A 72,089-nucleotide genomic window follows, 5' to 3' on the forward strand; every position below is an offset into this window, starting at 1 on the left:
GCAAGCTCATCCTATTCTAAGTCCTCATTTCACTCCTATCTTTATCGCTCGCATTTCCGTTTAAAGAAATTCCTCATATTACCTAAGTATTCGCCACGAGGGTGAATAGTCCTAACGAACATTTTTCGAACCCTAACTAACTTGTTCAAACGTATCTTAAGAGATTCTATTCCAACACGGTGTATCTTTGTCAATTATTCCGTATCGAAATACTCGTTTCACTTCTAGTTTTACAAGAAACCTTGGAGACCCGTTTAGACATGAGTACCGCGTACCACCCACAAACCGACGAACCGAGCAAACGAACGATTTACGTCTTGGAAAGACATGTCACAAACTCGTATTGTCACCTTTAGTAGATCACTCTTACAACAGTAGTTACCACTCGTGTGTTCACGCGCACTTTCCGAAACCCTATATGACCGCTAATGTCATACCCCTGTTCATTTAACCAAAGCATCAACCACCGAAATCTGAACTCCATCAAGAAACAACACTTAAAATCATTCAAATCCGAGGAGGGCTCGAGACGATCCGTAGTCGCCAGAAGAGTTATACCAAACTTAGATGAAAACCTCACAAATCCCAGTGTGTAACCGCGTAATATTGAGAAACCGCACCTTGGAAAGGTGTAATCCATTTTGGGAAATCGAGAAAGGCTATAGCCGCAATATTGAACCTTTTGAAACCTTGGGGCGTATTGGAACCGCTTCCTACCGTTTAGAACTTCCGACTAAATTAAGTTTCCGTTTACCTTACATTTCGTGTAACAAACTTAGAAACGTGTCCTGCGGAACAGGAACGTGCAATCCTTCTAGATGCACCAACTATTGATGACAAACTCCTCCTCATAGGAAAAACCGGCTGAACTTGTAGATCGTAAAACCAAGCCCTAATACAACGTAACACCCCGACTATCCGGATTCGTGGAATGTCCAAGAAAGTACCTTCAATCATTCGTAGAATTACTACACTAGGTCTCGAGTAAGAGACATCGACTATTATTTCTAACTAAATTTCGGGACGAAATTTCTTTTGAGGTGTGGATAATGTAACATCCCGCATTTTTCCGTTAAATTATTTTAACGCCCGTCTTTTTTTTTTTAATAATACTTTTCGTTATTTAAATTCGTAGTTTCCATTGACTAACGTTCATAATAATTCCGTCATTTAATTATAACACCTCTCGTTAACTTGCGTTTTAAAAATATTCGATCGGTTAAATCCCGCACCCGCTTCTAAACTCGAGGGACTAAAATTGACACGGGGCAAACTAGTTGACTAGGTCAACTAGTCCACCCCAATCACCACCATTCAATCACCTCCATCTCTCTCTCTTTCTCTCTAGCAAGAACACACACACAAACACCCAATTCAATCATTCATCATCTAAATTCGATCTAGGAGGCTTACAACAAAACAAATTACATATTTGGAATCCTCTCTTCATTCTCTACAATTTGATACCAACTTCATCTCGTTTGGGTAACATTTCTAAAACTCTAGATTTCTCTAAATTCGTGTTTTTGATTTGAAATGGTGTTAGTTAGTGTCTATGGCTCATTGTGATGTCGCGTATGTAATTTGTATGCTCGATTTGTTGTTTTTGGTGTAACTAGCTTGAATATGAAAATTGCTTGCTTAATCTTTGATTTTGGATGATTAAAAGTTGTTTAATTGTTAAAGTTCATGTATTAAATGTGTTACTAGCATCATTAGCTTCAAATTGATGTGTAGGTTGATTAAGAAAACTTCAAAAACATGATTATTGATTTTGAGATGTTTGACTAGGGTTTGATAGTTCTTGACATGAATTTTTGGATGCTTGAATGTCATGGAATGTTAATTGTTAGTGTTTAGTAGTAATGTATGCTTCATTACCTTCAAAACGGCATATCATATGTGTGAATTGGTTTCCCGAAACTCAAAATGCGATTGATGAACTTGAAACTTTGAAAATGGACTTTTATTGTTCGCTTGATAAGATTTCGGCTATTGTAAATGATGTTATTGTTGGACCATAAGTGCTTAGTTGTATTCCTCGTCAAAATACCTTTCCAACGATATATGATAGGCATTATAAGTGTTTGCGGGTCAATTGTTGTGTTAGAATTGATTTTGGCTCGTGCATACTTGGGAAAAACAGAAACAGACCTGCACAGATGGTGGCGCGGCACGCCCCATCCCCGCGCGGCGCGCAGATGTGCCTGGTCAGATTCTGACCTCCTCGTCCCATTTCACGTGAAATGTTTGATGACCTACGGACCTCCGATTCACATGAAACTTGTTTTAATATACTTGTATATGAATAATTAGCATAGAAAATTTGTCCGGGACCCGACCCGAACGTGTTGACTTTTGTTGACTTTGACCGACCAAAGTTTGACTTTTTGTCAAACTTAACCAAATGATTATGCAACCCTCCTAACTTGTTTATATACTTGTACCTTGCATGAAACTTGACAATTTGATTTCACATGCTACATAATCGAGTCGTAATGAGCCATAGGACTAATTGAACATCTTTGACCGTTTGTGCTTACCGATATTGATATAACCTATATGTTTAGGTCAAGACTAGCTTTGTCTTTGCACGCGTTTACTTGTTGAAGTACTTTATTAACTCTCGCGCTCAAGGTGAGATCATAGTCCCACCTTTTCAACAACTTTTATACTTTTAAATCGTGGGCTGAGAAAACATATACTTTGTTACATCTTATACTACTTACTTTTATGTTTTGAACACAAGTGTGAAAACAAACATTCCACGTGCGAGTTAGAACAAAAATGCCTCAATTCGATTATCATTAGTTACACTTGCAGGGTGTAAGCGAGAACTTATATTGTGTGGCCATACGGGTTTAACAAACCCTCATTCGGACGGTTCGCTACCGTTATGCGGATGAAATATATTTTTGTGTTTTAGTGTGGGTTCTAGCACTGTGTGATGGGGTAACGTTGGTTAAGTTTTGATAATTGAGTGCTCGCGTATAACAACACTTTTGGAATGCAAATGATTTGGATAATCTACGTTATGGAAATACAAAATCTTGTGGTTCAAAAACAACGTTTAATACTTACTAAACCTATGATTTCACCAACGTTTTCGTTGACAGATTCTTCTATGTTTTCTCAGGTTTTGAATGCTTAGTGATACATGCTTCCGCACTCTTTTGATACTTGCTTGGATGTCGAGTATACATGCATTTTGGAGCATCTTTTGAACTTATTTAAACTGTGTCGCATAGTTTTCATTTGTACTTATAACGTTGTAACTTAACTTGTGGTCAATTATCTTTGTAAACTTTGAAACAATCTTTACACTTGAATGGATGCGACATATTTTGGGTCAAACGTCTGTTTTAAAGACTTATGACCAGGTAATGGGACCTACGTAGTCGACGCCGTCACTTGACGATTTGTCGGGGTCGCTACACATTAGTGAGTCTGGACTTCGACCGTGTTTTCTTTAAAAATGATTGCTTAACATTTTTGTTGGAAACTATATATTATTAACATGTATATATTATGTGATATATTAATCTCTTAACATGTTTGATATTGTGTGATAGATGTCTACCTCTAGCACAAATCCCATTGACTCACCTAATAATAACGAAGAGTCGAATATATATTGGACTGATTCACAAGTTCCAGAAGAAGAACCGGAAGAAGAATCAGAACCGGAAGAAGAATCAGAACCGGAAGAGGAGGAACCGGAGGAGGAAATAGAACCGGTGGGGGAAATAATAAAACGGTTAAGTAAAAGAAAATCCTCAACCAACCGACCAAGGTTAATTATGGTCAATGGTGTTTCCGCCAAGGAAGCAAAATATTGGGAGGATTACCAATTCTCCGATGAATCGGATTCCGATGAGAATTCCGATGATGTTATAGAAATTACCCCAACTGAATTTAAAAAGGCAAAAGAAAATAATAAGGGAAAGGGCATAAAAATAGAGAAATCTAATTCCAACCCCGATGAACTTTATATGTATCGTCAACCCCCGAAGTCCTTAAGTTGTAACAATGACCCGGGAACCTCTAAACTACCAGGTTTTTCTAAACCAATGTGGAAAACGACGGCTCGTATTAGGGGAACATCATATATCCCTAGAAACTTGGCAAAACGAACCAAAACCGAAGAAGAAGAAACAAGCGAGTCGGAATAAGATAGTTGTATTCGTGTGGTGTAATATATGTAATATAGTGTGCTTATGCTTTATGATATATGTAAAAATTGCTTGTATTAATAAGTATTTTTTTTTATGAATCTAACTCTTGTCTATTTTACAGTATAAAAACACAAAATGGATAGACAACCCAATATTTTAAGAGACCTACCCGGAGACATGATTGATGAAATCTTGTCTAGAGTCGATCAGAATTCTTCGGCACAACTATTTAAGGCGAGATCAGTTTGTAAGACATTCGAAGAACGTTCCAAGAATGCCTTGGTTTATAAAAGGCTTTCGTTCGAAAGATGGGGGGATATCACATTGGGAAATCCATAAGTTACGATGTGTTTACTTTGACGCATATATTGCGGGGAACCCAAATGCTATTTTACACAATGGGTTAAGAAATTATTTTGACTCAATATATCCGAATATTGGACTTCATGATTTAGAAAAAGCAGCTAACATACAACATAAAGAAGCATGTTATGCTTACGGATTAGTAATGTTCGCTTCTCACCAAAGTGAGAACAAGAACATCGGGCTACAACTATTAAACAAAACGTTCCCACAAGTGACGGAGTTGGTAATTGGGGTAAGAAATGAGGTTTTTAGATTGTTACGGGACTGTTGGACATTACGTAACCCTCGTCCCTTTGACGACGTTACAACACGCTGTCTTATTAACGGCCATAACGGTTATGTTCCACAAGACCAAGGATGGGAAGTAATCCTAGTAAAACTAGAATGCATGACTTGTTTCTGGACGTATGAATTACGTGTCTTTATTGCCTTTGCTGAATGACTTGTGTACTAGCTAGAATTATCTTCACAACTATCTTGTATCAAAGTTATTGTGTGCTATATTTCATGCTTTATGTAAAATAAGCGGTATTGTAAGTTTGTAAAATATTGTATAAAAGTTTGAACGCGAAATATTATTATAATCAGTTTTTCATATAGAATTGTAGTAGTTGAATTGTATATTAGCTACTAAGTATGAACTTAACGGGTAGGTACTACCCGAATTTAAACTTATAAAACGCTAATATGAAGAAAAAGCTTTTATAAATGAGTTCATATTATGCTACGAAATACTATTAACTACTCTTAATATTCTGTATGATTAACTTGTTTCATTTGACTATTTTGAAGGAAATGGCACCGACTACTCGACACACCGTGAATATGAATGAAGAGGAATTCCGTACTTTTCTAGCTTTAAACATAGCCGCAGTACAGGCTGCACTACATACCAACAATAACCTTGGATCTAGCAGTACAGGAAATCGTGTAGGATGCACCTACAAAGAATTCACTGCCTGCAAACCTTTGGAATTTGATGGAACCGAAGGACCGATCGGATTGAAACGGTGGACCGAGAAGGTCGAATCAGTGTTTGCCATAAGTAAGTGTACTGAAGAGGACAAAGTGAAGTACGCTACGCATACTTTCACAGGTTCTGCGTTAACATGGTGGAATACCTATCTAGAGCAAGTGGGACAAGACGATGCGTACGCACTACCGTGGTCAGCATTCAAGCACTTGATGAACGAGAAGTACCGTCCCAGAACCGAGGTCAATAAGCTCAAGACAGAACTTAGAGGGTTACGAACCCAAGGATTTGATATTACCACGTACGAAAGACGATTCACAGAATTGTGCCTATTGTGTCCGGGAGCATTCGAAGATGAGGAAGAGAAGATCGACGCGTTTGTGAAAGGATTACCGGAAAGAATCCAAGAAGATATAAGTTCACACGAGCCCGCCTCCATACAACAGGCATGTAGAATGGCTCACAAACTAGTGAACCAGATTGAGGAAAGAATTAAAGAACAGACGGCTGAAGAGGCCAATGTGAAGCAAGTCAAAAGAAAGTGGGAGGAAAACAGTGATAAGAATCACCAATACAACAACAACAACAACTACAACAATCATCCCAACAACAATAACAACCGCAACAACAACAATAATCAGAAGCAGCTATGCCAAAGGTGTGAAAAGTATCACTCGGGGTTCTGCACCAAATTTTGCAACAAGTGTAAAAGAAATGGTCATAGCGCGGCGAAGTGTGAGGTCTACGGACCAGGGGTTAACAGAACGAAAGGAACAAATGGTGTCGGAATGAGTAATGGCGGAGCAAGTAGTGTCGGAGCAAGTTATGCCAATGTAGTTTGTTATAAATGTGGAAAACCGGGCCACATTATTAGAAATTGCCTGAACCAGGAGAACACGAATGGACAAGGCCGCGGAAGAGTTTTCAATATTAATGCGGCAGAGGCACAGGAAGACCCGGAGCTTGTTACGGGTACGTTTCTTATTGACAATAAATCTGCTTACGTTTTATTTGATTCGGGTGCGGATAGAAGCTATATGAGTAGAGATTTTTGTGCTAAATTAAGTTGTCCATTGACGCCTTTGGATAGTAAATTTTTACTCGAATTAGCAAATGGTAAATTAATTTCAGCAGATAATATATGTCAGAATCGAGAAATTAAACTGGTTAGCGAAACATTTAAGATTGATTTGATACCAGTAGAGTTAGGGAGTTTTGATGTGATAATCGGTATGGACTGGTTGAAAGAAGTGAAAGCAGAGATCGTTTGTTACAAAAATGCAATTCGCATTATACGAGAAAAAGGAAAACCCTTAATGGTGTACGGAGAAAAGGGCAACACGAAGCTACATCTTATTAGTAATTTGAAGGCACAAAAACTAATAAGAAAAGGTTGCTATGCTGTTCTAGCACACGTCGAGAAAGTACAAACTGAAGAAAAGAGCATCAATGATGTTCCCATTGCAAAAGAATTTCCCGATGTATTTCCGAAAGAATTACCGGGATTACCCCCACATCGATCCGTTGAATTTCAAATAGATCTTATACCAGGAGCTGCACCAATAGCTCGTGCTCCTTACAGACTCGCACCCAGCGAGATGAAAGAACTGCAAAGCCAATTACAAGAACTTTTAGAGCGTGGTTTCATTCGACCAAGCACATCACCGTGGGGAGCTCCTGTTTTGTTTGTCAAGAAGAAAGATGGTACATTCAGGTTGTGTATCGACTACCGAGAGTTGAACAAACTTACCATCAAGAACCGCTACCCACTACCGAGAATCGACGACTTATTTGATCAACTACAAGGCTCGTCTGTTTATTCAAAGATTGACTTACGTTCCGGGTATCATCAAATGCGGGTGAAAGAAGATGATATTCCAAAGACTGCTTTCAGAACACGTTACGGTCATTACGAGTTTATGGTCATGCCGTTTGGTTTAACTAATGCACCAGCTGTGTTCATGGACCTTATGAACCGAGTGTGTGGACCATACCTTGACAAGTTTGTCATTGTTTTCATTGATGACATACTTATTTACTCAAAGAATGACCAAGAACACGGTGAACATTTGAGAAAGGTGTTAGAAGTATTGAGGAAGGAAGAATTGTACGCTAAGTTTTCAAAGTGTGCATTTTGGTTGGAAGAAGTTCAATTCCTCGGTCACATAGTGAACAAAGAAGGTATTAAGGTGGATCCGGCAAAGATAGAAACTGTTGAAAAGTGGGAAACCTCAAAAACTCCGAAACACATACGCCAGTTTTTAGGACTAGCTGGTTACTACAGAAGGTTCATCCAAGACTTTTCCAGAATAGCAAAACCCTTGACTGCATTAACGCATAAAGGGAAGAAATTTGGATGGAATGATGAACAAGAGAAAGCGTTTCAGTTATTGAAGAAAAAGCTAACTACAGCACCTATATTGTCATTGCTTGAAGGGAATGATGATTTTGTGATTTATTGTGATGCATCAAAGCAAGGTCTCGGTTGTGTATTAATACAACGAACGAAGGTGATTGCTTATGCGTCTAGACAATTGAAGATTCAAGAACAAAATTATACGACGTATGATTTGGAATTAGGCGCGGTTGTTTTTGCATTAAAGACTTGGAGGCACTACTTATATGGGGTCAAAAGTATTATATATACCGACCACAAAAGTCTTCAACACATATTTAATCAGAAACAACTGCATATGAGGCAGCGTAGGTGGATTGAATTGTTGAATGATTACGACTTTGAGATTCGTTACCACCCGGGGAAGGCAAATGTGGTAGCCGACGCCTTGAGCAGAAAGGACAGAGAACCCATTCGAGTAAAATCTATGAATATAATGATTCACACTAACCTTACTACTCAAATAAAGGAGGCGCAACAAGGAGTTTTAAAAGAGGGAAATTTAAAGGATGAAATACCCAAAGGATCGGAGAAGCATCTTAATATTCAGGAAGACAGAACCCGGTATAGGGCTGAAAGAATTTGGGTACCAAAATTTGGAGATATGAGAGAAATGGTACTTAGAGAAGCTCATAAAACCAGATACTCAATACATCTTAGAACGGGGAAGATGTACAAGGATCTTAAAAAACATTTTTGGTGGCCAGGTATGAAAGCCGATATTGCTAAATATGTAGGAGAATGTTTGACGTGTTCTAAGGTCAAAGCTGAACATCAGAAACCATCAGGTCTACTACAACAACCTGAAATCCCGGAATGGAAATGGGAAAACATTACCATGGATTTCATTACTAAATTGCCAAGGACTGCAAGTAGTTATGATACTATTTGGGTAATAGTTGATCATCTCACCAAGTCAGCACACTTCCTGCCAATAAGAGAAGATGACAAGATGGAGAAGTTAGCACGACTGTATTTGAAGGAAGTCGTCTCCAGACATGGAATACCAGTCTCTATTATCTCTGATAGGGATGGCAGATTTATTTCAAGATTCTGGCAGACATTACAGCAAGCATTGGGAACTCGTCTAGACATGAGTACTGCCTATCATCTACAAACTGATGGGCAGAGTGAAAGGACAATACAAACGCTTGAATACATGCTACGAGCATGTGTTATTGATTTCGGAAACAGTTGGGATCGACATCTACCGTTAGCAGAATTTTCCTACAACAACAGCTACCATTCAAGCATTGAGATGGCGCCGTTTGAAGCACTTTATGGTAGAAAGTGCAGGTCTCCAATTTGTTGGAGTGAAGTGGGGGATAGACAGATTACGGGTCTAGAGATTATACAAGAAACTACCGAGAAGATCATCCAAATTCAACAACGGTTGAAAACCGCCCAAAGTCGACAAAAGAGCTACGCTAACATTAAAAGAAAAGATATAGAATTTGAAATTGGAGAGATGGTCATGCTTAAAGTTGCACCTTGGAAAGGCGTTGTTCGATTTGGTAAACGAGGGAAATTAAATCCAAGGTATATTGGACCATTCAAGATTATTGATCGTGTCGGACCAGTAGCTTACCGACTTGAGTTACCTCAACAACTCGCGACTGTACATAACACTTTCCACGTCTCGAATTTGAAGAAATGTTTTGCTAAAGAAGATCTCACTATTCCGTTAGATGAAATCCAAATCAACGAAAAACTCCAATTCATCGAAGAACATGTCGAAATAATGGATCGTGAGGTTAAAAGACTTAAGCAAAACAAGATACCAATTGTTAAGGTTCGATGGAATGCTCGTAGAGGACCCGAGTTCACCTGGGAGCGTGAAGATCAGATGAAGAAGAAATACCCGCATCTATTTCCAGAAGATTCGTCAACACCTTCAACAGCTTAAAATTTCGGGACGAAATTTATTTAACGGGTAGGTACTGTAGTGACCCGAACTTTTCCATGTTTATATATATTAATTGAGATTGATATCTACATGATTAAATGTTTCCAACATGTTAAGCAATCAAACTTGTTAAGACTAGATTAATTGAAATATGTTTCATATAGACAATTGACCACCCAAGTTGACCGGTGATTCACGAATGTTAAAACTTGTAAAAACTATATGATGACATATATATGGATATATATATAGTTAACATGATACTATGATAAGTAAACATATCATTAAGTATATTAACAATGAACTATATATGTAAAAACAAGACTACTAACTTAATGATTTTTAAACGAGACATATATGTAACGATTATCGTTGTAAAGACATTTAATGTATATATATCATATTAAGAGATATTCATACATGATAATATCATGATAATATCATGATAATATAATAATTTAAAATCTCATTTGATATTATAAACATTGGGTTAACAACATTTAACAAGATCGTTAACCTAAAGGTTTCAAAACAACACTTACATGTAATGACTAACGATGACTTAACGACTCAGTTAAAATGTATATACATGTAGTGTTTTAATATGTATTTATACACTTTTGAAAGACTTCAATACACTTATCAAAATACTTCTACTTAACAAAAATTCTTACAATTACATCCTCGTTCAGTTTCATCAACAATTCTACTCGTATGCACCCGTATTCGTACTCGTACAATACACAGCTTTTAGATGTATGTACTATTGGTATATACACTCCAATGATCAGCTCTTAGCAGCCCATGTGAGTCACCTAATGTAGTGACCTGAACTTTTCCATGTTTATATATATTAATTGAGATTGATATTTACATGATTAAATGTTTCCAACATGTTAAGCAATCAAACTTGTTAAGACTTGATTAATTGAAATATGTTTCATATAGACAATTGACCACCCAAGTTGACCGGTGATTCACGAACGTTAAAACTTGTAAAAACTATATGATGACATATATATGGATATATATATATATATATATAGTTAACATGATACTATGATAAGTAAACATATCATTAAGTTTATTAACAATGAACTACATATGTAAAAACAAGACTACTAACTTAATGATTTTTAAACGAGACATATATGTAACGATTATCGTTGTAAAGACATTTAATGTATATATATCATATTAAGAGATATTCATACATGATAATATCATGATAATATAATAATTTAAAATCTCATTTGATATTATAAACATTGGGTTAACAACATTTAACAAAATCGTTAACCTAAAGGTTTCAAAACAACACTTACATGTAACGACTAACGATGACTTAACGACTCAGTTAAAATGTATATACATGTAGTGTTTTAATATGTATTTATAAACTTTTGAAAGACTTCAATACACTTATCAAAATACTTCTACTTAACAAAAATTCTTACAATTACATCCTCGTTCAGTTTCATCAACAATTCTACTCGTATGCACCCGTATTTGTACTCGTACAATACATAGCTTTTAGATGTATGTGCTATTGGTATATACACTCCAATGATCAGCTCTTAGTAGCCCATGTGAGTCACCTAACACATGTGGGAACCATCATTTGGCAACTAGCATGAAATATCTCATAAAATTACAAAAATATGAGTAATCATTCATGACTTATTTACATGAAAACAAAATTACATATCCTTTATATCTAATCCATACACCAACGACCAAAAACACCTAAAAACACTTTCATTCTTCAATTTTATTCATCTAATTGATCTCTCTCAAGTTCTATCTTCAAGTTCTAAGTGTTCTTCATAAATTCTACAAGTTCTAGTTACATAAAATCAAGAATACTTTCAAGTTTGCTAGCTCACTTCCAATCTTGTAAGGTGATCATCCAACCTCAAGAAATCTTTGTTTCTTACAGTAGGTTATCATTCTAATACAAGGTAATAATCATATTCAAACTTTGGTTCAATTTCTATAACTATAACAATCTTATTTCAAGTGATGATCTTACTTAAACTTGTTTTCGTGTCATGATTCTGCTTCAAGAACTTCGAGCCATCCAAGGATCCGTTGAAGCTAGATCCATTTTTCTATTTTCCAGTAGGTTTATCAAAGGAACTTAAGGTAGTAATGATGTTCATAACATCATTTGATTCATACATATAAAGCTATCTTATTTGAAGGTTTAAACTTGTAATCACTAGAACATAGTTTAGTTAATTCTAAACTTGTTCGCAAACAAAAGTTAATCCTTCTAACTTAAATTTTAAAATCAACTAAACACATGTTCTATATCTATATGATATGCTAACTTAATGATTTAAAACCTGGAAACACGAAAAACACCGTAAAACCGGATTTACGACGTCGTAGTAACACCGCGGGCTGTTTTGGGTTAGTTAATTAAAAACTATGATAAACTTTGATTTAAAAGTTGTTATTCTGAGAAAATGATTTTTATTATGAACATGAAACTATATCCAAAAATTATGGTTAAACTCAAAGTGGAAGTATGTTTTCTAAAATGGTCATCTAGACGTCGTTCTTTCGACTGAAATGACTACCTTTACAAAAATGACTTGTAACTTATTTTTCCGACTATAAACCTATACTTTTTATGTTTAGATTCATAAAATAGAGTTTAATATGAAATAATATCAATTTGATTCACTCAAAACGGATTTAAAATGAAGAAGTTATGGGTAAAACAAGATTGAATAATTTTTCTTATTTTAGCTACGTGAAAATTGGTAACAAATCTATTCCAACCATAACTTAATCAACTTGTATTGTATATTATGTAATCTTGAGATACCATAGACACGTATACAATGTTTCGACCTATCATGTCGACACATCTATATATATTTCGGAACAACCATAGACACTCTATATGTGAATGTTGGAGTTAGCTATACAGGGTTGAGGTTGATTCCAAAATATATATAGTTTGAGTTGTGATCAATACTGAGATACGTATATACTGGGTCGTGGATTGATTCAAGATAATATTTATCGATTTATTTCTGTACATTTAACTGTGGACAACTAGTTGTAGGTTACTAACGAGGACAGCTGACTTAATAAACTTAAAACATCAAAATATATTAAAAGTGTTGTAAATATATTTTGAACATACTTTGATATATATGTATATATTGTTATAGGTTCGTGAATCAACCAGTGGCCAAGTCTTACTTCCCGACAAAGTAAAAATCTGTGAAAGTGAGTTATAGTCCCACTTTTAAAATCTAATATTTTTGGGATGAGAATACATGCAGGTTTTATAAATGATTTACAAAATAGACACAAGTACGTGAAACTACATTCTATGGTTGAATTATCGAAATCGAATATGCCCCTTTTTATTAAGTCTGGTAATCTAAGAATTAGGGAACAGACACCCTAATTGACGCGAATCCTAAAGATAGATCTATTGGGCCTAACAAACCCCATCCAAAGTACCGGATGCTTTAGTACTTCGAAATTTATATCATATCCGAAGGGTGTCCCGGAATGATGGGGATATTCTTATATATGCATCTTGTTAATGTCGGTTACCAGGTGTTCACCATATGAATGATTTTTATCTCTATGTATGGGATGTGTATTGAAATATGAAATCTTGTGGTCTATTATTATGATTTGATATATATAGGTTAAACCTATAACTCACCAACATTTTTGTTGACGTTTTAAGCATGTTTATTCTCAGGTGATTATTAAGAGCTTCCGCTGTCGCATACTTAAATAAGGACGAGATTTGGAGTCCATTCTTGTATGATATTGTGTAAAAACTGCATTCAAGAAACTTATTTTGTTGTAACATATTTGTATTGTAAACCATTATGTAATGGTCGTGTGTAAACAGAATATTTTAGATTATCATTATTTGATAATCTACGTAAAGCTTTTTAAACCTTTATTGATGAAATAAAGGTTATGGTTTGTTTTAAAATGAATGCAGTCTTTGAAAAACGTCTCATATAGAGGTCAAAACCTCGCAACGAAATCAATTAATATGGAACGTTTTTAATCAATAAGAACGGGACATTTCAGTTGGTATCAGAGCGTTGGTCTTAGAGAACCAGAATTTTGCATTAGTGTGTCTTATCGAGTTTGTTAGGATGCATTAGTGAGTCTGGACTTCGACCGTGTTTACTTGAAAAATGATTGCTTAACAAATTTTGTTGGAAACTATATATTCTTAACATGTGAATATTATGTGATATATTAATCTCTTAACGCGTTTGATATTATGTGATAGATGTCTACCTCTAGAACAAGTCCCATTGACTCACCTAATAATAATGAAGAGTCAAATGCAAATTGGAATGATTCGTGGACTGATTCACAAGTTCCCGAAGAGGAACCGGAAGAAGAGTCGGAACCGGAAGAAGAATCGGAACCGGAAGAAGAATCGGAACCGGATGAAGAAATAGAACCGGTGGGGGAAATAATAAAACGGTTAAGTAAAAGAAAATCCTCAACCAACCGACCAAGGTTAATTATGGTCAATGGTATTTCCGCCAAGGAAGCAAAATATTGGGAGGATTACCAATTCTCCGATGAATCGGATTCCGACGAGAATTCCGATGATGTTATAGAAATTACCCCAACTGAATTTAAAAAGGCAAAAGAAAATAATAAGGGAAAGGGCATAAAAATAGAGAAATCTAATTCCAACCCCGATGAACTATATATGTATCGTCAACCCCCGAAGTCCTTAAGTTGTAACAATGACCCGGGAACCTCTAAACCACCAGGTTTTTCTAAACCAATGTGGAAAACGACGGCTCGTATTAGGGGAACATCATATATCCCTAGAAACTTGGCAAAACGAACCAAAACCAAAGAAGAAGAAACAAGCGAGTCGGAATAAGATAGTTGTATTCGTGTGGTGTAATATATGTAATATAGTGTGCTTATGCTTTATGATATATGTAAAAATTGCTTGTATTAATAAGTATTTTTTTTATGAATCTAACTCTTGTCTATTTTACAGTTTAAAAACACAAAATGGATAGACAACCCAATATTTTAAGAGACCTACCCGGAGACATGATTGATGAAATCTTGTCTAGAGTCGGTCAGAATTCTTCGGCACAACTATTTAAGGCGAGATCAGTTTGTAAGACATTCGAAGAACGTTCCAAGAATGCCTTGGTTTATAAAAGGCTTTCGTTCGAAAGATGGGGGATATCACATTGGGAAATCCATAAGTTACGATGTGTTTACTTTGACGCATATATTGCGGGGAACCCAAATGCTATTTTACGCAATGGGTTAAGAAATTATTTTGACTCAATATATCCGAATATTGGACTTCGTGATTTAGAAAAAGCGGCTAACATGCAACATAAAGAAGCATGTTATGCTTACGGATTAGTAATGTTCGCTTCTCACCAAAGTGAGAACAAGAACATCGGGCTACAACTATTAAACAAAACGTTCCCATAAGTGACGGAGTCGGTAATTGGGGTAAGAAATGAGGTTTTTAGATTGTTACGGGACTGTTGGACATTACGTAACCCTCGTCCCTTTGACGACGTTACAACACGTTGTCTTATCAACGGCCATAACGGTTATGTTCCACAAGACCAAGGATGGGAAGTAATCCTAGTAAAACCAGAATGCATGACTTGTTTCTGGACGTATGAATTACGTGTCTTTATTGCCTTTGTTGAACGACTTGTGTACTAGCTAGAATTATCTTCACAACCATCTTGTATCAAATTTATTGTGTGCTATATTTCATGCTATATGTAAAATAAGCGGTATTGTAAGTTTGTAAAATATTGTGTAAAAGTTTGAACGCGAAATATTATTATAATCAGTTTTTCATATAGAATTGTAGTAGTTTAATTGTATATTAGCTACTAAGTATGAACTTAACGGGTAGGTACTACCCGAATTTAAACTTATAAAACGCTAATATGAAGAAAAAGCTTTTATAAATGAGTTCATATTATGCTACGAAATACTATTAACTACTCTTAATATTCTGTATGATTAACTTGTTCCATTTGACTATTTTGAAGGAAATGGCACCGACTACTCGACACACCGTGAATATGAATGAAGAGGAATTCCGTACTTTTCTAGCTTCAAACATAGCCGCAGTACAGGCTGCGCTACATACCAACAATAACCTTGGATCTAGCAGTACAGGAAATTGTGTAGGATGCACCTACAAAGAATTCACTGCCTGCAAACCTTTGGAATTTGATGGAACCGAAGGACCGATCGGATTGAAACGGTGGACCGAGAAGGTCGAATCGGTGTTTGCCATAAGTAAGTGTACTGAAGAGGACAAAGTGAAGTACGCTACGCATACCTTCACAGTTTCTGCGTTAACATGGTGGAATACCTATCTAGAGCAAGTGGGACAAGACGATGCGTACGCACTACCGTGGTCAGCATTCAAGCACTTGATGAACGAGAAGTACCGTCCCAGAACCGAGGTCAATAAGCTCAAGACAGAACTTAGAGGATTACGAACCCAAGGATTTGATATTACCACGTACGAAAGACGATTCACAGAATTGTGCCTATTATGTCCGGGAGCATTCGAAGATGAGGAAGAGAAGATCGACGCGTTTGTGAAAGGATTACCTGAAAGAATCCAAGAAGATATAAGTTCACACGAGCCCGCCTCCATACAACAGGCATGTAGAATGGCTCACAAACTAGTGAACCAGATTGAAGAAAGAATTAAAGAACAGACTGCTGAAGAGGCCAATGTGAAGCAAGTCAAAAGAAAGTGGGAGGAAAACGGTGATAAGAATCACCAATACAACAACAGCAGCAATTACAACAATAATCGCAACAATTATCCCAACAATCGCAACATCAATCGCAACTACAACAAACGGCCCAACAACAACAACAACAACAACAACAACAACAACAACAACAACAACAACAACAACAACAACAACAACAACAATAACAACAACAACTACAACAATCATCCCAACAACAATAATAACCGCAACAACAACAACAATCAGAAGCAGCTATGCCAAAGGTGTGAAAAGTATCACTCGGGGTTCTGCACCAAATTTTGCAACAAGTGTAAAAGAAATGGTCATAGCGCGGCGAAGTGTGAGGTCTACGGACCAGGGGTTAATAGAACGAAAGGAACAAATGGTGTCGGAACGAGTAATGGCGGAGCAAGTAGTGTCGGAGCAAGTTATGCCAATGTAGTTTGTTATAAATGTGGAAAACCGGGCCACATTATTAGAAATTGCCCGAACCAGGAGAACACGAATGGGCAAGGCCGCGGAAGAGTTTTCAATATTAATGCGGCAGAGGCACAGGAAGACCCGGAGCTTGTTACGGGTACGTTTCTTATTGACAATAAATCTGCTTACGTTTTATTTGATTCGGGTGCGGATAGAAGCTATATGAGTAGAGATTTTTGTGCTAAATTAAGTTGTCCATTGACGCCTTTGGATAGTAAATTTTTACTCGAATTAGCAAATGGTAAATTAATTTCAGCAGATAATATATGTCAGAATCGAGAAATTAAACTGGTTAGCGAAACATTTAAGATTGATTTGATACCAGTAGAGTTAGGGAGTTTTGATGTGATAATCGGTATGGACTGGTTGAAAGAAGTGAAAGCAGAGATCGTTTGTTACAAAAATGCAATTCGCATTATACGAGAAAAAGGAAAACCCTTAATGGTGTACGGAGAAAAGGGCAACACGAAGCTACATCTTATTAGTAATTTGAAGGCACAAAAACTAATAAGAAAAGGTTGCTATGCTGTTCTAGCACACGTTGAGAAAGTACAAACTGAAGAAAAGAGCATCAATGATGTTCCCATTGCAAAAGAATTTCCCGATGTATTTCCGAAAGAATTACCGGGATTACCCCCACATCGATCCGTTGAATTTCAAATAGATCTTATACCAGGAGCTGCACCAATAGCTCGTGCTCCTTACAGACTCGCACCCAGCGAGATGAAAGAACTGCAAAGCCAATTACAAGAACTTTTAGAGCGTGGTTTCATTCGACCAAGCACATCACCATGGGGAGCTCCTGTTTTGTTTGTCAAGAAGAAAGATGGTACATTCAGGTTGTGTATCGACTACCGAGAGTTGAACAAACTTACCATCAAGAACCGCTACCCACTACCGAGAATCGACGACTTATTTGATCAACTACAAGGCTCGTCTGTTTATTCAAAGATTGACTTACGTTCCGGGTATCATCAAATGCGGGTGAAAGAAGATGATATTACAAAGACTGCTTTCAGAACACGTTACGGTCATTACAAGTTTATGGTCATGCCGTTTGGTTTAACTAATGCACCAGCTGTGTTCATGGACCTTATGAACCGAGTGTGTAGACCATACCTTGACAAGTTTGTCATTGTTTTCATTGATGACATACTTATTTACTCAAAGAATGACCAAGAACACGGTGAACATTTGAGAAAGGTGTTAGAAGTATTGAGGAAGGAAGAATTGTACGCTAAGTTTTCAAAGTGTGCATTTTGGTTGGAAGAAGTTTAATTCCTCGGTCACATAGTGAACAAAGAAGGTATTAAGGTGGATCCGGCAAAGATAGAAACTGTTGAAAAGTGGGAAACCCCAAAAACTCCGAAACACATACGCCTGTTTTTAGGACTAGCTGGTTACTACAGAAGGTTCATCCAAGACTTTTCCAGAATAGCAAAACCCTTGACTGCATTAACGCATAAAGGGAAGAAATTTGAATGGAATGATGAACAAGAGAAAGCGTTTCAGTTATTGAAGAAAAAGCTAACTACGGCACCTATATTGTCATTGCCTGAAGGGAATGATGATTTTGTGATTTATTGTGACGCATCAAAGCAAGGTCTCGGTTGTGTATTAATGCAACGAACGAAGGTGATTGCTTATGCGTCTAGACAATTGAAGATTCACGAACAAAATTATACGACGCATGATTTGGAATTAGGCGCGGTTATTTTTGCATTAAAGACTTGGAGGCACTACTTATATGGGGTCAAAAGTATTATATATACCGACCACAAAAGTCTTTAACACATATTTAATCAGAAACAACTGAATATGAGGCAGCGTAGGTGGATTGAATTGTTGAATGATTATGACTTTGAGATTCGTTACCACCCGGGGAAGGCAAGTGTGGTAGCCGATGCCTTGAGCAGGAAGGACAGAGAACCCATTCGAGTAAAATCTATGAATATAATGATTCATAATAACCTTACTACTCAAATAAAGGAGGCGCAACAAGGAGTTTTAAAAGAGGAAAATTTAAAGGATGAAATACCCAAAGGATCAGAGAAGCATCTTAATATTCGGGAAGACGGAACCCGGTATAGGGCTGAAAGGATTTGGGTACCAAAATTTGGAGATATGAGAGAAATGGTACTTAGAGAAGCTCATAAAACCAGATACTCAATACATCCTGGAACGGGGAAGATGTACAAGGATCTCAAGAAACATTTTTGGTGGCCGGGTATGAAAGCCGATGTTGCTAAATACGTAGGAGAATGTTTGACGTGTTCTAAGGTCAAAGCTGAGCATCAGAAACCATTAGGTCTACTTCAACAACCCGATATCCCGGAATGGAAATGGGAAAACATTACCATGGATTTCATCACTAAATTGCCAAGGACTGCAAGTGGTTTTGATACTATTTGGGTAGTAGTTGATCGTCTCACCAAATCAGCACACTTCCTGCCAATAAAAGAAGATGACAAGATGGAGAAGTTAGCACGACTGTATTTGAAGGAATTCGTCTCCATACATGGAATACCAATCTCTATTATCTCTGATAGGGATGGCAGATTTATTTCAAGATTCTGGCAGACATTACAGCAAGCATTAGGAACTCGTCTAGACATGAGTACTGCCTATCATCCACAAACTGATGGGCAGAGCGAAAGGACGATACAAACACTTGAAGACATGCTACGAGCATGTGTTATTGATTTCGAAAACAGTTGGGATCGACATCTACCATTAGCAGAATTTTCCTACAACAACAGCTACCATTCAAGCATTGAGATGGTGCTATTTGAAGCACTTTATGGTAGAAAGTGCAGGTCTCTGATTTTTTGGAGTGAAGTGGGGGATAGATAGATTACGGGTCCGGATATTATACAAGAAACTACCGAGAAGATCATCCAAATTCAACAACGGTTGAAAACCGCCCAAAGTCGACAAAAGAGCTACGCTGACATTAAAAGAAAAGATATAGAATTTGAAATTGGAGAGATGGTCATGCTTAAATTTGCACCTTGGAAAGGCGTTGTTCGATTTGTTAAACGAGGGAAATTAAATCCAAGGTATATTGGACCATTCAAGATTATTGATCGTGTCGGACCAGTAGCTTACCGACTTGAGTTACCTCAACAACTCGCGGCTGTACATAACACTTTCCACGTCTCGAATTTGAAGAAATGTTTTGCTAAAGAAGATCTCACTATTCCGTTAGATGAAATCCAAATCAACGAAAAACTCCAATTCATCGAAGAACCCGTCGAAATAATGGATCGTGAGGTTAAAAGACTTAAGCAAAACAAGATACCAATTGTTAAGGTTCGATGGAATGCTCGTAGAGGACCCGAGTTCACCTGGGAGCGTGAAGATCAGATGAAGAAGAAATACCCGCATCTATTTCCAGAAGATTCGTCAACACCTTCAACAGCTTAAAATTTCGGGACGAAATTTATTTAACGGGTAGGTACTGTAGTGACCCGAACTTTTCCATGTTTATATATATTAATTGAGATTGATATTTACATGATTAAATATTTCCAACATATTAAGCAATCAAACTTGTTAAGACTTGATTAATTGAAATATGTTTCATATAGACAATTGACCACCCAAGTTGACCGGTGATTCACGAACGTTAAAACTTGTAAAAACTATATGATGACATATATATGGATATATATATATAGTTAACATGATACTAAGATAAGTAAACATATCATTAAGTATATTAACAATGAACTACATATGTAAAAACAAGACTACTAACTTAATGATTTTTAAACGAGACATATATGTAACGATTATCGTTGTAAAGACATTTAATGTATATATATCATATTAAGAGATATTCATACATGATAATATCATGATAATATAATAATTTAAAATCTCATTTGATATTATAAACATTGGGTTAACAAAATTTAACAAGATCGTTAACCTAAAGGTTTCAAAACAACACTTACATGTAACGACTAACGATGACTTAACGACTCAGTTAAAATGTATATACATGTAGTGTTTTAATATGTATTTATACACTTTTGAAAGACTTCAATACACTTATCAAAATACTTCTACTTAACAAAAATTCTTACAATTACATCCTCGTTCAGTTTCATCGACAATTCTACTCGTATGCACCCGTATTCGTACTCGTACAATACACAGCTTTTAGATGTATGTGCTATTGGTATATACACTCCAATGATCAGCTCTTAGCAGCCCATGCGAGTCACCTAACACATGTGGGAACCATCATTTGGCAACTAGCATGAAATATCTCATAAAATTACAAAAATATGAGTAATCATTCATGACTTATTTACATGAAAACAAAATTACATATCCTTTATATCTAATCCATACACCAACGACCAAAAACACCTACAAACACTTTCATTCTTCAATTTTATTCATCTAATTGATCTCTCTCAAGTTCTATCTTCAAGTTCTAAGTGTTCTTCATAAATTCTACAAGTTCTAGTTACATAAAATCAAGAATACTTTCAAGTTTGCTAGCTCACTTCCAATCTTGTAAGGTGATCATCCAACCTCAAGAAATCTTTGTTTCTTACAGTAGGTTATCATTCTAATACAAGGTAATAATCATATTCAAACTTTGGTTCAATTTCTATAACTATAACAATCTTATTTCAAGTGATGATCTTACTTGAACTTGTTTTCGTGTCATGATTCTGCTTCAAGAACTTCGAGCCATCCAAGGATCCGTTGAAGCTAGATCCATTTTTCTATTTTCCAGTAGGTTTATCCAAGGAACTTAAGGTAGTAATGATGTTCATAACATCATTCGATTCATACATATAAAGCTATCTTATTCAAAGGTTTAAACTTGTAATCACTAGAACATAGTTTAGTTAATTCTAAACTTGTTCGCAAACAAAAGTTAATCCTTCTAATTAAATTTTAAAATCAACTAAACACATGTTCTATATCTATATGATATGCTAACTTAATGATTTAAACCTGGAAACACGAAAAACACCGTAAAACCGGATTTACGCCGTCGTAGTAACACCGCGGGCTGTTTTGGGTTAGTTAATTAAAAACTATGATAAACTTTGATTTAAAAGTTGTTATTCTGAGAAAATGATTTTTATTATGAACATGAAACTATATCCAAAAATTATGGTTAAACTCAAAGTGGAAGTATGTTTTCTAAAATGGTCATCTAGACGTCGTTCTTTCGACTGAAATGACTACCTTTACAAAAATGACTTGTAACTTATTTTTCCGACTATAAACCTATACTTTTTATGTTTATATTCATAAAATAGAGTTCAATATGAAACCATAGCAATTTTATTCACTTAAAATGGATTTAAAATGAAGAAGTTATGGGTAAAACAAGATTGGATAATTTTTCTCATTTTAGCTACGTGAAAATTGGTAACAAATCTATTCCAACCATAACTTAATCAACTTGTATTGTATATTATGTAATCTTGAGATACCGTAGACACGTATACAATGTTTCGACCTATCATGTCGACACATCTATATATATTTCGGAACAACCATAGACACTCTATATGTGAATGTTGGAGTTAGCTATACAGGGTTGAGGTTGATTCCAAAATATATATAGTTTGAGTTGTGATCAATACTGAGATACGTATACACTGGGTCGTGGATTGATTCAAGATAATATCTATCGATTTATTTCTGTACATCTAACTGTGGACAACTAGTTGTAGGTTACTAACGAGGACAGCTGACTTAATAAACTTAAAACATCAAAATATATTAAAAGTGTTGTAAATATATTTTGAACATACTTTGATATATATGTATATATTGTTATAGGTTCGTGAATCAACCAGTGGCCAAGTCTTACTTCCCGACGAAGTAAAAATCTGTGAAAGTGAGTTATAGTCCCACTTTTAAAATCTAATATTTTTGGGATGAGAATACATGCAGGTTTTATAAATGATTTACAAAATAGACACAAGTACGTGAAACTACATTCTATGGTTGAATTATCGAAATCGAATATGCCCCTTTTTATTAAGTCTGGTAATCTAAGAATTAGGGAACAGACACCCTAATTGACGCGAATCCTAAAGATAGATCTATTGGGCCTAACAAACCCCATCCAAAGTACCGGATGCTTTAGTACTTCGAAATTTATATCATATCCGAAGGGTGTCCCGGAATGATGGGGATATTCTTATATATGCATCTTGTTAATGTCGGTTACCAGGTGTTCACCATATGAATGATTTTTATCTCTATGTATGGGATCTGTATTGAAATATGAAATCTTGTGGTCTATTATTATGATTTGATATATATATAGGTTAAACCTATAACTCACCAACATTTTTGTTGACGTTTTAAGCATGTTTATTCTCAGGTGATTATTAAGAGCTTCCGCTGTCGCATACTTAAATAAGGACGAGATTTGGAGTCCATGCTTGTATGATATTGTGTAAAAACTGCATTCAAGAAACTTATTTTGTTGTAACATATTTGTATTGTAAACCATTATGTAAAGGTAGTGTGTAAACAGGATATTTTAGATTATCATTATTTGATAATCTACGTAAAGCTTTTTAAACCTTTATTGATGAAATAAAGGTTATGGTTTGTTTTAAAATGAATGCAGTCTTTGAAAAACGTCTCATATAGAGGTCAAAACCTCGCAACGAAATCAATTAATATGGAACATTTTTAATCAATAAGAACGGGACATTTCACCTAACACATGTGGGAATCATCATTTGGCAACTAGCATGAAATATCTCATAAAATTATAAAAATATGAGTAATCATTCATGACTTATTTACATGAAAACAAAATTACATATCCTTTATATCTAATCCATACACCAACGACCAAAAACACCTACAAACACTTTCATTCTTCAATTTTCTTCATCTAATTGATCTCTCTCAAGTTCTATCTTCAAGTTCTAAGTGTTCTTCATAAATTCTACAAGTTCTAATTACATAAAATCAAGAATACTTTCAAGTTTGCTAGCTCATTTCCAATCTTGTAAGGTGATCATCCAACCTCAAGAAATCTTTGTTTCTTACAGTAGGTTATCATTCTAATACAAGGTAATAATCATATTCAAACTTTGGTTCAATTTCTATAACTATAACAATCTTATTTCAAGTGATGATCTTACTTGAACTTGTTTTCGTGTCATGATTCTGCTTCAAGAACTTCGAGCCATCCAAGGATCCGTTGAAGCTAGATCCATTTTTCTATTTTCCAGAAGGTTTATCCAAGGAACTTAAGGTAGTAATGATGTTCATAACATCATTCGAGTCATACATATAAAGCTATCTTATTCGAAGGTTTAAACTTGTAATCACTAGAACATAGTTTAGTTAATTCTAAACTTGTTCGCAAACAAAAGTTAATCCTTCTAAATTGACATTTAAAATCAACTAAACACATGTTCTATATCTATATGATATGCTAACTTAATGATTTAAAACCTGGAAACACGAAAAACACCGTAAAACCGGATTTACGCCGTCGTAGTAACACCGCGGGCTGTTTTGGGTTAGTTAATTAAAAACTATGATAAACTTTGATTTAAAAGTTGTTATTCTGAGAAAATTATTTTTATTATGAACATGAAACTATATCCAAAAATTATGGTTAAGCTCAAAGTGGAAGTATGTTTTCTAAAATGGTCATCTAGACGTCGTTCTTTCGACTGAAATGACTACCTTTACAAAAACGACTTGTAACTTATTTTTTCGACTATAAACCTATACTTTTTCTGTTTAAATTCATAAAATAGAGTTCAATATGAAACCATAGTAATTTGATTCACTCAAAACGGATTTAAAATGAAGAAGTTATGGGTAAAACAAGATTGGATAATTTTTCTCATTTTAGCTACGTAAAAATTGGTAACAAATCTATTCCAACCATAACTTAATCAACTTGTATTGTATATTATGTAATCTTGAGATACCATAGACACGTATACAATGTTTCGACCTATCATGTCGACACATCTATATATATTTCGGAACAACCATAGACACTCTATATGTGAATGTTGGAGTTAGCTATACAGGGTTGAGGTTGATTCCAAAATATATATAGTTTGAGTTGTGATCAATACTGAGATACGTATACACTGGGTCGTGGATTGATTCAAGATAATATCTATCGATTTATTTCTGTACATCTAACTGTGGACAACTAGTTGTAGGTTACTAACGAGGACAGCTGACTTAATAAACTTAAAACATCAAAATATATTAAAAGTGTTGTAAATATATTTTGAACATACTTTGATATATATGTATATATTGTTATAGGTTCGTGAATCAACCAGTGGCCAAGTCTTACTTCCCGACGAAGTAAAAATCTGTGAAAGTGAGTTATAGTCCCACTTTTAAAATCTAATATTTTTGGGATGAGAATACATGCAGGTTTTATAAATGATTTACAAAATAGTCACAAGTACGTGAAACTACATTCTATGGTTGAATTATCGAAATCGAATATGCCCCATTTTTATTAAGTCTGGTAATCTAAGAATTAGGGAACAGACACCCTAATTGACGCGAATCCTAAAGATAGATCTATTGGGCCTAACAAACCCCATCCAAAGTACCGGATGCTTTAGTACTTCGAAATTTATATCATATCCGAAGGGTGTCCCGGAATGATGGGGATATTCTTATATATGCATCTTGTTAATGTCGGTTACCAGGTGTTCACCATATGAATGATTTTTATCTCTATGTATGGGATGTATATTGAAATATGAAATCTTGTGGTCTATTGTTACGATTTGATATATATATGTTAAACCTATAACTCACCAACATTTTTGTTGACGTTTAAAGCATGTTTATTCTCAGGTGAATACTAAGAGCTTCCGCTGTTGCATACTAAAATAAGGACAAGATTTGGAGTCCATGTTTGTATGATATTGTGTAAAAACTGCATTCAAGAAACTGATTTCGATGTAACATATTTGTATTGTAAACCATTATGTAATGGTCGTGTGTAAACAGGATATTTTAGATTATCATTATTTGATAATCTATGTAAAGCTTTTTAAACCTTTATTTATGAAATAAAGGTTATGGTTAGTTTTAAAAATGAATGCAGTCTTTGAAAAACGTCTCATATAGAGGTCAAAACCTCGCAACGAAATCAATTTATATGGAACGTTTTTAATCAATAAGAACGGGACATTTCAATGAGGTCCACTGTAATTTAAGAAATCTATTCTTTTTGACAACATTCGGAAAATGGTAAAGTGATTTATAAGTAAGAACGTGGAGTGTAAATAACTTATCTGTTGGATATCGACAAGTTAAGTAACTCGACATTTTTCATTAAGATGATTTCATACGTTTATTTAACCTTTGAACTTTATCCCATGCTTCACCAACAGACTGTAATTTAAAAACTTGAAACCTATTATGAATATATATGATTCTATTTTTTTAAAACGTTTTATGATATAACGATTTTCATTATTTTAACCTTTAAACAAAATGATTCTTAAAAATATATTTGGTTTTGGAAAACAGTTTCAAACGTACAAAAACGTTTTCAGTTAAAAAAGAACTTTATAATTAAAACGTATATAACTTTTATAAATATCTAGAACCACTTTTGACAACTCATTACTTAACTAGTATGATAAAGATAACGATATTTATATTTTATTTTATTAAATATATATAATGATTTAAATTAATATTATATATATTTATACGCGTATTATACGTACATAGTTTTATACTTTTACTATACTTAAACTTTACCTTTACTTTATTTTTACTTTACTTTAACTTTAATAATTCACTTTAATAATTCATACTTTAATAATTCACTTTAATAATTCATACTTTAATAATTCACTTTAATAATTCATACTTTAATAATTCACTTTAATAATTCATACTTTAATAATTCACTTTAATAATTCAAAAATCTATTATAAATAGAATTCAATAGGTTTCATTATTTTATAGAAACTTGAAAATATTTTTCTCTAAACTCTCTCAATCGATTTACATATATATATTTACTCCGTATTATTTCAAGATATTATTAGTATACATAAAATATTACGACGGAGTGCTGTCCGAGTGATTTCAAAATTATTTTTCGAGTGGGATAGGATTAAGGAAATTATGGGTTATAGCTATGGAGGTGATTGGGTATGGTTCATGGGTATGCTCGTGAGGTCAATATAGTGTTTATCATCTCCGTTGCGTCTACGTACCTTTCCTGCAATATTGAATCTCAATATTGATACGTGAGTACTCATAATTTAACTTTTACATACTAATAGTATATCCCTGACTAGTGCTCGAGTATATAGGATTATGCATGTTTGTACTTTTGATATTGCCTTTAGTTAGGTTATGTTGAATCCTGAATTAGTTATATATGCGACTGAGATAAGGTATAAGATATGCATGTCGTTGGAAAGCTAGCGAAAAATTAAGAACTTTTCATTTAGATATCGAATGATTTCGATAAACGGATTTGAAGTTATAGTCCATCGAATTTTTGTATAATTATTAAAAGTGATTATTATTATCGTCGTTATTATCGTCGTTCTAGTTTTATTTTATTATTATTATGATTATTATTATTATTATTATTATTATTATTATTATTATTATTATTATCTTTATCAATAAAAGGATTTATCATTAAAAATTGTTATTTTTATTATTATTACTATCGTTATTATCATTAAAGTTATAATTAGTATTATTATTATTATCTAATTATTATTATTATTATTATTATTATTATTATTATTATTATTATTATTATTATTATTATTATTATCATTATTATTATTATCATTATTAATATATATATCATTATTTAAAAATAGTTATTGTTATTATTATTATTATATTATCATTATCGTTAATAATGTCATAGTAATTATCATTATTAGTATTATTGTAATTAAAACTAATATTAGTAACACCTAATTATTTTGATTACTATTATTATCATTATTATGAACACGATATAAAAGACGATTAAAAGCTATTAAACGAAACGATTAGGAAATAATGAGTAAGAGTATCATGATGAAATTAAAATATTATAAGATATTGATTTAGGTAAAATTATCGTTCTTATTATTTTTATCATTACTATTATTATTAAAAGTATCGTTATTATTAAAACTATCATTTTAACAAAAATTATCATTTTAATAGAAATGTCATTGTTACTATAAAATATCATTATTATTATTATTATTTTAAATAGAATTATTATTTTAAAGATAATATTAAAAATTATCTTAAATATTAAAGTTATCATAATTAGAATTATCGTTTTATCATAATGTCATCTTAATAATTATAAATATTGATATTTTTATAATAATTATTATTATTACAAAATAATACAACTTTTACTTACTATCATTATAGATATTATTTTATCAAATAAATATGTGATACAAACATATTTTACTACGTGTAATAAATTAATTTAATAATACCTATCATATTATCTTTATGATATTAAATGAACCCTATAAATTTTATTACTTAATATATATAAAAGTATATTTTATTATATAAATTTTAATATAAAATTTTATTTATTAATAAATGAATTATATTATTTACTCTAATAAATCTTTTAAAAATATTTAAAAATATAAAACGACGATATTTAAACTATATATTAATCATGTATAGATTTTTGGAAATTATTTTGAGTCAAATTGACTTTTGTTGACTTTTGCATATTAGTCTCGAGCATTAGGATTGTGGTACACTATGACTTGACCTAATTTGTTAGACAAATATTGACCAACACATAAATATATATAATTAATTTAGGTTCGTGAATCCGAGGCCAACCTTGCACTTGTTCAATGATGTTATATGTATTTTTACAACGAAATACAGTATGGTGAGTTTCATTTGCCTTTTTACCCTTTATATTTTTGGGCTGAGAATACATGCGCAATTTTTATAAATGTTTTACGAAATAGACACAAGTAATCGAAACTACATTATATGGTTGAATGATCGAAGCCGAATATGCCCCTTTTTGCTTGGTAGCCTAAGAATTAGGGAACATCACTAATTTTGAGAATTAGTGCACGCCTAATTGACGCGAATCCTAAAGATAGATCTATTGGGCCTAACGAACCCCATCCAAAGTAACGGATGCTTTAGTACTTCGAATTCGTTTTTATCATGTCCGAAGGATTTTCCGGAATGATAGGGGATATTCTTATATGCATCTTGTTAATGTCGGTTACCAGGCGTTCAATCCATATGAATGATTTTTGTCTCTATGCATGGGACGTATATTTTTGAGAACTGGAAATGAAATTCTTGTGGTCTATTAAAATGATGAAAATGATCGATTATGATAAACTAATGAACTCACCAACCTTTTGGTTGACACTTTAAAGCATGTTTATTCTCAGGTGTTAAAGAAATCTTCCGCTGTGCATTTGCTCATTTTAAAGATATTACTTAGAGTCATTCATGGCATATTTCAAAAGACGTTGCATTCAAGTCGTTGAGTTCAATAGAGATTATTATTAAGTAAATGACAGATTAGGTCATTTATAGTTGAATCTTATGAAATGGTATGCATGCCTGTCAATTTTCGATGTAAAGAGAGTTTATCTTTTAAAAACGAATGCAATGTCTGAAAAATGTAGCATATAGAGGTCAAATACCTCGCGATGTAATCAACTATTGAGAATCGTTTATAATGTATATGAACGGGTCCTTTCACCTTTCATGGTTGTAACAAACTTTGTCAATCCCGAGGGGTGACGTGGCACCTGTCCTTTTCATGGGAATAACAGATCCTAACAAACTTCCCTAGATTCACGGGCTGACGTGGCATGCAACTTGTTTTCATGCTTGTTTCATTGTCAGGTACTCGTTCCGGGATGAAGTGTCTACTCCAGGACAATGTACTTTCTCCGGGACGTCGTGTTTGTCTCGGGAGAGTATCCTTGTGTCGGGTTGGGATGCCGTGACGATACTGACGGCATGTTGGTTCCGGCTAAGGCATCACGGTGCTCTCAGTCTAGCCGGGAAGGTTTTGCTCTCCACTTGTTCCAAGTGTTTTTTCACGATTATAGTTATCATGACTGGCCGTATGATGCCGGTTATGTGTATGTCATCCGGGCTCTTGGTCTAGCCATTCGTCCGGCATGGTAAAGTTGCTGAGATGATGTTGGATGGATGTTGGGAAAGGGTCCGTATTCCGGGACAGACGGTGTCGGGTAAGATCCTTGCCGGGATGCTTGTTTGTTTTGAGATGGATCATTATGCGTATCATTAAACATAAAGAAAAACTAAACTAGATCATCCACTTTCATCAAATAAACTCCAAAACAAAACGAAAAACTAATCAAATATTCAAATTAAACCTTTCTAGTTCTGACGGATTAAAACCCAGATCTGCAAACAATTCCGCAAGAGACACGACGATGGCAGCGGTGATGGTGGATGTGTTGAAGGCCGTTAACGGTGATGGCGGTGATGGTGGAGGTGTTGAAGGCCGTGAACGGTGATGGCGGTGATGGTGGAGGTGATGAAGGCCGTCACAGGTGTAGATGAACCGGATTCCGTCACCGGTGGTGGTGATGGAATTAATTACGGCTGTGACCAATGGTGGAATTAATTACAGATTACGTCAGCGGTGGTGGTGATGAAGTAGATCTGTAGCTTCATCTGTATCTTCTTATATTTGATAGGAGTATTTGTTTTGATGTAGCTGCAGATTTAAATAGGAGTATTTGTTTTGATGATGTTTGAAGATGATAAATATCTTTGATGTTTGGTGGATAAAAATTAGGATTTATTTATTTTAGGTGGGAAGAGAGGTGAAAGAAAAAGAAAAAGTATTTAAGTTTCGGTCTAAAATTTAAAAGGACTAAAATACCCTCACATGCTAGGAATGTGACTGACACTTAACGGATCAAATTAACGTCAGTGAGTAAATTGCAATTTTTTGAAACCACAGTGACTAAACTTGCAAAAAAAAAAAAAAACTATAGTGACTAAACATGCAATTTTTGACAAACCACAGTGACCATTTTTATAATTATGTCAAATTTAAATGATGAAGTTATGATCATGAAACAATAAAAAAACCCGTATATACAGATCCTCATCATAACATGAAGAATATTGCTGCAATTCAAAACAAGAATTAAATAAAAAACTTTACAAATTAAATTTTGGATCAAAATCTCATTCCAATTAGATAAGAGCATTACAACTTAAAAAGATGCTACAAAAGTTGAGTTTTCACAAATCAATTAATGGCCCAAGATCTTGTTACCTACGCTGGAACCGTTGCCGTCACCACCACGTGTTGTAGTTGTTTAATTTTGTTGCAGCGGTGGTGGTGGTTAAGTAATTTTGCAGCAGCCGTGGTGGTCGTGGTTTGGTAATTTTGGAGTGAGAGCGATGGTGGTGGTGGTTTGGTGGTTTTAGAGCAGCGATGGTGCTGTCTTTGCAGCAGTGGTGGCCGTCGTGGTTTTTACAGATTGTAATCCAGATGTTGAAAAAATAAAAAATAATGAAGGTGGAGAGGATTTCAGAGATTAGGGTTTCAGAGTGGGGAAAGGAAAAAGAACGGGGAGGGTTTGGAAGAAATGAGATGGAGGTGGGCCTGCCGGCCTGGGATGCATTTAACTAGAATATTTTTTGACATGACCATTTTACCCTCATGTGTACCGCACATCACAGAGTTTAACAGAAGAAATTGACATATGTTATCGAATGGACTCCCCGTGAAACAAATGCATACCACAGTGACCCTCCAAGTCAAAAAAATTCTTTTGGATTCCGATTGTAATTTTGAACGTACCACATGAACCCCCATCACAGGAACCCCCATATAATTTTGTCTTTAATATTTAAAACATATTTAAACTCGTTTTACATCATCATTTTCATTATAAATTTCTCGTAGAAGGTCTACATTAGAAAACTCTTGGTCTTCATCATCATATGTAGGTGAAAGTACACAAATTTATCATAACGACTCATCTCTTTAACGAGTTACTCGAAAATGAGAAGGAACGAGTTACTCGAAAATGAGAAGGAAAATGCGTACAACTTCTAACGACGCCATTACCAACCAATCTTAGCTAGCTGTTTCTCCTAAATCAAATTAACCCAAATCTTCTTTAATGGAATGTTACTGAAAACCTCCTAGCCTTAATTAAATATAAAAGATCAATTAATTAAGAATTCACGTAAGCATTATTTACCTTTAAACTTCTTACTGCACGTACAACTTCTGTCTTTGACTAACGAATTAAATGACAGGCAGCCTTACAATATAATTAACCCGAATTCTTTGCATTTGTTAAATCGTCCAAAGTGAAACATATTCACGATGTGGTTGTTGTTAATTTGGGGGATAAAAAATGCTCGAGATGTGATGTTTGAGTTTCTGAAATCTCGGATGTTTCTATTCTTAACCGTAACCTAGCTCGTTCTTTTGATCAACGATTGCTTGAGTCGACCAATCGCTTTGCAGTTTCAAGCGAGACAAAGACGGAAGACGAGTTCTTTTATAAATCTATGGAGCCTACAAATATGGAGCCTATTGCCCCGGTTTACTCTTCTCTACTAGGTTTGGCAATGGTTAAAGTGTTAAACCGAAAGATTTGGTTGATCATGAGAAAGTCGATGTTGCTACTGTTGATAATAACATAGAGGGTTTCAATGAATCGGCTGAATTAGTGACTGAACCACCTGCGGTTACTAGCCCTTCGAGTATTACGCAAAAAGTGTCTTTTGCTAAGAAGGTTGACAACAATGTTTTTGGTTCTGGAATCTGTTTTGGTTCTTTGGATTAGTTTGGCAGCCCCCTTAATGGGTCAATGCCCAACGTTAATGTTATTGTGGGTGAAGAGGTGAACGGTTTGGATTTAGACTCAAGGATTATTGGTTCCAAGTGTAATGGACAGCCCTCCCATGTGATGCAGTTTTGGGTATGAAATATGAAAGCTTTGTGGAGCTTATGAACTGAATGTTGAACGAGGTTGCTTCGAAAGAAGATGAAGATTTGGTTGATCGAAGAAAAGCGAATAATCAAAGTGAAACTGTTCGTAAGAACTCGAAAAATAGGAGGAACGATAAAGCCGCTTCGTGTTCCTATACTCTTAAAGATAATGGTGACGATTTGGATTACGGAGAAGCGATTTAATATTTGTTTTTGGAAGCTCAAGTTGTTACTCGGTTTGGAAGTTCTTCGAACGTGGTGTCTGCCGACCAAGGGTTGTCTCTTCTCTTGACGGATACTTTGGTTGGCGGTGGATCCTCAAGTGCGCTTACCTTCAAGATTGAAAATCGGTCGGACAAAAGAATTCACCGGGAAATCATTGATGGTAGAATGAAAAAAGCTGCTACATGCGTTGGTTAGTTTTTCGTCTCGGTCTATTTTTTTGATGTGTATGTTTATGTTTTATGTTCTTAGGTTTGTTGATATTCTAGTCAGGTTTGTACGGTTTCGTTTGGATTCCGTTAGGTGAGGTTTGGTTATAGATAATTTATTTTATACCGTGTTATAGGTTCGAGCCTCACAGGTTTCATTCTTGTACTATTGGTTGAAGGATTTTCTCTTGGAAAACGTCTTCGTTATCTATATGAGTTTTCGTATTTTCCGCCAAAAAAATAAATAAAAAATTAAAAAATTTACCCGAATTCATGCTTTATCCAGAATATTATACTAATTAATTATAGTTATTTATTTATTTATTTATTTACTAGATACGAACGCAATAACCAACTATAATAAAAGAATCGTAATCAATCATAATCGTACTCATATTCATTTTTATCTGTTTATTCAGTTGAGTTGGTTACCAATTAAATTAAATTATACGTGTATGTGAAAAGTTGAATTCGAGTCAAAGATTTCGAAGAACCTCTTTTAGGCGTAATTATAGGATTACTCCGTATATTTTGAAAATAAAAATGGTAAATGGGATGGTAATAAATAGATAATAAATAAACAGTTCATACATATGTCGATGTTTTGATAGAGATACACTACGAAGGAAAAAATATAAGCTTCTAGGTTGCAAACACTAAGAGAGCGAATAACCTTATTTTTTTTAATAACAGTTTGGGATTACTCATGGACTAAACAACCTACACGACCATCTCTCGCAGTTACATAATCCGTCCCAATTGATGCCCTGAAAGAAACTCATTTCAATATGAGGGCATGACCAGAAACCCCCTCCATGTTGTCCCCGTAACGCAATATGCGAAAGGCAACCTTGAGTGGATTTCAAGGTCAGGAAATAAACAACCTTGTGTGCAATGTTGTAGTCCCCTAGAGTTGAACTTCTGACCTCTAACATTGTTAGATGTCAGGTAACATTGTTAGTTGTCAGGTCAGTACCGCTTGAACTAAAAGATAAGTTTTAATCGTGATCGTATTACTCCATCACTACGTCCCAATTTAATAAAGTAAAATTTTCGTAATATCAAGTAAAAATTTCGTAATACTAAGTAAAAAATATACACTTAAAAAAAAATTAATTATCACATTGTATTATTGTTCACTTTGTAGTTTTATCATTATCTTTTCTTTCTTCTTTAATGCTATCCATATTCATTAAGGTCATAGAACTTAAAATTGTGGAGTATTTTTTTCTACCTATATAAGTGGATAATTAATTTGAGAAATTTCAATATGAAATACTAGACAATAAATTAGAGACGGAAGGAGTATTCTCTAAAGAAGATAGTGGACATGAATTGTTAATTGTAGTAGACGTCAATCAAAGTTGGGGTAAATCACACCGATCATCGAAAAGAAAGAAGGGAAATATACGCTGACGTGCAAGGAGATGACCAATCAATTGATGAACCCATTTTTTTTCCGGCGAAAATATATATATATATATATATATATATATATATAAAGATCGTAAAGATCCGGTGTTACAAACAAACGACAATGATTGAAATTGTAAGGGCTCGCTCTGGTCGTCCTACACATTGGACGAGAACAATGATTGATAGAGAGCGAGCACGTTGAAATTGAAATAATACAACAAACTAGTAACAACCAAACCTAAATCTAAACACAACATAAAACCGGGAACATGTCTAACTTCATAATCTCAACTACTAAGAAGCCGCACACTAAAAAGAACGTCGGGCACTCTAGCAGCACCTAACCCGAGGCCTGCACTTCAAAGTAACCCCTCGTACACGAAGAACCCATAACACTCCTAATCAGAGGCCCACAAGCACGTCAAGTAAGATCAAACCCCGTTCGAGCGGATAAAAGGATCCCGAGAGAACTACTTCAAAATACATCAATTTACCATGGTCAACAAGGTCGAAACACGCCGGCAACGACATCGAGTGCACCCGAAAAGACTCGACTACGGGAGAGGCATGAAAATTACAGCGCAACGACAACCGAACAGTACAAATTACAACACCAAACCAATAGAATCCCGGCTATCATCGTCGAATTTTCAGAGTACCTTTACAAACCCGTTGATTCCGGTAATCGTAGGTCGCTGGTAGCCTCCAACGACCGCCAACAGCGTGGAAAGTAACAAGAGTTAACTTCTTGCCGCCGGTAGTCTCTAGAAGCCGCCAAACAACCGTCAAGCAACTAAAATAGCCACCTACCTCCGTAAACCGCCACCCGTAGCCGCCGAGGATCGGCAGTAACTATGGCGGCACCAGGACCACCAAAATCCCCACACCAACCTCAGCATCCACTAAAGGCAGCGGAACGGTAGCGGGGCAACTATATGGTCGCCAGAAATTGCCGGAATCACCGGATTTCAACACACAAACATCCAATAGCTGCCATGTTAACCACAATTAACCAAAAACCTAAAATCAGAGCCGAAAACATACCAAATAGAGAGGTAGAATCCCGTCGAGATTCGTCGCCTACCGTCACCACCAGAAGCAGACGGCGCCGACGGAAGGAAAGGACGACAACAGCCAACAAAACGATCCCCAACACACACCGACGAAACCCTAACCTGTCAAACGGCAATCCTAATCCCAAACTAAACCCAGATCCCGAGAAAAAATGCAGAATCATCGCCTGGAATTCATAGGAAGAACGGAGATGCCGACTGGTTAAACTCGTCGCCGAAAACAGAGAAACAGCGGCGAACGACCATATTCACACAATAAAAGCGAAAAAAGCGAACCACCGGCGAGATGCAGGTGGCCGGAAGCGACGGAGACCAAGAACGGTTACAAAACGGCAGAAAATAAAGATGAGATGGAAGAAAAAGGTTGCCGGAATTTGGATAAAAGTAGATAGGGTTTTTTTAACTGTTTTGGGGTTTTTTTGGGAAACAGCTAACGTTTGATTATAGTTAAGATTGTACACAAATACATAGTGTTGCTACCAGAATTAAAGAAGAAGAAATTAAATCAAGATTAGATCGGAAAAGAAAGCAGTTGACGGAGGAGGATTCAAAAAAGGAAAGAAAGGTTGGCACATTTTTCAAGTCAGAGCAAACCTTTCAAAATTTTTAAACCGATGTAAAATATTGATGAACCCATTTAGAAGAAAGAAATATAAGAAAAAAGTGTGCGTATCTATCTATACATTCTATTATTAATAACAACACAAGCACCCGTTTGTCCCATACTTCTGTCGTTTCACAGGATTTCCCCAGGCCTATCACACTTCAATCGGGCCTTAGCCCATCCCTTAAAACTAGTCTATACTTTCTATTAAATTACTAAAATAATAATGTCATCCTAACTATATTTTAATCTATTATTTGACACATGACTTCTTCAAAACAATCATGGTGATGTCATTAATATTTTAATAATTTAAATAAATAAATAAATAAAGGAAGTAATTATTAACATAATTGGAAAAAAAAAATCTATCATTTTTTCTTAAGATATTAAAATTTAATTTTAAAAGGAGACTTACACTCCATAAGCTTAAAAAAACATACTAATTTTGTTTTGAAATATTAAAAGAAGCTTACCATTGTGTACTATGATTTTGTATTTTTAGTGCAAGTGCTATTAAACCATTGATTTTTAGCTATATTTAACAACTGTTCTTTAAATTTTCATATAAGAATATTTATCAAAAGTTTGGTAAGTCATGTGTTGTACATTTAATTTATATCTTTAAAGTGATAATGTCATAAATAAATCTTATTTAAGTTTAAACAAAATTCTAAAATAAAAATTTTTTTAAACTCCCATGATAATGTCATAAAAATAAATAATTATATTTAATAAAAAAAATTAACATGTTAATTGTATAATATATGAAGCATAATGTACAACTTTATGATAAAATATCTCATTATCATATGTACAATATTTGAGACATTATGTACAATCTTATGATAAAACACATGCATAACTATATGTATAAACTTTAAAACAAATAGTACAATGTTTTACAAAACACCCCATAATAATATAATAATAATAATTATTATTATTATATTCAAATGTGTGACGACCCGAAAATTTCCGACCAAATTTAAAATTTAATCTTTATATTATTCCGACACGATAAGCAAAGTTGTTAAGTTAAATCTCAAGAATTTTAAATTATGCTCATACATTCATTTAATCTCGACCAAGTTTCGACGATTCACGAACCAGTATATAAATGGATATGATTATATATATATATATATATATATATATATATATATATATATATATATATATATATATATATATATATATATATATATATATATATATATATATATATATATATATATATATATATATATATATACATGTATATATTATAAATTTGAAAATATTAACAAAGTATTAAACGTATAATACTTTACATGAACGTATTTGTTTCAACATGTTTATCGAGGGAATTAGAAGATAATATCAAATGATTGAATTATCAGATACATTGAATTAAGATTACATGTCTCTGTTATGAGGACCACTATGATATGTGAAATCTATTCCTTTTTAACGGTATTCAGAATAAATGGTAAAGTAATTTACATTTAAGGACAAATGTGTCAATTAATGATAACTGGACAAAGGTTAGTGGAGATTTCTGCTTAACTTTATAAAGAAATAATTGCCTCGTGTCTTTTGATAAGATAATTATTTAGTTTTCATAATATTGAAATCGTTTATTGATATAAAAGAAACCTTTTAAAGAATGAATTTAAATATATACATAAGTTGGAATGTTATTGATTAGAACTAATTATATAAATGACTTGCAACGTGTGTTAAAACATGATTATGTATATGATTTCGAATTAGTTAAGTAAATGATAGTAACATTAGTTATTTGATTCAATTGATATTTAGAAATGTTTTCAAATAAATACTAACATAAAAATGAATAATATCAGATTAGGTTTTAAAGTGTAAACGTTACATGTTGTTATATTTTTTTTTTTAAATATGATTTTAAAACATAATTAGTTTTGAAAAACTAAATATTATATGATTAAATAAATATTTCAATTACATACAATATGTATATTTTTAAATGAATATATAAATATATATATATATATATATATATATATATATATATATATATATATATATATATATATATATATATATATATATATATATATATATTACAAAGTGTTAAAGTATAATATTGACTAATCATAAAACGTTTAATTTACAATAATATATTGTAATAAAAAATGAGCCATTGATTTAAAGAAGCAAATGACCAAAACACTCAAATGAATAAGTTACACTTTGAGTGGGATTATTTTTCATTGATTTGAGTCTTGTTATATATAAAGGTACGTTACACAAAACATAAAGTACTAGTTTTCTAAGAGTACGAAGACGCGTTCGAGAAACGGAAACCGAGACTATAGTCTTGTGTCAATGTACAAGTCTTTGAAACTAAAATTACAAGTTAACTATGCATGTAAATATAATATAATATTTAATTAATTATAAAGATTTAATATATATATATATATATATATATATATATATATAAACCGTCGGCAGAAAAATGAAGTGGGAATGAGCTGTAACTGAGGGCTCCGCAATCGCGGAGCTGAGGTTCACCAAACGGGTTTATAAAACTCGATCGAATTCACCTCTGCACACACACATATATCATACTCCGTAATATTTATATTAAATTTATTATTATTATTATTATTATTATTATTATTATTATTATTATTATTATTATTATTATTATTATTATTATTATTATTATTATTATTATTATTATTATTATTATTATTATTATTATTATTATTGTTATAAAATCTTACTATTATTAGTATTATGCATAAAATACTACGACGAGGTCATGAGCGAGCTATTTCAAAACGGGTTTTTATGAGCGGGATAGAGCTAAGGAAATTATGGGTTATAGCTATGGAGGTTATGGGTAATGTTCGAGGGTATGCTCGTGAGGTCAAACTAGTGTTTATCATCTCCGTTGCGTCTACGTACCTTTCCTGCAATATTGAATCTCAATATTGATACGTAAGCACTCATAATTTAATTTTTACATATTAATAGTGTATCCCTGACTAGTGCTCGAGTATATAGGATTATGCATGCTTGTATTTTTGATATTGTCATTAGATAGGTTATGTTGAATCCTGAATTAGTTACATATGCGATTGAGATAAGGTATAAGATATGCATTTCGTTGGAAAGCTAGCGAAAATTAAGAACTTTTCATTTAGATATCGAATGGTTTCGATGAACGGATTAGAAGTTATAGTCAATTGAATTTTTGTATTATTATTAAAAATGATAATTATTATCGTCGTTATAGTTTTTATCTAATTATTATTATTATTATTATTATTATTATTATTATTATTATTATTATTATTATTATTATTATTATTATTATCATTGCCAATAAAAGATATTATCATTAAAAATTGTTATTTTTATTATTATTACTATCGTTAAAGTTATAATTAGTCTTATCACTATTATTATCATTAAAATAGTTATTAGTATTATCATTAATATTATCATAATATTTATTATTATTATTAGTATTATTATAATTAAAACTAATATTAGTAACACCTAATTATTTTGATTACTATTATTATCATTAATATGAACGCGATATAAAAGACAATTAAAAGCTATTAATAAATTGATTAGGAAATAATGAGTATGAATATCATGATGAAATAAAAATATGGTAAGATATAGATTTAGATAAAAATATCATTTTCATTATTTTTATCATCATTATTATTAAAAGTATTATTAATATTAAAACTATCATTTTTACAAAAAATATTATTTATAGGAATATCAATGTTAATATAAAATATCAATATCATTTTAGTATTATTAATAATAAAAAAATTATCATTTTATCATAATATCATTTTTAGTAAAAATAAATATTGTTGTTATTATTAGTAGAATAATAATAATTATTATTACAAAATAATACAACTTTTACTTACTATTATTATAGATATTATCTTATCAAATAAATATGTGATATAAACATATTTTACTACGTGTAATATAATTACATTAATAATACCTATCATATTATTTTTATGATATTAAATGAACTTTATAAATTTTATTACTTAAGATATATAAGAGTATATTTTAATATAAAATTTTAATTTATAAAAAAATGAATTATATTATTTACTCTAATAAACCTTTTAAAAAATATTTAAAAATATAAAATGACGATATTTAAACTATATAATAATCATGTATAAATTTTGAAAATCATTATTGAGTCAAATTGACTTTTGTTGACTTTTGCATATTAGTCTCGAGCATTAGGATTGTGGTACACTATGACTTGACCTAATTTGATAGACAAATATTGACCAACATATAAATATATATAATTAATTTAGGTTCGTGAATCTGAGGCCAACCTTGCACTTGTTCAATGACGTTACATGTATTTTTACTACGAAATACATTATGGTGAGTTTCATTTGCTCCATTTTTAAGTGCTTTTGAAATATCTTTTTGGGACTGAGAATACATGCGCTGCTTTTATAAATGTCTTACGAAATAGACACAAGTAATCGAAACTACATTCTATGGTTGGATTATCAAATCGAATATGCCCCTTTTTAGCTTGGTAGCCTAAGAATTAGGTAACGGAAATGGCCCCTAATTGACGCGAATCCTAGAGATAGATCTATCGGGCCCAACGAGCCCCATCCAAAGTACCGGATGCTTTAGTACTTCGAATTTATCATGTTCGAAGGATGTCCCGGAATGATGGGGATATTCTATATGCATCTTGTAACGACCCGACCAAAACCGTTATTGACGGCGCCGTTAACTTAGGTCCCGTTGCGTGGTCGTAGTCCCTATATGAGACTCGTTTGACCAAAATTATGTCGCATTCATTTGAAAGGTACAAGACTTGCAAGTTTAGTTTACAAAACCGTTCGACAACAAGTCTAAGTTTACAAAAGTCATAAAGTATAAATGAAATAACTTGCGACATAATATAAGTTGAAAAACACAGTTGCTATAAATAGCGTAAGTATGTAAACAAAAGTTTGAATCCAAAAGTGCTATCACTAGCGTATGCATGTATGCTTGACCTCAAGCAAGTAATCAAAGTGTGCGGAAGCATGTATCAAGTAGCCGAGTATGAACCTGAGAAACATATAGAAAACTGTCAACGAAAAACGTTGGTGAAATCATAGGTGTATTTGTAAACGTTGTTTTTGAACCACAAGATTTAGTATTCCCATAGTTGATTATCAAAATCGTTTGCATTCCAAAAGTATTGTTCGCGAGCACCCAATTATCAAGACTTAACGTTTCCTTCCATAGAACCTCATCACAATAGTGTTAGAACATACACTGTTTCTCGAAAATATATTTCATCCGTAGACGGTAGCGAACCGTCCGTAATGAGGGTTTGTCAAACCCGTATGGCCACACAATATAAGTTCTCGCTTACACCCTGCAAGTGTAACTAATGATAATCGAATTGAGGATTTTTGTTCTAACTCGCTGTGGAATGTTTGTTTTCCTTGTACTTGTGTTCAAAGTATAAAAGTAAGTAGTACAAAATGTAACAAAGTATATGTTTCTCAGCCCACAATTTAAAAGTATAAAAAGTTGTTGAAAAGGTGGGACTATGATCTCACCTCGAGTGCACGAGTATAAATGTACTTCACAAAGTAAACGTGTGCATGAAAGTTGCTTAGCCTTGACCTAAACAAGTAAGTTGTGTCAATTAACCGGTTACGATACAAGGTCGGGTAAAATGTGTTCAATTAGTCCTATGGCTCGTTACGACTCGATTAAGTATAGCATGTGAATCACGTTGTCAAGTTTCATACAAGAAACAAGTATAAAAGCATGTTGAATGATTGTATAAAAGTTTGGTTAAGTTTGACTAAAAGTCAAACTTGGTCAAAGTCAACGAAAAAGTCAACATGTTCGGGTCGGGCCCCGGACTATTTTTCTATGCTAATTATTCATATACAAGTATATTAAAACAAGTTTCATGTGAATCGGAGGTCGATAGCTAGTCAAACATTTCGCGTGAAATGCGCCAAACAAAGCAGAATCTGGCCAGGCCAATCCGCGCGCCGCGCGGGGATGGGGCGCGCCGCGCCACCATCTGGGCAGACACTTTTCTGTTTTTCAAAGTATGCACGAGCTAAAACCAAATAACCACATCTTATGATCCGCAAACAATTAGAACATGTATCTTATATCATCGGAAAGGTAATTTGACGAGGAAAACACCTAGACACATTTCATCAAGAAATTCAACACTTACAACAACCCAAAACCGCATTAAACGTTCATAATCAAAGTTTCAAGTTTGTAAAACGCATTTCATGATTCGGGCAACCAATTTACATGTATGATATGCCGTTTTGAAGGTAATGAAACATACATTACAACTAAACACTCACAAATAACATTTCACGACATTCAAAGCATCAAAAGCTCGTTTTAAGTCTATCAAACCCTAACCAAAATCCACAAAAATCAATATTCATGTTTTTGAAGTTTTCTTAATCAACCTACGCATCAAAACGAAGCTAGTGATACTAGTAACACAATTAAAACATGAACTTTAACAATTTAACAACTTTCAATCATCCAAAATCAAAGATTAAGCTAACCCACTTCAAAAGTTCAAACTAGTTACTCAAATCAACAAATCGAGCAAACAAAACATATATTCATGCTAGACACGAGCCATAGACACTAACTAACACAATTTCAAGTCAAAAACACGAATTTATAGAAATCTAGAGTTTTTAGAAAGTTACCCAAAATCGGTGTGGTTAGTATCAAATCGTAGAGAATGATGAGAGGATCAAGAATATGTAGTCGGATTTGTTGTGAGCTTCCAAGATTGAATTTAGATGATGAATGAATGGAATGGGTTTATGTGTGTGTTCTTGAGATGGAGAGAAAAGAGATGAGGGAGATGATGGAATGAATGAATGGTGGAAAAATGGGTTGACTAGTTGACCTAGTCAACTAGTTTGCCCATTTGGCAACTCCGGTCCCTCGAGTTTCAAAGCGGGTGCGGAATTTAACCGATCGAATATTTTTAAAACGCAAGTTAACGAGAGATGTTGTAATCGATTAACGGGATTATCAAGAACACTAGTTAACGAAGTGTACAAATATAGGTGACGAAAGATGTCATTAAAAAAAAAAGACGGTGTTAAAATAAATTTAACGGAAAAACGCGGGATGTTACATTATCCACACCTCAAAAGAAATTTCGTCCCGAAATTTAGTTGGAAGTAGTAGTTGTTGAATCTTCCTCGAGATCTTGTGTTGCCAATTCTACGAATGAGGGAGAAGTACGTTCTAGGGTATTTCAACGAATTTTTGACGGTCGGGATCATATGTTGTTTTAAGGTTTGGCTTCACGATTTATGGTTTCAACCGGTCCTCCTAGGAAGTGAGGGTTATCGTCGATAGTGAGTTCATCAAAGGAGATAACAAGTTCTCGTTTCGCAAAACACGTCTTTGAGTTGATACATCGAATGTAGGATAAACGGAGACCCAAAATGAGTCGGAAAAGTCTAAACGGTTAGCGACGGGTCCAAAACACCCCAAGAATTTAAAGGATCAAAATATCGCGGATTTAGCTTCCTACGTTTTCCCGAAACGGATTGCACCTTTCCAAGGTGCGACTCTTAACGTGACGCGGTTTCCCACGTGGAATTTGAAATGTTTACGTCTAACATCGGCGTAGCTCTTGGTGATTACGAGTCGCGTAGGGTTTTACCTGAATATGAATAAATTTTCTCGGTTGCTCATGAATAACCTCGGCCCCGGTGAATTGATCATCGTTTACTTGGTTCGACAAAGGAGAATGACGTTTCCGGTCACATGTGGTTTCAAAAGGAGTGACGTTAAAACTCGAATGAAAATCATTGTAGTACGAGGATTCGGTTAAAGGAAAATACTTTTCTCAAGTAAATTTGAAGTTGGTAATACAAACTTGTATTATGGTTTCCAAGGTTTAAATCGCATGTTTGTTCGGTCCGTCGGGTTGTGGATGGTACGCGGTACTCATGTCTAAATGCGGTCCCGAGGCTTTTTGTAAGGTACTCCAAAATCTAGAAGTGAAACGAGGATCTCGATCCGAAACGGGGTATATTTCCCTAAGGCATATTGAACAAGTTTGCTAGGAATTGAAAACGTTAGCTAGGACAAGTTTCTCAAGAAAATTCGCGTCGCGGAAGATTTATCGGTTTCCAAAAACGTTCGTCGGGGCAAGTTCTTATCGGGTTTTGAAAATGATTGTTAGGACTATCCACCCTCGCGGCGAATACTTGTATGACGTGAAGAGTCGCTCTCCATTGAGAATTTAGAATAAGGACCTCCTGAACCAGAAGTACGAGGGTGATGCAAAAGAAGTTCCCGCCCCGATGTGAGCATAACGAGTAAATTGTAGTTAGTCAATAAGACTGCGCGAGGACGAGCTAGTATACCCGTGTGACATACGGTTGAAGTCGAATGGAATCGGTAATTCATTCGGAAGCATAAATATAATTTGACAATAATTGAAGGTGTGTCCCCGGTATGGTTGTTATAAATATTCTCGGAGTTTTCGGATGTCCAAACCTGAAAAGATGAAGTCATGTACATGGCACATGGTGGTGTTTAGGTTGATCGAGTCTAACCACCATCACGCGTCACTAGAACTTTGGTATGTCTTACCGTAATATAACCACGTTGATCGAGTGTCGTTATATTACGCTAACTCATACCTCCATTCCCACATCACTCTATAGATTCAAGTTCGTGTAATCGTGAAGTTTAAAATAAACAAAGTGTAACGACGTCTCTAACGTGACTCGTATTGAATCGAAAGAATTAGTGCAACTATAAAGAAGCGTTCCCCGAGGGAAGTGTATAAATGATTGTTCACGTCAATGTGGTTCGAGTCAGACAATAAGGTATTCAGGTATGAAAAGAGTAACGAGTCATGATAACGAGTAGCACGCAACCGTAGTGATAAATGTTGATGACGATACTCACCTAGAGTAGTGATGGTAGTAACACCAAAAAGTAGATAGTAAGAAACACTAGTGGGAAACCGATAGTAAGTTGAAACGGTGGCAAATAACAATCCGGGAGACAGAGTTCCCGAACAAGTGTGACTAATGAAGTCGTCGTCATCCATACGTGTATGAATCATGAATTTACGTGTGTTACCAAAAAGTGGCGGAATACGAGTTCGTAAGATGAAAACTTGGTACCATTAAGAAGTTTTCCTAAGAATGATTCAAGTATAATGCACAAGTAGTCAAGTAAGTGCTATCTATAGCAAATGTATGTCAGAATGCAATGATTAACTATCCGGTTGTAGTCTAGACTTACTAATGCGTCCTAACGACTCTGTTAGACACACTAATGCATCCTAGTTCTCTACAACCAACGCTCTGATACCACTTGTAACGACCCGACCAAAACCGTTATTGACGGCGCCGTTAACTTAGGTCCCGTTGCGTGGTCGTAGTCCCTATATGAGACTCGTTTGACCAAAATTATGTCGCATTCATTTGAAAGGTACAAGACTTGCAAGTTTAGTTTACAAAACCGTTCGACAACAAGTCTAAGTTTACAAAAGTCATAAAGTATAAATGAAATAACTTGCGACATAATATAAGTTGAAAAACACAGTTGCTATAAATAGCGTAAGTATGTAAACAAAAGTTTGAATCCAAAAGTGCTATCACTAGCGTATGCATGTATGCTTGACCTCAAGCAAGTAATCAAAGTGTGCAGAAGCATGTATCAAGTAGCCGAGTATGAACCTGAGAAACATATAGAAAACTGTCAACGAAAAATGTTGGTGAAATCATAGGTGTATTTGTAAACGTTGTTTTTGAACCACAAGATTTAGTATTCCCATAGTTGATTATCAAAATCGTTTGCATTCCAAAAGTATTGTTCGCGAGCACCCAATTATCAAGACTTAACGTTTCCTTCCATAGAACCTCATCACAATAGTGTTAGAACATACACTGTTTCTCGAAAATATATTTCATCCGTAGACGGTAGCGAACCGTCCGTAATGAGGGTTTGTCAAACCCGTATGGCCACACAATATAAGTTCTCGCTTACACCCTGCAAGTGTAACTAATGATAATCGAATTGAGGATTTTTGTTCTAACTCGCTGTGGAATGTTTGTTTTCCTTGTACTTGTGTTCAAAGTATAAAAGTAAGTAGTACAAAATGTAACAAAGTATATGTTTCTCAGCCCACAATTTAAAAGTATAAAAAGTTGTTGAAAAGGTGGGACTATGATCTCACCTCGAGTGCACGAGTATAAATGTACTTCACAAAGTAAACGTGTGCATGAAAATTGCTTAGCCTTGACCTAAACAAGTAAGTTGTGTCAATTAACCGGTTACGATACAAGGTCGGGTAAAATGTGTTCAATTAGTCCTATGGCTCGTTACGACTCGATTAAGTATAGCATGTGAATCACGTTGTCAAGTTTCATACAAGAAACAAGTATAAAAGCATGTTAGAATGATTGTATAAAAGTTTGGTTAAGTTTGACTAAAAGTCAAACTTGGTCAAAGTCAACGAAAAAGTCAACATGTTCGGGTCGGGCCCCGGACTATTTTTCTATGCTAATTATTCATATACAAGTATATTAAAACAAGTTTCATGTGAATCGGAGGTCGATAGCTAGTCAAACATTTCGCGTGAAATGCGCCAAACAAAGCAGAATCTGGCCAGGCCAATCCGCGCGCCGCGCGGGGATGGGGCGCGCCGCGCCACCATCTGGGCAGACACTTTTCTGTTTTTCAAAGTATGCACGAGCTAAAACCAAATAACCACATCTTATGATCCGCAAACAATTAGAACATGTATCTTATATCATCGGAAAGGTAATTTGACGAGGAAAACACCTAGACACATTTCATCAAGAAATTCAACACTTACAACAACCCAAAACCGCATTAAACGTTCATAATCAAAGTTTCAAGTTTGTAAAACGCATTTCATGATTCGGGCAACCAATTTACATGTATGATATGCCGTTTTGAAGGTAATGAAACATACATTACAACTAAACACTCACAAATAACATTTCACGACATTCAAAGCATCAAAAGCTCGTTTTAAGTCTATCAAACCCTAACCAAAATCCACAAAAATCAATATTCATGTTTTTGAAGTTTTCTTAATCAACCTACGCATCAAAACGAAGCTAGTGATACTAGTAACACAATTAAAACATGAACTTTAACAATTTAACAACTTTCAATCATCCAAAATCAAAGATTAAGCTAACCCACTTCAAAAGTTCAAACTAGTTACTCAAATCAACAAATCGAGCAAACAAAACATATATTCATGCTAGACACGAGCCATAGACACTAACTAACACAATTTCAAGTCAAAAACACGAATTTATAGAAATCTAGAGTTTTTAGAAAGTTACCCAAAATCGGTGTGGTTAGTATCAAATCGTAGAGAATGATGAGAGGATCAAGAATATGTAGTCGGATTTGTTGTGAGCTTCCAAGATTGAATTTAGATGATGAATGAATGGAATGGGTTTATGTGTGAGTTCTTGAGATGGGGAGAAAAGAGATGAGGGAGATGATGGAATGAATGAATGGTGGAAAAATGGGTTGACTAGTTGACCTAGTCAACTAGTTTGCCCATTTGGCAACTCCGGTCCCTCGAGTTTCAAAGCGGGTGCGAAATTTAACCGATCGAATATTTTTAAAACGCAAGTTAACGAGAGATGTTGTAATTGATTAACGGGATTATCAAGAACACTAGTTAACGAAGTGTACAAATATAGGTGACGAAAGATGTCATTAAAAAAAAAAGACGGTGTTAAAATAAATTTAACGGAAAAACGCGGGATGTTACACATCTTGTTAAGGTCGGTTACCAGGTGTTCAACCCATATGAATGATTTTTATCTCTATGTATGGGATGTTTATTTATGAGAAATGGAAATGAAAATCTTGTGGTCTATAAAAATGATGAAAATGAATATTGATGATAAACTAATGAACTCACCAACCTTTTGGTTGACACTTTTAAGCATGTTTATTCTCAGGTATTAAAGAAATCTTCCGCTGTGTATTTGCACATTTTAAAGATAATACTTGGAGTCATTCATGACATATTTCAAAAGATGTTGCATTCAAGTCGTTGAGTTCAATAGAGATTATTATTAAGTAAATGACAGATTAGGTCATTTATAAGTTGGATATTATGAAATGGTATGCATGTCTGTCAACTTTCGATGTAATAAAAGGTTGTCTTTTAAAAACGAATGCAATATTTGTAAAATGTATCATATAGAGGTCAAATATCTGGCGATGTAATCATATGTTATTGTATTCGTCCTTATGGATTAGGACGAGTCGTCTCATGTGGTATCAGAGCGGTGGTCTTAGCGAACCAGGTCTACATTAGTGTGTTTAACTGAAAAGTCGTTAGGATGCATTAGTGAGTCTGGACTTCGACTGTGTCTGCATGTCAAAAGTTTTGCTTATCATTTTGTGTCAAAAATTACCTACTTATCATCCTTAGGAAATTGCCAGCTTATCATTTTTAGTCTAGATACGTCTTGCTGCATTGATTGCATGAATAGTGTATAGAAAAAATTCATATCTTAGCGTATCTGTTAATTCATATCTTAGCGTATCCGTTACTGTAAACTTTGCCTGACATATCCCGTAAATTCCTCCGTAATCTACGAAATCTTTTGCTATATATATATATATATATATATATATATATATATATATATATATATATATCCTATGTAATTAGAATACCATCCTATAGCCGGAAACTCATTTCATATCGAAAAATCCCTTATTCAATCGTACAAAATGGAATTCGTCATTAGTTCAAGTCCCTCGAATTCCGAAATGGAATCTCACTCAAGCTCCGAAAGCAGTGTGACCGTAATGGATCAACCAATCAGCCATCATCTATTCTGGATGAATTGGGGATGGGTTCGTAGCCTCCTCAATCATTGGAGACAAGAAGAAGGTGATCCTTTCCATCCACCACATTGCCCTCTTGGCGAAGAACCTGAAGCACTTACCGCCGAACCAATCCGAAACACCATTTTCTCTCTCATTTCCAGGGTATCTCGTCACGATTATATACTACATCAAATTCTAGATTTTATTTATCCGCTCGTCCGAACCGACAATCACCCCGGTGTAATAGAAGATGTCAACGAGCTTCGCGCTCGGGTAGTAACTTTGGAGAATATGGTGCAAAGGTTACAAACACCAGCAGCAGCACCAGCAGCATAACTAGTACCACCATCATCAACACCAGCAGAACCATTACCACCACAACTAACATCCACATTCCATGCTTCCACAACATAAACTGTCCCACGAGCATCAACGTCATATGCCCTGTAGGTACCAAGGAATATCAATAACAACAAACGATGAAGTATTGATCCATAACTTCATTGAAGAAATATTCTGCGAAGAATATGTGGTTTCTAAAAGTCTTAGAGATTATCTATTCTAACCCTAACCATAAATCAGATGAGTGAACCAAAATGATAGAAGGAAGAATAAAAACCCTGACAAGAATGGTGTGTGATTTACAAGTTAGACTTGTTTTACCAACAACATCAACAGTATCGTAGCATCGCCAGCACAGTCAGTGCCGTCAGTATCATCAGAATCAGCAGCACCTATAACATCACAAACTCCGGTAGTTCAAGAATCACTGTGGACATCATTACAAATCAACAACGTGTATATTGCATCAACAAGTTATGAAGTATTAACTCATTCCCTCTGAAGAAATTATATGTATATTATATATATATATATATATATATATATATATATATATATATATATATATATATATATATATATATATATATATATATATATATATATATATATATATATATATATATATATATATATAAATTTTGTGATCAAAATAAATCTTTCCGTACTAAGCTATTGTATGTGAATCTTAGCTACTCGGTTAGTTCATATTACAAATGTGCAATGATGTACGTCCTTCGTCTGCAAATTAACCATCGTTAACTACAACCTCTATTTTAATTCAATAAATTTCATCTCATAATAAAACAAGTGTATTAATCAAATATATGTTTGATTTTACACTTTCATCATCGATGTACTCAAAACTTTTCAAATAAAATCATTCGTACCTTGCAACGTTCACAAGAATTCCAAGAACCAAACATCATGCATCAACAAATAACGAAGTATTGATCCAATTTCATTGAAGAAATACTCCGTAAAAGTTATGAAATTTTTCTAAGATTTAGGGATTATTCAATTCTAGTTGCAACCGTAAATCAAATGAGTTTAATTTAATAGTAACTCATTAAATCTATGTTACATCTAAAGAAAATATACACATATATATTTTCATAAAGACTGTAATAAAAATTCTTTTGTACAAAATATTAATTATGAATTTTTTTTAACGGGTAGGTAATACCCGAGAGATATATAAATTCACAATTAATATGTTACATTCTTCGAATCTAATTCAGCAATCATCAACTATACTCACTATACATTTTTTTTTTTTGAAAACAACCGTACTCATTCAAAATCTAAATACATATTCTGATTTTGAAATCTCAGAATTCAACCCGAGATATAACCAAAAATCATCACTCTTAGATTCTTACATCTTTCAAAGCTATACTTTGACTTCAAAACTGTGTTAGAACATCATATGTATATTAACGATTACAATCTGTATTCAAACCTTTCGAAATTCCTGAAGACACTTCAAATAATGTGCAATCGAGATAACGATCCAACCACATATTACCCACAGTTATGTACCTGAACAGCTCTCGAAACCAAAGTCATAGTTCGGCGCGTATCTGTGTAAGACCTTTTGGCATTTACTAGCTAAAATAACTTTTCAATCCTGTTTCAAAATAGACATTTTTGTCACAGCTTCAACAAGTCAACTTCGAATTTTTAGTCAGACTAGTCTTATTATAACCTCGATAGATACATTGCTCTCTCGCCATCGTTACTAGGGAACCTTTCATATTCCACCAAATTAGCACTGAACATACCAACAACTTCACTGGTCTTTGACTTTCCTAAAAATCATTATATTTATCGAAACCCCATCATGTACTTATCCGCATCTTGTAACAAGGATTTTGATGCCAATTACTGGGAATCAGCAATCAGTATTTTGAAATCTCACAGCATGTTGACGTCAACAGTTACACATATAACGTCTATCTTCTGGACATACATACTGTGAATGTGAAGTTTCTGAAACACCCTAATGTAGTGACCTGAACTTTTCCATGTTTATATATTAAATGAAAACTATATTTGTGTGATTTAAATGTTTCCAACATGTTAGGCAATCAAACTTGTTAAAACATTGATTTATTGAAATGTGTTATGTAGTCAATTGGTCACCCAAATTGTCTGACGATTCATGAATATTAAAACTTGTAAAAATCGACATGATATATATATATATATATATATATATATATATATATATATATATATATATATATATAACATGATATTATGATGAGTAAGTATCTCACCAAGTACATTAACAATGAGTTATATACGTAAAATGAAAGTAGTGAATTAAGAAAACGTGAAACGATATATATAACGATTATCGTTATAACAACGTCTTACTAAATACATATGTACCGTATTAAGATATTGTTACATTATGTTTAACATGATAAAATGATAAATAAGTATATCATTAAGTGTGCTAAAAATGACCTACATATGTAAAAACAAGACTACTAACTTAAGGATTTCGAAACAAGACATATATGTAACGATTATCGTTGTAACGATATTTTAATGTATATATATCATATTAAGAGATATTCATATATCATAATATCATGATAATGTAATAATTTAACATCTCATTAGATATAATAAACAATGGGTTAACTACATTAAATGAGATCATTAAATTAAAGGTTCCAAAACAAACACTTACATGTAACGATTAACGATGACTTAACGACTTCATTAAAATGTATATACATGTAGTGTTTTAAGATGTATTAGTACACTTTTGAAAGCCTTAAGAACATATATCAAAGTACTTCTACTTAACAAAAATGCTTACAATTACGTCCTCGTTCATTTTCATCAACAATTCTACTCGTATGCACCCGTATTCGTACTTGTACAATACACAGCTTCTAGATGTATTTACTATTGGTATATACACTCCAATGATCAGCTCTTAGCAGCCCTTGTGAGTCACCTAACCATGTGAGAGCCATCATTTGGCAACTAGTATGACTTATGAGTAAGGAAACAAAAGCAAGAACTCCTTTTAACCCCACTCACCACTCACCATTCACTTCATTTCATTTCCAATTCTCTTTCTAATTCTCTCTCAACACACACACACACACACACACACACTTATGAACGAATTTCTCCAGTAACTAATCATCATCTTTATCAAAAATTACTTCAAGAATCAAGCTATAATCATCATAGGAAGAACACTTCAAGAACACTTCGAAAATCCTTTCAAGTTTGCTAGTTTACTTTTATTCTTGCAAATCCATTTCAAGTGATCATCCAACCTCAAGAAATCTTTATTATTTACAGTAGGTTATTATTCTAATTCAAGGTAATATTCATATCCAAACTTTGATTCGATTTCCATAACTTTAACTATCTTAATTCGAGTAGAAATCTTACTTGAACTTGTTTTTGTGTCATGATTCTACTTCAAGAACTTCCAAGCCATCAAAGATCCATTCAAGCTCAAGATTATTTCTTGTCATTTCCAGTAGGTTTACCTACTATATTTGAGGTAGTAATAATGTTCATAACATCATTCGATTCATATATATATATAACCATCTTATTCGAAGATTTAAACTTGTAATCACTAGAACATAGTTTAGTTAATTCTAAACTTGTTCGCAAATAAAGTTAATCCTTATATATTAACTTTTAAAATCAGTTAAACACATGTTCTATATCTATATGACATGCTAACTTAATGATTTAAAACCTGGAAACACGAAGAATACCTTAAAACCGGACATACGCTGTTGTAGTAAAACTGGGGGCTGTTTTGGTTTGGATAATTAAAACCCATGATAAAATTTGATTTAAAAACTATACTTCTGGGAAAATGATTTTTCTTATGAACATGAAACTATATCCAAAAATCATGGTTAAACTCAAAGTGGAAGTAATTTTTTCAAAATTGTCATCAAGACGTCGTCCTTTCGATTGAAATGACTACCTCTACAAAAATAATTTGTAACCTGTAATTCCAACTATAAATGTGATGCCTCGTACTAAATCAACATGTACGGACCATCGACAGCAGGATCATTACAAGGTTAAGTACTATATGCAATTTCAAAAAGAATTTGCATTCATATTAAAAGGTGACGTCATAACTAACGTCAAATGTTTTACATCCAAAGTATGCTCCTACGAATAGCAAGCATGAATAATAGTACGTGATCCCATAGGTCATTACAAATCATTGTTTCAAAAGTAATAATGTTTGAATGCAAATAAACATTCATACAGTGACATCTCTAAAGCAGCGGGTGTCTACAGCAAGACTAGTACAACAGCGGAAGCAAGTATCCTTAAGCACCTGAGAAAAATATGCTTAAAAACGTCAACACAAAGGTTGGTGAGCTATAGTGTAATTATAACAGTAATGTAAGTAGGCCACGAGATTTCAGTGCTACAAAGAGCGTTTCAAAACAGTAATCCAAATCCGTATGTTTAAGTATATGCTCAACCGTGGGCACTCGGTAACTAACTTAACGTTTAATAATATAATACCCCCTGAAAGTACACTTGGCAAGTGTGTATGTTTACGAAGTATTAAACACTCGTTAAATGCTAGCGCTACTAGCCCGAGTGGGGATGTCAAACCCTATGGATCCATATCTAAGATTCGCGTTCACGGTTCAAAAACCAATGATAAAACGTTACCGAGCTAAAGGGAATGTTTATGCCGTTGTATAACCCACACATATATAAGTTTAAGTACTCGTGCCTAGTATGTAAAACATAAAATCCGCATGTATTCTCAGTTCCTAAAATAAGTTAAAGTAAAAAGGGAATGCTATAACTCACAATGATAATGTAGTCGTAAAGTCGGTTCGAAAAATGTGTGCAAGTAATCTGTCCGAAGGTCCTCAACCTAAGGCAAATAGTACTAAGTCAGTAAATCGTCTTAATAGGTTTAAAAGTATGTATTTAAGGTCATAAAGGTCATCATCATTCATCGTCAAACAAAAGGCGTAAAGTAGGTTTCGTTTATGAAAGTAGTTTAAAACAAAGGCTGACTTCGATCAGTCACCACGGCCTCTACCCTTACTGAATTAAGGTGAGACCAATGGCCATGGCTCTGTATATGAGTCCTTTAAGTGTGGTAAAATTTACAGAAGCAAACTCATCTTCGTTTGACCGTGGCGACGGTCTAAGTGCGAGTAGGTCAGAAATTTCTGCACAACGTTAAAGGACATAGTGACGATCGGAGGGCCATAAATCCTAAACCGTAACTCGGATTAAGATGAGTCCTATATGAAAAGTTATCTACTCGAAAAGATCTATTTGAAAATCGTAATCACAACAGCCCAGGTCTACTGGTCTGTTACAGAAACAGAAGAACATTAGGCAGAGAACAGTAAGCAGAAAAATAATGGGTTCCGGTGGGTTTGGTGTTTGATGTTCATCATGGTTCTCATCCTTGATGCCAATAGCTTCAATTGTACAACTCATTGATGTGTTTACATCATATTTACCAAGTTTTGACCATCATAACCCTTGTACAAGTCCAAGACATGTAGCACAACTTCACTTAAGAGTTGTAAGTGTTTTGATGAACCAAAGTTACATCAAAGTCTTAGATCTAACACATACATGAACTTTAAAACTAATAATAAGTTACAAACTTGAAAGTAAACTAACTAATCAATATCTTAAGATATAGAACATAGTTCTTAGTTAGATCTTGAAGATCCAAGACTCAAAAGTCTAGATCAAGCATAAGTATACAAAGTTATATTTAAAGAAAACTTATTTACATGTTCTTGAACTTTTAAGTTAACTTTAAGTTATAAGAGATATGAGATCAAGACTAACTTGTAGTACTTGACCAACAACAACCAAAATCATAAAATTAAAGTGCAAGTAAAACTAAATAAACAAGTAATTTGTTCATGGTTTGTTCATACTTTTAAAGATTCAACCAAGGTTTGATCTTTAAGTAAAGTAAACTTTAAAGTTTACTTCATGAACTTCAAGTATGATTTACAACACATGAACCTTAAATCTTTTAAAATTAACAAGTGTAGAACATAACTAGAAAGTTTATGTTCTTGTTGTTCTTGTTATAACAAGATAAAATGAAGAATAAACTAGAGAGTTGATTCTTGTAACTAGTAAAGAACAACTAACAACAAGTAAGTAACTATTAATCAAAGAACAAGTAACAACAAACAACAAGGAATGATGATGATATGGCTGCTTGGTCACGGTTTTAATGAGAAAAGAAGAAGAGAAAACAAGGCTTGTTACTTACAAACTTGAGAGAAAAAGAGAGTAAAAGTTGAGAGGAAAATGAGAAGTAATTTGTGTGTGTGAGAAAGTGAATGAACTAGTGAAAGAGTAGTAAGGAAAAATTGAAAACAAAACCCCTCCTTTACTACCCAAAGTGATGGTTTGCAAGGAATAAGGGGGAAGGGGAGTGACCACAAGTTTAAGCATGTAAAAGCCTTCAAAAGTTGGATAAAAGATGTGCTTGCATGGGGATTATGGTAACTAGATTTCTTTAAGTGACTTAATCCATTTAGTTAAATCCTAAGGTAATACTTACAAGTCTTATGGGCTAATAAGTCCATTTAAGAAGTAGGATGGGCTCTTTAAATCCATGTACAAATATAAAGCCCAAGTTCCAAGTTTGTGGTAATTTGATCCAACAAAGCCCAAGTAATTAACTAATAACCATAGTTAATTAAAATGATTAATAAAACTTAATCATGAATGTAAATAATATCTAAAAATATTATTCGTGAAAGTTTCGTGTGTCACAAAGACGTTTCGGGCATTCAAAGTCAAGTATGGTAACAAGTAAATGTATATAAATAATACATTCATAAGTATTAATAATAATTATTAATAAATAAACGTTGGAAAATCCAGAGTCGTTACATTACCCACCTGTTAAAGAAAATTTCGTCCCGAAATTTTAAGGTGTGACCAACTATGGTACCGTATTCGAATAAGAAGGGGCGTATCAAAGTTCCGTGGGATTCGTGGGCTCAGAAGTAAGTTAGTTACCTTGAAAGGTAATTCGGCGTATGAAAGTAAGAACGGGTATATGCCAGTAATTAAGCTTCCTGTCCTAGGAGATCAACAAGTTGATTCCGTTTCCGATTAATCTGAGTATGTTATCTGAATGTATATCCACAAAAGGAATGATGGTGTGTTTAGCCTTACAGGCATCTTCGGTAAGTTGGATGCGTGAAATGCATCATGAATGATTCTAAGCTTATCCAAAACATTGAGCGTGTATGTCGTAACATAAGCTGACAGGTAGTATGGAAATCATGGCGATCACAACCATGCGCTTTGATGTCTGGATAGTGTTAGCCACGGGTTTTTCGAAACCCCTTGATTTCGGGAGGAGGCCATAGGCATAAGGATCTCGATATTTAAGAACGTTTCATTTGAGTAAGTGAATCGAAATTTTAGCTGAAAGTGACCAGTCGGACTTGCAAGCCATAATTATTTATATTGTCTTCAGAACGGTCTGAACGAACAACGAGTGATATCACCTAGTTTACCATACTGCAGGTGAACCTATCCTTGGATGAAATGAAAACACAGTTCTGCAATGTAACTTCATCCTTTCAGTTACATGTTGAAGCTAGGGTTAACGTTAACTAGAGCAACATACAGTTGCAACCAATGAAGGAAGAAATATATAGAGTATCCACCTGAGTGTCGTAGATGTTTTAAGCAGTCTCTTCCCAAAAGGGATAACGAGATTAATAGGTTCTCAAGGTGTCTTATATTACATTTCCTAAAAGAAAGTCGCACGAAAGGCGTGAGAGTGAACTCTTCGAGTGGTTCGTTCTGAATTTATCTGTGTACTTAAGGGAACGAGCGGATGAGAAGATACGTGAACTCTTGGTCCTAAAGAATGATTTATTCCGAGTGAAAAGAATCTCCAAAATGATTCTTGTATCTCAATATACTGATTCATAGAGATGATGTTTACGAGGGTGTTGCGTTTAGCCGTGAAATCTAACTCACCTAGTGCCAGTCCTACAATGGGGTGACCACTGAGTGTACCCTGGAAACTGATTTATCGGCCCGCATTTTTGTCATGTCTAGCTTTAAAAGAACATTTTATGGGTGCAAAGATTTTCTAACAAATTTTATAAAACCGCCATCCAAAGTGGCTCAAGAGTTTTTAACAAGGATCTTAATAGTAAGTTTCATCTCTAACGGAGGGTGAGAAAAAGTGTGACCCCTACATGGTGTGGTCTAGTATGAAAACCTTTAATAACATCAACTAAGGGAGTTTTGAAAAACAAAACCTTTAACCGTTTGTTGTGACAACGTAAACGGAACGAAGTTCCTAGTAGCTTTAGAAGTAGGTACAACGTGTACCATTTTGCACCAAAACCATTTGACTTAAGTTGAATAACTCGGTAAAGGAGCGGGTTTTAAATAATTTGCAGATATAACTTAGTATCAAAATAAGTAAGTATAAATTTTATACATATATGATTTTACAAATCGTATAAGTGACCGAAAAGTTTTTAGTATTTTCATTGTATGTAAATCTTGTGAGGACCGCACAAATAAACGTGTAAAAATTTTGATAAACATAGTTTTTTGTATTTCAAAGATTACGAGTTGAAAGAGATTGAGTGGGAAAAGCTTTGAATCATTGGGTGACCAGTTACTAGGTAATGAAAACTAATGACATAAATGTTGTTTTGGTAATTATCAGGACATAAGTCTTTGGGCCAAAATATTCACGTGTGAGGCCGTTGCTAAAAAAAGTGAGGTACGAAGGATAGAGCATGAGGGTGAGAAGTTAATTGCTTCTTAAATATGCAAAATGCCAAACAGGTCGTGACTAATAATGAAGTCAGAATACCGATGGTGTTAACATTACTAGATGAGAGTTTCTTGGAATGAGTTAGGACTTAGAGTTATGTAAGAAAGAGCATTGTTCTAACTGGTGTGGTGAAATAAATCTACGGGGTAACGCAATAGTTTTGAATGGTTTGAGTGTTAGCAGATGCCCGAAGGCCTTGCATGACGTGATTGTCAGTGCCTTTATCACATACACACGAATCTCTCCATTTTGACGGTTATAAAGCCCTTATGATGACTTGGATACGGATAACACGAAAAGTTTTATATAATAAACAACGAAAGTTTTATAGAAATTGTTTATAGTGACAATGTATGAGAAGGAACGAAGTTCTTAGTAAGTTAGGGTTATGTACAACACGCACCGTTTAAAGTATAATACCCTTTTAAATGAAAGATTTGATTTGTAAAAGTGAAAGTAAAGTTTCATATGTATTTGTCAAAAGTAATCATTTACTTTATTTTATATAACGGGTATGATTTCAAAAAAAAAAAAAAATTGTATGAATGGTAAACAGAATAAATTTATTTTTATAAAGCTTTGAGAGGATAGCACAGTAAAAATAATGTGTGTAAAGTTTTGGCAAACAAAATTTCATATTTCGGAGGTTACAAGTTGGAAAAGGTTGATGAGAATCGAGTAAAATACCTTTAAAAATTGCGAGTGATATTTGAGGTAATAAAAACTATTGAATTTATATGTGTTTGACGACTATTAGTAGGACATAAGTCCTTTGACCAAAAATGCTTAAGTGTGAAGTTGTTGCTTATAAGTGAGATACGAATAGGAGAGTATGAGGATGAGAGTTAACCACTCATTGATTTTAGGAAAATTTCGAACCGGTATAACTAATATCGAGGTAAGAAGGACGATGTTGTGGTTATCATCAAATAAGAAATTCCTCGTGATACGTTAGGATTTAGAGTTGCGTAAGAATGATTATCAAATGAGATTCTTGGGAAATCTTCAATATAGAATTTAGATTGCTGAAGTGACAGAATACAATTTCCTTTAAGTATCGTTGTGCAAGTTTGTCCATTGTATCAGTTTCTTTCATGGCTAGAAGGTAAGCAGTTTTGGCGAGATGGTTAATAATAACCCAGGTGATGTCCTACTGTCTCTGGTAGTTTAGTGATGAATCTCTTCCCATTTCTATTGTGGGATTTCGGGTTGTTGTCATGTACCTAATAAGGTTCAGTTTCTGGGCTACATCTCTTCCCATAATAGTTTCACCATTCTTGCGAGGTATACGAAAAATTTTCTCACTATAAATATCCTTTGCTTTCATCCTTGAAAGTCAGTTCGTTCCAACAATTTTATCAAAGCTTCCTAACTTGATGAGTATTAGGTTAATCTTAAAGTTCATCCCAAATCAAATCTTACTGTACTACTGTGAAAATTTCTATCAATCTTCTCAAATAGCATATGCCTGTACGTAGGTAACTAATCCTTTTCAACTACTACATTAAAACTCCCAAGTTTGGTTAATATGAGGTCATCTCCAAATGACCCACCTGTTAATCTTAAAGTACTACTTTAAATTATTTCTCTATCTTCCTCAGTTTACCATTTGCTTGTGTCCTATAGAATACTTAATTCCCATGGTTGTGGATGGTTTATTATTCATGATGATACTAAGGTTCTTAGATGTAAGGTTTCTATCATTCTAGTATTAAACAACTCCGAAACAATAAAACGTTGTGCCGAAACGTACCCTAACAAGAATCAGGATCCATGCAAGTTTCCTTAATGATTTCTTTACCGTAGGTAAGTTTAAAGTTTTTCCTATATGAGAACTTTCTCCTTAAATGTCCAGGGTGTCGATATCTATAACAAATGTTCGGGTTATCAATTCTGCAATCAAGGCACTTCTTGTACAGTATCTGGGCTACATGGTTATTTCCTCCCTACCTTTAACAGACTATAATGCGTATGCTCAAATGATCCCTGCCAAAATTTTCCCTGGATCCCCCCATATTCCTCATGTAGTAACATTGGAACTTCTGCATGATTTACTTCAATATAATCATGCTGGCCTGGCGCCATTATATCGTACTAAATCGTACATTCATTCCAATATCACTTCATATGGTCAATGTAACGTGATCACTTCAAGTTCTACTCAATTTCATCTAACGGTGCTTTATCTATGCCATCTCAAAACGGAATCTACATAACTAATCTCATGGTTTCTCAGTGTGGGTGAGTATGTTCCGTAGGTCGTGCACCGATGCTTAAATGCCTCGAAGTTTCTTCAAAATATTCGGGTTCAAGTAACGTCGTTAGATTCCTTTCTAGAAATTCAATCTGGGTCTCGTGTCGAGTTGTACATGTAGCAAGTAGTAATATGATATGTCTTGAGGTGACCCCCAAGTCTTTGGGTATGGCTGAGCATCAGTAGAAGACACTATGACCTCATTAAAGGGAATGCCTTCCCGATTTCTCCAATGTCTAGGAGTGGTAGGGACCTAAGTGCAGAAGTGTCGTTAGATCGTCGAGTAGTGGAGAAGAATGAAAGACATAAGTGACAGTCATGGAAGCGTACAGGGTATGTGTTAACTGAACAATCTTCTAGATTGCGTGAAGTAATGTTTCGATCTCTGGAACGGTGGAGTAGTGGTAATAGGTGGATTACACTACTAGTTCTTAGGGTTAGACGAGCGGGAAAGTAGTTCATGAAAACATCTGAACCAGGAAGGATAAGTTCTCCAAGTCGGTATAGCGGATAGTAGGCAGGTAGTAAGAGCGTAATCAGGCATAACAACTACAACAGCCTAGATCGTTTACAGCAGCACGTAGCATGGCAATAGTAACAGTATCATACAGAAGTAACATACTAGGAGCAGATAGTAGCACGCAGTAGCGAGAATAAGCAAATGCATACAGCGAGTTTACATAGCAGTAAAAGAAAACGGTAGCATGCAGTAGTAGTAAACGGTAACATGCAGTAATATAACACAGTAGCATGCAATCGAAAGTAGATAATAGCATGCAGTAGTGGAAGCAAGTAATAGCATACGGCATATAGCAGTAAAAGTAAGCAGCAGCATGCAGTAAGTTCAGCGGAAACAAGTAAACTAGCAAGTTGTAGATTAGTCCTATTAGTGAATCCTACTCGGGTCGGTCTTAGACTCACTAATGCAACCTAATTCCCTACAACCAATGCTATGATACCAAATGTGATGCCCCGTACTAAATCAACATGTACGGACCATCGACAACAGGATCATTACAAGGTTAAGTACTATATGCGATTTCAAAAAGAATTTGCATTCATATTAAAAGGTGACGTCATAACTAACATCAAATGTTTTACATCCAAAGTATGCTCCTACGAATAGCAAGCATGAATAATAGTACGTGATCCCATAGGTCGTTGCAAATCATTGTTTCAAAAGTAATAATGTTTGAATGCAAATAAACGTTCATGCAGTGACATCTCTAAAGCAGCGGGTGTCTACAGCAAGACTAGTACAACAGCGGAAGCAAGTATCCTTAAGCACCTGAGAAAAACATGCTTAAAAACGTCAACACAAAGGTTGGTGAGCTATAGTGTAAGTATAACAGTAATGTAAGTAGGCCACGAGATTTCAGTGCTACAAAGAGCGTTTCAAAACAGTAATCCAAATCCGTATGTTTAAGTATATGCTCAACCGTGGGCACTCGGTAACTAACTTAACGTTTAATAATATAATACCCCCTGAAAGTACACTTGGAAAGTGTGTATGTTTACGAAGTATTAAACACTCATTAAATGCTAGCACTACTAGCCCGAGTGGGGATGTCAAACCCTATGGATCCATATCTAAGATTCGCGTTCACGGTTCAAAAACCAATGATTAAACGTTACCGAGCTAAAGGGAATGTTTATGCCGTTGTATAACCCACACATATATAAGTTTAAGCAGTCGTGCCTAGTATGTAAAACATAAAATCCGCATGTATTCTCAGTTCCCAAAATAAGTTAAAGTAAAAAGGGAATGCTATAACTCACAATGATAATGTAGTCGTAAAGTCGGTTCGGAAAAGGTGTGCAAGTAATCTGTTCGAAGGTCCTCAACCTAAGGCAAATAGAACTAAGTCAGTAAATCATCTTAATAGGTTTAAAAGTATGTATTTAAGGTCATAAAGGTCATCATCATTCATCGTCAAACAAAAGGCGTAAATTAGGTTTCGTTTATGAAAGTAGTTTAAAACAAAGGCTGACTTCGATCAGTCACCACGGCCTCTACCCTTACTGAATTAAGGTGAGACCAGTGGCCATGGCTCCATATATGAGTCCTTTAAGTGTGGTAAAATTTAAAGAAGCAAACTCGTCTTCGTTTGACCGTGGCGACGGTCTAAGTGCGAGTAGGTCAGAAATTTCTGCACAACGTTAAAGGACATAGTGACGATCGGAGGGCCATAAATCCTAAACCGTAACTTGGATTAAGATGAGTCCTATATGAAAAGTTATCTACTCGAAAAGATCTATTTGAAAATCATAATCACAACAGCCCAGGTCTACTGGCCTGTTACAGAAACAGAAGAACAGTAGGCAGAGAACAGTAAGCAGAAAAATAATGGGTTCCGGTAGGTTTGGTGTTTGATGTTCATCATGGTTCTCATCCTTGATGCCAATAGCTTCAAGTGTACAACTCATTGATGTGTTTACATCATATTTACCAAGTTTTGACCATCATAACCCTTGTGCAAGTCCAAGACATGTAGCACAACTTCACTTAAGAGTTGTAAGTGTTTTGATGAACCAAAGTTACATCAAAGTCTTAGATCTAACACATACATGAACTTTAAAACTAATAATAAGTTACAAACTTGAAAGTAAACTAACTAATCAAGATCTTAAGATGTAGAACATAGTTCTTAGTTAGATCTTGAAGATCCAAGACTCAAAAGTCTAGATCAAGCATAAGTATACAAAGTTATATTTAAAGAAAACTTATTTACATGTTCTTGAACTTTTAAGTTAACTTTAAGTTCCAAGAGATATGAGATCAAGACTAACTTGTAGTACTTGACCAACAACAACCAAAATCATAAAATTAAAGTGCAAGTAAAACTAAATAAACAAGTAATTTGTTCATGGTTTGTTCATACTTTTAAAGATTCAACCAAGGTTTGATCTTTAAGTAAAGTAAACTTTAAAGTTTACTTCATGAACTTCAAGTATGATTTACAACACATAAACCTTAAATCTTTTAAAATTAACAAGTGTAGAACATAACTAGAAAGTTTATGTTCTTGTTGTTCTTGTTATAACAAGATAAAATGAAGAATAAACTAGAGAGTTGATTCTTGTAACTAGTAAAGAACAACTAACAACAAGTAAGTAACTATTAATCAAAGAACAAGTAACAACAAACAACAAGGAATGATGATGATATGGGTGCTTGGTCACGGTTTTAATGAGAAAAGAAGAAGAGAAAACAAGGCTTGTTACTTACAAACTTGAGAGAAAAAGAGAGTAAAAGTTGAGAGGAAAATGAGAAGTAATTTGTGTGTGTGAGAAAGTGAATGAACTAGTGAAAGAGTAGTAAGGAAAAATTGAAAACAAAACCCCTCCTTTACTACCCAAAGTGATGGTTTGCAAGGAATAAGGGGGAAGGGGAGTGACCACAAGTTTAAGCATGTAAATGCCTTCAAAAGTTGGATAAAAGATGTGCTTGCATGGGGATTATGGTAACTAGATTCCTTTAAGTGACTTAATCCATTTAGTTAAATCCTAAGGTAATACTTACAAGTATTATGGGCTAATAAGTCCATTTAAGAAGTAGGATGGGCTCTTTAAGTCCATGTACAAATATAAAGCCCAAGTTCCAAGTTTGTGGTAATTTGATCCAACAAAGCCCAAGTAATTAACTAATAACTATAGTTAATTAAAATGATTAATAAAACTTAATCATGAATGTAAATAATATCTAAAAATATTATTCGTGAAAGTTTAGTGTGTCACAAAGATGTTTCGGGCATTCAAAGTCAAGTATGGTAACAAGTAAATGTATATAAACAATACATTCATAAGTATTAATAATAATTATTAATAAATAAACGTTGGAAAATCCAGAGTCGTTACAATAAACCTATACTTTTTATGTTCAGTTTCATAAACTAGAGTTTAATATGAAACCATAGCAATTTGAACCATTCAAAACGAATTTAAAACGAAGAAGTTATGGGTAAAACAAGATTGGATAATTTTTGCTTGTTGTAGCTACGTGAAACTTGTAACAAACTTATACAAATCATAACTTAATCAACTTATATTGTATTATACATGTATTCTAATATATATTATGTAATATTGGGATACCATAGACACGTATACAATGTTTTGACATATCATATCGACCCATCTATATAATATATTTTGGAACAACCATAGACACTCTATATGCAATAATGCTGGAGTTAGCTATACAGGGTTGAGGTTGATTCTAAAATAATATATATAGTTTGAGTTGTGATCTAGCATGAGGCTTGTATACACTGGGTCGTGGATTGATCCAATATAATTTATATTTATTTATTTTTAGTCATCTAACTGTGAACAACTAGCTGTAGGTTACTAACAAGGACTGCTGACTTAACAAACTCAAATCATTAAAACGTAATAAAAAACGTTGTAAATATATTTTGATCATACTTTGATATATATGTACATATTTGTATAGGTTCGTGAATCGACCCGTGGCCAAGTCTTATTTTCGACGAAGAGAAAAATCTGTAAAAGTGAGTTATAGTCCCACTTTTAAAATCTAATATTTTTGGGATGAGAATACATGCAGTTTTATAAATGTTTTACAAAATAGACACAAGTACATGAAACTACTTTCTATGGTTGAATGATCGAAGCCGAATATGCCCCCTTTTGCTTGGTAGCCTAAGAATTAGTAAACCGATCTACTAATTGACACGAATCCTAAAGATAGATCTATTGGGCCTAACAAACCCCATCCAAAGTACCGGATGCTTTAGTACTTCGAATTCGTTATTATCATGTCCGAAGGGTGTCCCGGAATGATGGGGATATTCTTATATGCATCTTTTTAATGTCGGTTACCAGGTATTCACCATATGAATGATTTTTATCTCTATGTATGGGATGTGTATTGAAATATGAAATCTTGTGGTCTATTATTACGATTTGATATATATAAGTTAAACCTATATCTCACCAACATTTTTGTTGATGTTTAAAGCATGTTTATTCTCAGGTGATTATTAAGAAGCTTCCGCTGTCGTATACTAAATTAAGGATAAGATTTGGAGTCCATGCTTGTATGATATTTGTTTAAAAACTGCATTCAGATATTTATATCGATGTGTAATAGTATTGTAAACCATTATGTAATGGTCGTGTGTAAAACGTTATCTTTTAGATTATCATTACTTGATAATCTACGTTATGGTTTGTTTTTAAAATCGAATGCAGTCTTTGAAAAACATCTCATATAGAGGTCAAAACCTCGCAACGAAATCAATTAATATGGAACGTTTATAATCAATATGAACGGGACATTTCAGTTGGTATCTGAGCGTTGGTCTTAGAGAACCAGAAATTTGCATTAGTGTATGTCTAACCGAGTTTGTTAGGATGCATTAGTGAGTCTGGACTTCGATCGTGTTTTCTTTAAAAACGATTGCTTAACATTTTTAGTTGGAAACTATATATTTTTACATGTAAATATTATGTGATATATTAATCTCTTAACGTGTTTGATATTGTGTGATAGATGTCTACCACTAGTACAAATCCCATCTACTCACCTAATAATAATGAAGAGTCGAATATATATTGAGAAGATTCACAAGTTCCTGAAGAACCGGAAGAAGAGGAACCGGAAGAAGAAGAGGTTCCGGTGGGGGAAATATTAGGAACCACAGAAAAACAGATAAATAAAAGAAAATCCTCAACCAATGGACCAAAGTTAATAATGGTCAATGGTGCTTCCGTCGAGAAAGCAAAATATTGGGAAGATTACCAATTTTCCAATGAATCGGATCCCGATGAGGATTCCGATGATGTTATAGAAGTTACCTCGACCCAAATTAATAAAGCAAAAGAAAATAATAAGGGAAAAGGTATAAAAATAGAGAAACCTGATTCCAAGCCCGATGAACTTTATATGTATCGGCAACATCTGTATTTCCTAAGTTGTAACAATAACCCGGGAACCTCTAAACCACCAGGTTTTTCTAAACCATTGTGGAAAACGACGGTTCGTATTAGGGGAGCATCATATATCCCTAGAAAATTAGGAAAACGAACCAAGTCCGAAGAAGAAGAAGAAACCAGTGATTCAAATTAGAGGGTTGTAATCATGTTGTGTAATATATGTATTGAAGTGTGCTTGTACTTTTATGTTCTATGTAAAAATTGCTTGTATTATTTGTTAATTATTTTTTTTTACGAATCTAATCCTTGTCTATTTTACAGTATAAAAACATAAAATGGAGGTTAAGGGTAGACAACCGAATATTTTAGAAGACCTATCAGAGGATATGATTGAAGAAATTTTGTCTAGAGTCGGTCAGAATTCATCAGCACAATTAGTTATGGAGAAATTAACTTGTCAACCATTTGAAATACTTTCCAGGAATGCCTTAGTTTATAAAAGGCTTTCCTTTGATAGATGGGGAATATCACATTGGGGATACTTTAAGTTACGCCGTGTCTTCTTTAAGGCATTGAATGCGGGGAACCTAGATGTAATTTTATGCTACGGGTTGAGAACCTATTTTGACTCAACATATCCCAACATAGGACTTCGTGCATTAGAAAGAGCTTCTAACATGCAACATAAGGAAGCATGTTATGCTTACGGGTTAGTAATGTTCGCTTCTCACCAAAGTGAGAAAAAGAACATCGGATTACAACTGTTAAATAAAGCATTCCCACAAGTGACGGACTCAGTAGTTGAGGTGAAAAACAAGGTTTTTAGATTATTACGGGGCTGCTGGGAATTACGTAACCCCCGTTCTTTTGAAAACATTACAACATGTTGTCTTATCAATGGCCACAACGGTTACGTTCCACAAGACCAGGGGTGGGAGATTGTACTAATAAAACCATAATGCATGACTTGTTTCTGGACGTACGAATTACGTGTCTTTATTGCTTTTGCTGAACGACTTGTGTACTAACTAGAATTATCTTCAAAACTGTCTTGTATCAAAGTTATTGTGTGCTATATTTCTTGTTATATGTAAAATATCGAAATTGTAAGTTTGAAGAATATTTGAATGTGAAATATTATTATGATCAGTTTTTCATATAGAATTGTAGTAGTTGAATTGTATATTAGCTGCTAAGTATGAACGTAACGGGTAGGTAGTACCCAAAGTAAAACTTATAAAACGCTAATATGAAGAAAAAGCTTTTATAAATGAGTTCATATTATGCTACGAAATACAATTGACTACTCTTAATATTCTGTATGATTAATTTGATTAATTTGGTTATTTTGTAGGAAATGGCACCGACTACTCGCCAAACCATGAATATGAGTGAAGAGGAATTCCGTACTTTTCTAGCTACGAATATAGCCGCAGTACAGGCTGCGCTGCATATCAACAATAACCTTGGATCTAGCAGTACAGGAAATCGTGTAGGATGCACCTACAAAGAATTCACTGCCTGCAAACCTGATATTGCACATTTCTCATATATTTATCATGGCAATATCCGTCATTTTTAGTCCATTCGGATACGGTTTTAGTTAATATACGTGATTATTATGTGGATTATGGTTTTGGAGCGAGAAGTTCATTATTACGCATTGGAGGTTGTTCGAGGTACATTTTACACCATGATATATTATGTACCTGAATTTCCAAGTTACTTATGATCATTTGGGTATTATTTGAGTTTTGATGCTTTCAAGTTGAAAGGAAAGTGAAAATCAAAGAGACAGCAATTCGGCACTCCGCTCCATTTTATGGCGCCCCGCTCCGCAAGTTGGCGCTCCGCTCCAAAAATCGGCGCTCCGCTCCGTATAACAGCATTTCCAAGCTGAGAGAAAAATAAAATAAAAAATCTTTCCTTTGTTATGGAGCACCGCGCCGAGGCCCGCGACCTGGTGACTTTTTGGGTATAAAAGCTAATTTTCAACCCTAATTGATATAACTTTTTGGCAGCCGTTTTCTTCAGCACTTAGGGCGATTTTTGGGTACTTTTGGGGAATTCCAAGGCTATTCTAAGGCTCCAATCATTCCGCTATCAAGGATCAATTCAAGCACTAATCAAGAATCATTGTGTTAGGTTGATTCTTACTTATCAAACAATGTTTTCTCTATTGTTTATTACTTTAATTTCTATTGTTGCCATGGTTATTGGCTAAGTTATTTAATGTTTGTCTAGACTTATAAACCTATGTATTGGATGTTACTTATCAGTTATTCATTTAATTTACGATGATTTGATGTTTGAATTAAAGAACGATTCTTATTAAAGCTAGACTTTTTGATTCAATTGGTTGTGTATTTGTTTGATAGGACGAGAGTTCATTAATTTAATACATAAATTTACTATTGGTTTGTCTTAATTGATTGTTTGCTTACTCGGAGACGAGAGTAAATTGGAGTCAAAAGGCTAGACGAAATAGGGGTGAATTATACGCAACGAGAGTTGGTGTGATTGAGATTCGAGTCTTCATCTCAGTTGGAATACTTGGTCATATTTAGGAGGTCTTAGGCTATGGGGAATTCCGTGTCGTGTAATCTTAATTGAAGTGTTTGCGCTGGGGAATTCCAGGTGAACCTATTAGATAATTCACATTAGTTAGATAATAACTGGGGCTTAATCTAAATGCATCCAATACTATGTGTAAAAGGTCTAGACAAACATTCGTTCTCCTATTTGATTTCAACTATCTTATTTTTACTTGTCTGTTTGCTTTAAAGTTTAAACTTAAAAACACAAAAATATTGTTTTTTTTTTACTTTTAATCAAATCTTGATTTGGCTAATCATTAAATAGCCACAAAACAAATTATCTCGTACTTTCAACTTTCGTAGATTAATTTAGTTTATTTTTATTAGTTGTAATCTTAATTTTCACTTCTAAACTGTCCTTGGAACGATTTCGGAATTACCAATTTTATACTATTGGACGATCGGGTACACTGCCCGTTAGTGTGTAGTAATCTTTAAACCGGCATTTTCCAAGATAAATTATATACTAGATTTTACACATCAAGTTTTTGGCGCAGCTGCCGGGGACAGTTGTGTCAAAAATTAAGATTTGTTATCTAATTGTTCTTAGTTTAGTTTTAGTTATAGTTTATTATTTCTTTTCGTTTATTCTCAGTTGAATCGGTGCATTTAATCAGTTGTTAGTTGTGATTTCGCAGGTAACAGGTAGTGCACGCCACATACGCGTTCTTCTAATTCTCTGATTCTTTTACCATTTGCAGAACCCGAAATAGAGTTATTCGGAGCGTTAAGTCAAGAGCAACAGTCTACAGTGGATTCATCTTTTTCTTCGAGTGCTAATATAATTAATTTGGGTAGTAGTTCTGAGACTGTGGTGCCCGATACACCACCTGAAATCAGAGAAGAAGAAGAATCTTACGTTTCATTAGATCTTTTCAAGACTGAAGATATGGCTGACCAAGCTGATCAACCAAATCATCCTCAGACTATGGCAGAAAAGTTGAAGGCCACCCGAGGGGGCCAAGGAAATTCGATTACTCAACCGAACATCACTCAGCCTTTTCAAATTACAGGTCCGATTCTAAGTTTGATTTCTTCTTACTGCCAATTTCATGGCAAGGATAGTGAGGATGCTAACGAGCATTTTCGTATTTTCAATGATGTTTGCAACTTGTTCAAACTGCATGAGGTTGCCGATACTTCGATCAAGACTAGGCTTTTTCCATGGACTCTTAAGGGAGAAGCTAAGAGATGGTTAGATAAGCAACCAGAAGGGGCGATTACCTCTTGGGATACGTTGGTAGATAAGTTCTTATCAAAAAAATTGCCTGCGTCTCGAGCTGCTAGACTTCAAGCAGATATTTCGCAATTCAGACAAAAGAGCAGTGACACATTATTTGATGCTTTGGACCGATATTCTAATATGTTACGCTCGTGTCCGCAACACGGGTTGAATGATTTACAAAAGGTCCATATTTTCTATAAGGGGTGTGACATACCGACTCGGCAGAGTATTGATCAAGCAGCAGGTGGAACTTTAATGGATAAAACCGAAGAAGAGGCACTAGAGATTATTGAAAAGCAAGCTGCTTACACTCACGAATGGCATCAAGATCATGAGTCAACTCATTCAGCGTCAGTTAAGAGAACCGAAACCACTGGTACGTATGATGATTATGGGTCTATTAATGCTAAGTTGGACAAATTTGGTAGACACTTGGAGAAGTTAGAGAAGGACATGCATGGTATTAAGGTTGGTTGTGAGTATTGCGGGGGATTACACTTAGGAAAAGATTATGATGCGGGTTTGACTATGAACCAGAAAGAAGAGATCGCTTATATTAGTCAACAGAACAACAATCAGTTTCAGGGATGTACATAGTTTAATAGGAATTTCAACAATCCCTATAATCCTCAAGGTAATCAAGGTTCGAGGTTCCAGCCAGGTTCTAGTGGAGGATATTAACAGCAAGCTCACGGGTATTTTCAAAAGCCTCAAGCCGAAGAGAAAAAGTCCAACCTTGAAGCTATGATCGAAAAGCTTGTGATGTCTCAAACTCAGCTTGTTACTACTGTTACTCAAAACAATGAGAAGAATGATCAAATGTTTTGAAATCAACAAGCAGCTATTCAGAATTTGGAGAAACAAATTGGTCAATTTGCTAATCAGAATAATGAGAGAAAACCGGGGGAGTTACCGAGCAAGACAGATAATAACTCGAAGAATGGGCACGTTAATGCTATCACCACCCGAAGTGGTTTAGCATATGATCCACCGAGGAAGCCCGATGAGTATGATTTGCGAGTGTCGTTGGTTAAGGATAGTGAGCCGGTTGTTGTTAGTGAACCGGAGGGGGAAAAGGACCCGGAACAGGTGATTGAGAAAGTTGTGAGGGTACCGGAAACTATTGCTGCTAAACTGGTAGTTAAAGAGTATCAACCACCGCTCCCATTTCCAAGGAAGCAGAGATTGGAGAAGCTGGAGGCAGAAAAGTCCAAGTTCATGGACTTGATTAAAAAATTTAATATAAATTTTTCTTTTATTGATGTGATTGCAGGTATGCCAAGTATGCAAGGTTTCTTAAGGACTTGCTAACTAACAGGAAGAAGCTGGAGAATGTGTCTTCAGTCAGATTGAATACCGCATGCTCAGCGGTAGTTGCAAACAAGCTTTCCAAGAAGCTTGAG

This window comes from Rutidosis leptorrhynchoides, chromosome 2, assembly GCF_046630445.1.
Source record: "Rutidosis leptorrhynchoides isolate AG116_Rl617_1_P2 chromosome 2, CSIRO_AGI_Rlap_v1, whole genome shotgun sequence".
NCBI lineage: Eukaryota > Viridiplantae > Streptophyta > Magnoliopsida > Asterales > Asteraceae > Rutidosis > Rutidosis leptorrhynchoides.